Raw genomic sequence first — 72,089 nt, 5'->3', positions numbered from 1 at the left:
GGGAGAATTCTTCCAGAAGAGTCTCTTAATGCAGCAGAGTCGCCAATTGCAAATATACGGGGATGACCTTTCACACGAAGAGTTTCATCTGTTTCTGCTGACCCCTTCCATTAAGAGGAAAATTGCGGGGCTCATTACCTGGTTCTAGTGCAGGAACTAGAGGTTTAGACCCTACTGTCCACAGTACTAAATCTGCCTCAAGAATTTGACTTTGTAGGCCCCTTTCAGCTGGTTGAAGTTCCAGAACAAGTTCTTCATGATCTTGTTTGGTTTCACTATCCTTGTCTGTTCCTGATACCTCATCCGAACCCCCACACTTTTTTCTAATGCAGCTGACGAAATATCCCAAGAAAAGTTGAACTTTTCGAGATGAGAGAACCTGATGAAACCCAAGATTTTGAAATAAGATAAGTGTAGTTCAAGTGTAAGTTTGAGATACTAAATAGTGTCTAACTGTCCATGTAGATAAGATTTTTTGTTTGCTTGAAGTATACATAAATCAGAAAATCTTCGATTCTAACTTTTAGCGCAGCTTCCCTATTTCCTGGTGGAGCTGTTGGGCATATTGTTGTTTCAACGTTAATTGCTTGTACTATTCCTTTATCTTGCAACCTTTCAGCAACTGTTGCTGCCAAGTTCAACTCCAGCATAACCACACCCAACAATGGCTACACGTATTGGAGATGAATCTTTACCAAACTTCTCCCATTCCAATGTCTTTAATTTATTATCAACTTTCTGCATAACAAGCAAATTCAACCTTTTAAGATAATTGCCGAACAAATTCAACACAATATAAGCAGAGCATATTTCTTTAACAACAAACGAATCAAACAGTGTGGATATTTTACATATAGTCATCGACCCGTAAAATCTCAAACTATATCCTGTATTACACTATCAACCAGTGCGGGAAACAAGAGAACATACACCATGGGGCTCATTCGGGGTTGTTTTCCTTCATTCCATATCAGGAGTTTGCATTTCCATAACTAGAAACAAATAATAATTTTACAGTACCACATCATAACGCCAGTTTTAGTTCATACTCCATACTTACCTTCAAAGCATCATCTAGCCAATGAGTGAAAGAACTACACTGGTTTTCAACTGTAAGTCTGTAACTGGAGAGGAATCTTCCCTACTCAAAATTCCATCTGAACCTAACAAGTAACAATTACTTGTTTCCACGCAAGACCTGTGTTCCAATCAACAGCAAAGCAAGCTTCTTTACTGATAATTAATAACAATAACTATCTGATCACATTTTGAATGATGTGGGACATATGTTTAAACATTCACTAAGGTTGGATTGAATCAGAAGGGGATGGTTGTCCAGCTCACATCCAGTTTGTGTTCCCACACCAACTGAATCACTGCTTCCTGATACTTTGGATATTTTTCTTTTGATACTTCGGATATTTATCCAACAACATCAGGAACTAACCAAAAGAAAAGTTGTGTTTTCCCTAATCTTCCAATATCTTAATTCTTACATCCCTTCCTTGGATATAGAAAACCTCTACGAGCTCCCGAGATATTCGTCAAATCATCATCTTCGAACAAAAGAAAATCAGAGTCAAACATGCACAAGTTTGTCACAACCCTACCAACCATCTTGATCAACTCAAATCAGCGTCTCCCAGTAATATTTTTTTGAACGAGGCGTCTTCCAACTAGATGAAAGCATAAAATTGAACTCACAAAGAGGTGGGGTAGGGATTGATGCTAAATATAAGTTTAGGGGAAGCTGAGTGGTGAAAATGTATATACAGATATAAACTATAATTATATATATATATATATATATGGAAAATGTCAGAACTACAAACTTGCAGAGGGTAACCAAGCCCAAGGACAGTCAAAACTCATGTCATGAAGGAACGAACTTGTGGCAGAAAAAGTGTTTACAGAATAAAGAAATATAGTTCTGTAGTATCCTTACAATAGCATCGTCCAGCGTGGAGAAAGGCAAAGCCAAATCCACAGCACCAGGTACAACATCAAGTTTGGCTTCAGCTCCCATTGCAAGAACCAACCTGGCTGCCCAAGTGGAAGATTTTATTAGCCAGAGCAACAAACCAATAACAAATTCCAGGTTATGCTTGAAAAGTCGGAAATCGGGACTAGTCGGTTGACCCGGGCCTAGCTACCAGGCGGGATGACAACGGGACCAGTCGGATTTCATCGGTTAAACTTAAAATATAAACACATATATATGTATATATATAATTACATTGATAATTATATTATATATAAATTGTTACAATTATAAACATGCTTTATACATTAGAAATACAAAATTATAAATAAAATCAACTAATTGTAGAAGTTAGAGAGCAAAATCAGTCCATAAACTTATTTAATATCAATTATAAACATGTTTTATACATTAGAATTACAAAACTATAAAGAAAGTCAACTAATTATAGAAGTTAGAGAGCAAAATCAGTCCATAAACTCAAATTATATCAATTATAAACATGTTTTGTACATTAGAAATCCAAAACTATAAAATAAATCAACTAATGTTATCTAGTAGAAGTTAAAACTTACTTAGAGAAAGAAATAAGAACAAGATGTAGAAACAATTACAGTATAGAGACTAGAGAGAGAGATAAAAAACAAGGTTGAACTTACTTACAGAGTTAGAGAGAGAAAGAGAAGAAAAAATAATAATAGAGAGAAAAACTTTACTTGCAATGAAGGATTGGAGCTAGTTTTTATTGAAGGAGTGAAGGGAAAACCCTTAAAACCTAGATCTAGGAAAATCTCGTTTCTCAAAAAAAAAATCTACCTGGCCCATGAACGAGTAACTCGGGGCCTAGCCGAGTCGGCTAGTGATGAGACATGAAAATGTCCCATCTGAGTCTCTTAATTTAGACGAGTTAGTCTCTCTAGAGCAGTTACTCTCACAAATTACTCTCTTTTATGTGCAGATACCCTTTTACAGAGTTACGCGTGCAAAACGGATAAAGTTGGAAAGAATGCAGATTAGGGGTATTTTGGTCATTTGCTGATTCTGATTTCATGGTCAAGGTTAGTGCTCGGATGGAAAGTAGAGTCGAAGACGAACCCGTAGGCGAAAACGGAAGTCAAATCGGAGTTCGAATGAGTAAAATAGAGCGAGTCAAAGTTCGGGTCAAATTCAGTTGACCAAAGGTCAAGAGGGACACGTGGCTCGCATCCAGGAAGTCATCGGAGGGACCAGAGAAGTCGCGGGACACCTTCTGTCACGGTCAGGAGTACACCAAGCTATTATCAAAACACGGGATTATTTAACGGTCCCGATTTAGCCGAGACACGTGGCGACATCCAAGAGCAGGAGCCGTACCATTTTTCGTTCGGCCGCGATGCACGGGATCAAACTCACCTAACAACCAGCCATATTTGAATTCGTCTCTATCCCGATTTCTTGAAGAACTGAGATTGAAGAGAGAGAGAAGACCGAGAGATGGAGGAACATATTTTTTGAGAATCAAAACAGAGATAGACCCGGAAGAGGAGGAGATATATCAAAACCGTATTGGAGATAAAGACCCGAGAGAGAATCGGATCGAGAGAAAAACAGAGAGAGAGATATGATCGGGTTTATAGAACAAAAACAGGGAGAATGATCATCACGGTTTAGAGAAGAAAAACAGAGAAGGAGGAGTAGAGAGAGAAACTAAACCGAGAGCTTTGATTCAATTTGTTTTTAATTTTTTTTTTTTTGTTTCTTTGATTTGTAATCTTGATTTCTTAGTGAGAGAGAGAGAGTGATTACAGAGGAAGAGAGAAAGTTAGAGAGAGAGACAAAGAGATTTTGTAGAGAGAGAGAGAGAACCGAGAGGTTAATCAACTTAGTTTTTCTTGTTTATTTTTTATTTCTCTTTGTTATTTTCTGCTTCTTAGTGAGAGAGAGGGAGATTAAAGAGAGAGAGAGAGAGAGATTACAGAAAGAGTGAGAAAGAAACAGAAAGTTTAGAGAGAGAAAGAAGGTTGAAGAAGGTGAGAAAATTATTTTCCCAGAAGGAATCCATTTCCGGGAAGACGAGAAAATCGTTTTCCTAGAGGGTGCGTTTGGCAGATTTCCGGGAAAAACAGAAGGAAATCAATTCCTTAAGGGTCTGTTTGGTGGGAGAAGCGCAGAAAAGTAAGTTTCTTTCTTCTTTTTCTTCTATTACTTCAAATATTTATCGTTTCTAGCATGAGTAGCTAAGTCCGTTATATCTAGGGTTTTAGATAAAGTTTAAATAATTATTCTAATGATAAATTTATTACAGTTTTTATTATTTTAACGATAATATCTTCCGGGTTTTTTTAGACCGTTCATGGACTGAAAACCTGAGTTATACAAAGAACTATCGAATTAGACCAAAACTAATTTGTCCTTAGAATTGTTAGGAAAACGGATTCGAAAACCCTAGGTTCCCTTTTTCTGAATATCGAAATATTTATTTATTTATTTATTTTTCTTGAATTTTATATTTTAATTCTATTTTATCACCATCAAAACCAATTTTAAATCTCAATAGTTTTAAGGTTAGAATTAATTTAACTTAGTCTCTGAGGAACGAACCGGTCTTACCTGAACTATTACTTGACGCCCGTATACTTGCGGGTGGAAACCTATTTAGGTAACTTTTTAGGACCATCAAGTTTTTGGCGCCGCTGCCGGGGACTTAGTTTAAATTTAATCTAATTTTATTTCTATTTTTTTTTTTAGTAAGTTTATATTTTTGGACACTTTTACTTGCTTTTCCGTTTTTGGTGTAGAAAAACACTAAGGAGCAAAGGAGAAGACGCAACAAGGAGAGGAGCTCAAAAAGAAGAATTTACATTTTTTGTTATTTTTATTTTTTATTTTATTTTATTTTGGTGAGAGAGAGACTTTTAGACTTTCTAGTTTTATTTTTTTTTATTTTTAAGTTTTGACCCTAAATTGGAGGGCTTAATTAAATTGTAACCGAAAACCAAAACGAAGCCTCGGGTCGGAACATTCGCGGGTCATCTACAAAGGTCATCGCCCGTCTTGAACGGGAGGTAAATTTCTTGAACACCCACGAATCTCCTGTCAGTGGGTATTGGTGTGAATTTGTGTGCCTAATTGCTTTGATCGAACTGTTAGTGTAATCATTCTAGTAAGGGCACTAACCCAGTTACAAGTTAAGAAACGGATTTCATCACCGTTCTCTTGCCCACATAGGTAACAACATTCACGAACCCAAGCCTCACTTAAAAAGCTAAAATATTATTTAGACATCAGCCCTTAAGGTATCGAGCTCATAAGACCCTTCAAAAACAACTCGGGAAATTGACTCTTATCTAGGCATTCTCAGAGGAAAGTTTGTAAACAATTCTTGTCAAAAAGGCCGCCTCGAGAAGAGGAAACGTTTGCCGGAGGAAGACGGCTGTCACAACGTTCATCGTTGGTTGTCTTCCTGGAGAATTGTTTACCGACTACTCTGATCGAGTAACCTTTATAACAGTCAAAGTGCAAGTGTTGTGGCGAAGTAGGAGTTGTCTAGCTTTTTAGGTGAATCTGACAAACCCACTTATTGCTAGATTTTGTCTAGGTTGCTTGGTGGAGTCAGCCTGATTGTGTTTGCTTTCCTATAAGATCTTCGTAGGGCTTCCTCGGTTTTCGGTCTTCCAAAAAAAAAAAAAAAATTGATGAGAAATGGATAGATCGTGGTCCCAACATAATGGCAGAAGGGACGAGAGTTTTTCAAATCTACCATGGTGGTATTTAGCAAATGGGCAAAATAGTAGTAGTCATCCTAGAGACAATGTGCATAATGATGGTCGTAGGGATTATTACCAACCTCAAGAAGGTTATGAACCATATTATAGATATCCTGACAGATCATCTTACATGCATTATAGTAGAGAGTCTTATGCTCCAAATGTGTCCCAACCTCAATGGGAAAACATTGAAACTAATGACTCTTACATGCATTATAACGAAGAATTTTATGCTTCACACGTATCTCAACCTCAATGGGATAACGGTGAAACCATTGATCCTTCATCTTTAGCATCACCTTCGTTGGCCGAAACTATGAGTATGTTAAAGAAGGTTCATGAAGAGTCTATGAGTGCGCTAAGGAAGATTAATGAAGAGTCTCATGCTTCACACGTGTCTCAACTTCAGTGGGATAACGGTGAAATTATTGACTCTCCATCTTTAGGATCATCTTCATTGACCCAAACTGTTAGTGATCTTCAAAAGAGTACTTTCGAGTTTTGTCAGACTTTAGAAGAAAAGACTGACAATATCTGCAGACCTCTACAAGAAATAACAACCAGTATTATAGAAGAAGATCACCATGAGAATGTAGAGTACGGTCCATAGTGTCCTGTGTACTATGATGACGAGGATACAATTTTAGAGGAGTATAGTTCTCCCGACAACATCGTTATTGAGACTAAAATCTCAAAAACGATGGAGCCCGATATTGAGATATCCTCTCATTGTATCGAACTTGAAATACATTCAGACCATAATGAAGAGTTCACTAGAGTTGAAGATGATTTGAAGTCGTTTGACTCAACTGAGGATGATGAATCATGGTTGACCAATTTGCTAAATGAGAGGATTGACTCGCCTGATTTAGGCGAAGATTTAGAATTCTTTAGGGACACCGATGATAACATGATAAAAGAAATTATAGAAGGACTATCTAACTCGACTTCTAGGGATTGTGAGTCTGATAGTAGGGTTTCTCCATTGAAGGAACCCGAAGTACCTGTTTTAGAGAACCCTAGTTTAAGTCCGGGTGTCATTAATAGTCCTCTAGATTGCTTTGTATTTTGTCCCTCAAAACCATGTGTAGATTTTGAAGCACTCACTCCATCTGTCGATCATCCATATGAAGACCCATTATATCCGGTCTGTACCCTCTCTAGTGCGGTGCCAAACTTAACGACCTTATTGTCGTCTAAGTTTGGGGATTGCCCTTCTTTCTTGATAGTCTCATTTACACTATCACCAAGTTACGAAAATGTGAGACTATCGTTCACTAAAAACTTTGTGTTTTGGGTGGACCCACAGATGTATCGATTATTGGTTTACAGTTAATCACATATTTGTAACCCAGTAGGTATAATTTTTTCTATTTTTCGAACCATCTGTTTCGTCTGGCTGAAGACGTTAAACTTAGCGCTTTCTGGGAGGCAACCCATGCATAGGACTCCTGAATCTGGTAACATCTTTCCCTATTCCTGTTATTTTGCATAGTCTTCAGAACATTGAGGACAATGTTTCGTTTAAGTTTGGGGATGGGGATTGAATTTTTAGTCCTTATTTCAAAAATTCAAAAGGGTTTAAAAAATTTTAAAAAAATTTTCAAAATTTTTTAATTTTTGGATTGGAAACGTGAGTCTAGTTGTTTTTGCTTGTTAATAGTTATAGAGTTTAGTTGGTTGTACTATGCTTTTGCTAAAGGTTTTTCCATGAATTTCGAGTCTTGAAGTTGTCTATGCACTAGCCATGTGAGTGTTAGATAGGTGAAGAGTTGACTTTTCTGAGGGAACTTAATCGATCATTAGTGGAGATTTAACCCATGTGAGATTCTGAGCCTTTCTTTTGCTTTGAATGATCTCTTCTGAGCTAATTCTGAGTAGAATGAAGAGCTACTCAACCTCGCAGTATTCATTAGAACTCAGTTGATCTCTTGAGTTCAAATTTTACAACCACTAGGGATGTCATCAGGAATGCAAACCTTCTCTTGTAGTCTGAGAAACTTGAAAACAGTGTCAACTAGAGGAAGATAGGAACGCCATCATCATTTAGAACCCTGGGAATAAGGCATGAAGCAAAATGAATAAAATTTTATCCAAGGAAAGAATAATGTGAAGAAAGTATGTTATGTATTTTGAGTTTTATTACCGGAGTCAGTAGCAAAAAAAAAAAAAAAAAAAAAGAAAAAAAAAAAAAAAAAGAAAAGAGAAAAAAAAAAAAGGAAAAAAGAAAAATAAATAGAAATAGAAAAGAAGAAGAAAAAAAAAAAGTGTTTGTTTGGTTTAAGTGTTTACCCCTTGGAGTAGTTCTTGAAGATTTGAAGACGTCGAGTTCTCAGGAGTTCTAGTTCATCTTTAGTGTCTATCGACCTCTAGGAAGCATTGTTAGATAGTTGATCAGGTGAGAAGAGTTGGTTAGCTTCCCCATTCCATATTAGTGGTTGTTTCCTTCCGATGAGATCAGTCGTTCACTAAACTTTTAGTCCTTCTTTTTAATGTGTTTAGTTTTCCTTCATATTCATACTAACACATAGAGTGAACCATTCTTGAGTGACTTTGATTTTTGAGTGTATGACCGTGAGGCAGTAGTCGAGGCGAAATGTATCGAGACGGTAATCGAGGTCTTGTCTTTTCAGAACCGAAATGATACTCATATTGGCTGGTCACGTGCACTTCGAGTCTTGATTACTAGTGAAGGGATTTTTAGCATTTGTATGGTTTGGTCGACTTAGATTTCATGTCTATTAACTTTTGAAAATCTACCGGATGAACATTTCTAGTCCACATCATATTTAGACCTTTTTGCATTTTTGATTTTTGAATTTTGTGGGTATATTCACTGCAAACCCTCACGAGACAAAACTCGTCCTCTTGGGTAACCTAGAGGTTTAACGGCTTGTTGCACGGGCTAAGTGCAATCGTGGGTCCCTACGAAAGTGGTGAAATGGGTTTAGTTTTATTTTTCTGTTTTGCTCGAGGACTAGCAAAATCTAAGTTTGGGGATGTTTGATGAGACATGAAAATGTCCCATCTGAGTCTCTTAATTTAGACGAGTTAGTCTCTCTAGAGCAGTTACTCTCACAAATTACTCTCTTTTATGTGCAGATACCCTTTTACAGAGTTACGCGTGCAAAACGGATAAAGTTGGAAAGAATGCAGATTAGGGGTATTTTGGTCATTTGCTGATTCTGATTTCATGGTCAAGGTTAGTGCTCGGATGGAAAGTAGAGTCCAAGACGAACCCGTAGGCGAAAACGGAAGTCAAATCGGAGTTCGAATGAGTAAAATAGAGCGAGTCAAAGTTCGGGTCAAATTCAGTTGACCAAAGGTCAAGAGGGACACGTGGCTCGCATCCAGGAAGTCATCGGAGGGACCAGAGAAGTCGCGGGACACCTTCTGTCACGGTCAGGAGTACACCAAGCTATTATCAAAACACGGGATTATTTAACGGTCCCGATTTAGCCGAGACACGTGGCGACATCCAAGAGCAGGAGCCGTACCATTTTTCGTTCGGCCGCGATGCACGGGATCAAACTCACCTAACAACCAGCCATATTTGAATTCGTCTCTATCCCGATTTCTTGAAGAACTGAGATTGAAGAGAGAGAGAAGACCGAGAGATGGAGGAACATATTTTTTGAGAATCAAAACAGAGATAGACCCGGAAGAGGAGGAGATATATCAAAACCGTATTGGAGATAAAGACCCGAGAGAGAATCGGATCGAGAGAAAAACAGAGAGAGAGATATGATCGGGTTTATAGAACAAAAACAGGGAGAATGATCATCACGGTTTAGAGAAGAAAAACAGAGAAGGAGGAGTAGAGAGAGAAACTAAACCGAGAGCTTTGATTCAATTTGTTTTTAATTTTTTTTTTTTTTTTTGTTTCTTTGATTTGTAATCTTGATTTCTTAGTGAGAGAGAGAGAGTGATTACAGAGGAAGAGAGAAAGTTAGAGAGAGAGACAAAGAGATTTTGTAGAGAGAGAGAGAGAACCGAGAGGTTAATCAACTTAGTTTTTCTTGTTTATTTTTTATTTCTCTTTGTTATTTTCTGCTTCTTAGTGAGAGAGAGGGAGATTAAAGAGAGAGAGAGAGAGATTACAGAAAGAGTGAGAAAGAAACAGAAAGTTTAGAGAGAGAAAGAAGGTTGAAGAAGGTGAGAAAATTATTTTCCCAGAAGGAATCCATTTCCGGGAAGACGAGAAAATCGTTTTCCTAGAGGGTGCGTTTGGCAGATTTCCGGGAAAAACAGAAGGAAATCAATTCCTTAAGGGTCTGTTTGGTGGGAGAAGCGCAGAAAAGTAAGTTTCTTTCTTCTTTTTCTTCTATTACTTCAAATATTTATCGTTTCTAGCATGAGTAGCTAAGTCCGTTATATCTAGGGTTTTAGATAAAGTTTAAATAATTATTCTAATGATAAATTTATTACAGTTTTTATTATTTTAACGATAATATCTTCCGGGTTTTTTTAGACCGTTCATGGACTGAAAACCTGAGTTATACAAAGAACTATCGAATTAGACCAAAACTAATTTGTCCTTAGAATTGTTAGGAAAACGGATTCGAAAACCCTAGGTTCCCTTTTTCTGAATATCGAAATATTTATTTATTTATTTATTTTTCTTGAATTTTATATTTTAATTCTATTTTATCACCATCAAAACCAATTTTAAATCTCAATAGTTTTAAGGTTAGAATTAATTTAACTTAGTCTCTGAGGAACGAACCGGTCTTACCGGAACTATTACTTGACGCCCGTATACTTGCGGGTGGAAACCTATTTAGGTAACTTTTTAGGACCATCAAGTTTTTGGCGCCGCTGCCGGGGACTTAGTTTAAATTTAATCTAATTTTATTTCTATTTTTTTTTTAGTAAGTTTATATTTTTGGACACTTTTACTTGCTTTTCCGTTTTTGGTGTAGAAAAACACTAAGGAGCAAAGGAGAAGACGCAACAAGGAGAGGAGCTCAAAAAGAAGAATTTACATTTTTTGTTATTTTTATTTTTTATTTTATTTTATTTTGGTGAGAGAGAGACTTTTAGACTTTCTAGTTTTATTTTTTTTTATTTTTAAGTTTTGACCCTAAATTGGAGGGCTTAATTAAATTGTAACCGAAAACCAAAACGAAGCCTCGGGTCGGAACATTCGCGGGTCATCTACAAAGGTCATCGCCCGTCTTGAACGGGAGGTAAATTTCTTGAACACCCACGAATCTCCTGTCAGTGGGTATTGGTGTCAATTTGTGTGCCTAATTGCTTTGATCGAACTGTTAGTGTAATCATTCTAGTAAGGGCACTAACCCAGTTACAAGTTAAGAAACGGATTTCATCACCGTTCTCTTGCCCACATAGGTAACAACATTCACGAACCCAAGCCTCACTTAAAAAGCTAAAATATTATTTAGACATCAGCCCCTAAGGTATCGAGCTCATAAGACCCTTCAAAAACAACTCGGGAAATTGACTCTTATCTAGGCATTCTCAGAGGAAAGTTTGTAAACAATTCTTGTCAAAAAGGCCGCCTCGAGAAGAGGAAACGTTTGCCGAAGGAAGACGGCTGTCACGACGTTCATCGTTGGTTGTCTTCCTGGAGAATTGTTTACCGACTACTCTGATCGAGTAACCTTTATAACAGTCAAAGTGCAAGTGTTGTGGCGAAGTAGGAGTTGTCTAGCTTTTTAGGTGAATCTGACAAACCCACTTATTGCTAGATTTTGTCTAGGTTGCTTGGTGGAGTCAGCCTGTTTGTGTTTGTTTTCCTATAGGTTCCTCGTAGTGATTCTTTGGTTCGAATATCATTGGTCATTGGGCTCTAGTGTATGCCCAATAGATATCGTGATAAGAGAGGTCGTTTCATCAGTAGAGAAGCACATTTAAATAATCTTTTAGCAGATCTCTCTTTGAGTGACACTATGGGTGAGAATCTAAACCAAGCCAGGGATGGAATTCAGCCTATGACACTCAGGGATTACATGAATCCTACTAGAACGTGTCAACCGTCATGCATACAGTTACCCCAATGCACGACTCAATTCGAGTTGAAACCGAGCACTATTCAAATGCTCCCTGTTTTCCGTGGGGTTGAGAACGAGAATCCCTACTACCATGTTAGGGATTTTGAAGAAATCTGTGGGACTATGAATTTCCCCAATATGCCTGACGAAATATTGAGACTTAGGTTGTTCCCTTTCTCACTGAAGGAGAAAGCAAAATCTTGGTTGTATGCCTTACAACCCCATTCCATTACTACATGGGAAGAATTGAGCAGTGCATTCCTTCTGAAATTCTTCCCGAAACACAAAACTACCTCTTTAAGGCAAAGTCTTAACAGTTTTGTGCAGCAAGAAGACGAATCTCTCTATAAATATCTTGAGAGATTTAAAGAAATCTTACTACAGTGTCCACACCATGGTTTTGAAAAAATCAGATTAGTCCAGATTCTCTATGACGGACTAAATTACCCAACTACATCCATGGTAGAATCATTCTGTGGTGGCGGTTTTACTCATAAATCCGCCGATGATTGCATGGCTTTTCTAGAAGATCTAGCTGAGAAATCCCAGCAATGGGAAACTTCTAGAGGACCTCCTACTAGGGCTAATCCTACTCCGAATAAAGCTGGCATCTATAGAGTTGATGAGTCAGATCTTAAACTCGCCGCCATGACGAGAAGGATAGAAGCCCTAGAACTTGGTCAGCCTAAAGCATTCAGGGAGGATCCCACTCAAGTCATGAGTGTTGGAAATGAATCCATCTCTTATCCGTGCTCGGTCTGTGGAGACCCATCTCATACTGGAAATAAGTGTACCTTATTTTTTGTTCCTGACGAAAAAGAGCATGCTAATGCTCTTTATCTAAACTCTAGGCAAGATAACCGTCAGAAATATGATCCTTATTCGAACACTTATAATCCGGGTTGGAGAAATCACCCCAATCTTTCTTGGTCAAAGGGTCAGGGTCAGGGCCAGATTAGTAGTTCAATGAACCCTCCTGGGTTTAATGCTCCTAGGAATCCTTATGCTCAAAACCAGGGTCAATCTAGTACCCAATATCCTTCTCAAAACAGTGAGTCTTTAGAGAAAACCGAGAGAGAGATGGAGGAGATTTTGGAGATGAGTTCGAATCAAAGAGAGGTTGGCTGGGCTATAAAAGAGAAGGGAAGCAGAGGGTATCAGTATCACGATATATAGAACAGAAAAGAAGAAGAACAGGGGAGAGAGAGAGAGATAGAACCGAAGCTTGAAGTGTTGATTTTCTTTTTCTATTTTTGACTTTGCTTTGTTAATCTTCTCTTCTTAGTGAGAAAGAGAGAGAGATTACAGAGAAAGAGAGATAGAGAGAGACAGAGAGATTAATATGAGAATTTTGTAGAGAGAGAGAGAAACCCGAGAGCTTTAATGGAGGTAACTTTTGATTTCAATTTTATATCTCTTTGATTTTAATTACTTTGTCTTTGTGAGAGAGATAGAGAGAGAGAATTAACAGAAAGATTAAGAAAAGAGAAAGAAACTTAAAGATAAAGAGAGAAACAGGAGGTTGAAGAAGGTGAGAAAATTATTTTCCAGAGAGGAAAATATTTCCGGGAAGACGAGAAAATCGTTTTCCCAGAGGGTGCGTTTGGCAGATTCTCGGGAAAAACAGAAGGAAATCAACTCCTTAAGGGTCTGTTTGGTGGGAAAATCGCAGAAAAGTAAGTTTCTTTCATCTTTTTCTTCTATTACTTCGAATATTTATCGTTTCTAGCATGAGTAGCTAAGTCTTTTATATCTAGGGTTTAGATGAAGTTTAAATAACTATTCTAATAATAAATTTATTACAGTTTTTATTGTTTTAACGATAATATCTTCCGGGTTTTTAGACCGTTCATGGACTGAAAACCTGAGTTATACAAAGAACTATCAAATTAGACCAAAATTAATTTGTCCTTAGAATTGTTAGGAGAACGGATTCGAAAACCCTAGGTTCCCTTTTTCTGAATATCGAAATATTTATTTATTTATTTATTTTTCTTGAGTTTTATATTTTAATTCTATTTTATCACCATCAAAACCAATTTTAAATCTCAATAGTTTTAAGGTTAGAATTAATTTAACTTAGTCTCTGAGGAACGAACCGGTCTTACCGGAACTATTACTTGACGCCCGTATACTTGCGGGTGGAAACCTATTTAGGTAACTTTTTAGGCCCATCAGCTAGTCGGCTCCAGGCGCTGGGTTACTCGCTTTTCTAAAAGGACTGGAACTTTTGACCCTAGTCGAGCGGTCACATGGGGACTAGCGTGAGATCGGGGCCCAGGCGATGCCTACGCATCAGAAACCTTAGTAATAGATTTTGAATGATGTGGGACATATGTTTAAACATTCACTAAGGTTTCTTTACTGATAATTAATAAGTAACAATAACTATCTGATCACATTCTGAAAATTAATAGATTTTAATGTAATAGATTTTCAGATTAGAAATGTAATAGATTTTAATGTGTAGGCAGTTCTTTTACATTTCTTCTTGTGGCCTCGCGGGTACTTAACAAATTAAGCATGCATTTTACTTGTTTTCTAACATATGTAAAGAAACGGTATTCAACATGACCTGGAATTCACAATACTGCAAAAGATGCTCTCGTGTGGGAATAATGCACTAGCTCCAAACAGAAATTTCAAACTTTTGAACTTAGTCATATTTACCTGAGGTTTCTTGTCATCGGGCCACACAAGCGATTCTAGTCTTAAAGCAGCATACAAACCTCCAAAACCACCACCTAATATGCACACTCGAGGCTTCTGTAAACAATATGTCACCATTTTTTAGTCAGAGCACATCACAAAAAACATCCACAAGCCATATCACCAATTGTTACTCAACAACAAATACATGATATCGAAGTAATTTAACTAAATGGTACTTGTACCGCACAAATGCACCACATAGACGTTAACATGATCCACATGATGAGAAGATCATCCACGCAAGAAACGACCCTTCAGCCATCTCAACTTTATGTCATAAGGTGTTTAATCATCTCAACTATTTATTTTCAATCCTTATTTAGTTCTCGAACACAGTAACACAAATGTGTTCTACTCCATTACTTTTCATTATTTTTCGCTCATGTCCTAAGGTGGTGTCTTTTTCTTTATCATTATCTGAATCTGACTCTCCTAACTCATCTGAATCTGACTCATATAACTCATACAAATTTGACTCGTATTAGCGTATAACTCAAATTGATCGAAATAAGACCAATTCGGTCATTCAGACATTACAATTCTAATAAAAAGAAACGATTTGAAATCTGACACAAGTGATTTCAGACCTCTGAGTCAGACTTCAGACTCCGAGGATTCAAGTAAAGAATGGTGGATTATTAGCTTTCAAGGATAAAAAATGGAAGTTCAAAGAAAAGAGAAGACAAATATAAGGACACAAAACCTTATTATCTGGCCATGAATAAGAAGATGGATTACTGGTTTCTCCATCTGATGTTTGAACAAAAACTGGTCGGTTCCTCCTGGATAACGATAAAGAGCAAATGAAATTTCTTTTTGCGAACAAGGATGATAACTTGATCGAATTTCTTCTTGTAGAAATTGGAAATTGTTTGCAGAAATGAGTTGATCCTCCTGAAATTAATAAAAATTGAAGGAAGAAAAGATTAAGAAGAGTAATTAAATCGAAATCGAAATGAAAATGAAGAACAAAAGTTCAGTGAGTTATGGAAGGTGAGAGTGAAAGAAATTACTTTTGAAGAAGGGCGTGAAGGTTGCTGAAGCAGAGAGAGTAATGGCGGCCATTGAAAGGGAGTATGGACGTATGAACAGCTACGCGAACTCGTAAGAGCTGCAATTTCTTCTTCTTTCTGTAAATACTGTTTCAATCTTTCTCTTCTCTTTAGGGCATCCCCAACGGATCAGGAGATCACCAAATTTTGGTGATCTCCTGAAAAATATACACCCAACGGCACAGCAGATTGCCAAAAATCTGCTGTGCCGTGACTGGGCCTCTCACCAAAATGGTGAGAGGTGGGACAGGGGTTTATTTAATAAATGTTTGGTCCCTTTTTTGTTTATTCTTCAATTATTAGTCCCCCTTTTTGATTCTTCTTTAATGTTTGGTCTCTTTTTTGTTTCTTGTTTGATTTTTTGGTCCCTTTTTATGTTTTTTTTTGTATTTGGTCCGATAAAATTTTTAATTACTTAATTAAATTACACTAAAACCAAAAATTAAACATTTAATCTAAATATTTGAAAAAAAAACTATCTTAAATATTTTTATTTATACCCTTAATAACACATAATCGAACTATTATTATTTTCATTTCTACCGTTATCGATTTTGTAGGTTAAGTCTTGTAAACTCAACTAATTAGATTTATTTTATAAAAAATTAGTGTTAAAAATAATATAAATGAAGTTAAGTGTGATGAATAGTGATTTGGTGGGACTTTTAGTGTTTTGTCTTTGGGTTCAACCATTTGAAAACACCAAAAAATTTGGTGAAGATTCCTTTTTAGTGATATTATTGGTGTGAACCATTGGGGATGCTCTTAGGGCTGTGGCCAGTTAGAGCATGTCCAGCCCCAGCCGGCTGAGGCCTCAGCCACCCGCTCCAAGCCCAGCCTCTTGGAGCGGAGGTTGGGGCTCCTCATTCAGTCGCCCCTAACATTAGGGGCGACTGAATGGAGGCCCCAAGTGACCGTTGGGGCCCCAACGGTCACTTGGGGAGCATCCCCTAGCCGTTGGATTTGCTCCAACGGCTAGAAATGGATCCAACCCCTATAAATAGGGGTTGGATCCATTTTCATCTCTCACCCTCTTCTCATCACTTTCTTTCTCTCATTCTTGCAACTTCCTCTCCATTTCTATCTCTCTTTCTTTTAATTTTTTTTTTTTGATCTTTTCATTTGTTCACCCATGGATCCATTAGACATCAATGAATTCGATAACCAATGTTATATGGAAATGTTGTCCCCTAATTCTACTTACCCGTCGGCTCAATTAGGAGTTGATGATTATGAAGTATGTGAGGATTCTTGTGTGCAAGGAGGGACGTCTTCGACAAAGATAACTAAACGGGAACCATATAAGTCGGATGAAGATATTTTACTTACTAATTGTTATTTGAAAATCACATTTGATGCGGTTGTCGGAAATAGCCAAAAATATAAAGTATTTTGGCAAAAAATATCGGATGAATATAATGCGAGTGCAAAGTTTGAACGCACACTTAGAAGTTGTAAATCTCGTTTCAGTGAGATAAGCTCGGAATGTCAAAGTTTTATATCGACTTTGAGGATAATAAATAAAGTTCCAAAAAGCGGAGAAAACGATTATGACCGGGTAATTGTTTCTAACTTTTTAATTTCTTTTTTCTATCTTCACTTCATTCATATAATATACTTATATATATATTTTAGTTACAAAGAGCTATCGAATTGTATATAAAAAAAAATCATCAAGGTAAAGGGTTTAGGTTCCTACATGTTTACAAAATTTTGATGACACACAACAAGTGGATGGCAGACATGCCAGGAGAGTCAACATCCGGTAAAAGAGATTCTAATACCAATCCATCGGAAGAAAGACCAATTGGCCGTAAACAAGCCAAAACAAATGCATGAATTGGCGAACCATCCACACATTCTACCGCTTCAAAAACTCCCAGTGAGGGATATTGGGAAAAAAGAGACGAAGATTCCCAACAAAGATCAGTAACTTTGAGTGAAGCAGTACGGGTTCAACAAGAGACCCTAAAGGTGCAACAAGATTTTCTACGGGTGCAAACGGAGGTGGCGAACCGACAATATGCGATGGACTTAATGAAGATTGATATTAGGTCTCTCGACGAACATGCTCAACAAATGCTTTTAGCGGCGCGAGAGGCTTGGTTCAACGGTGCACCACGAGACCCAAGAAACCCCTTCTAGTTATTTTTAATTAATTTTTCTAGTGTTGTTTAGTCGTATTTAAGTAGTTTTAAATTTTTAATCAATTATTAGTTGTAAGCGATGTTTTTTTAATTGAATTTTATTAGTAAATTGAGAAATTCCAAATTCAAATTTTCGGCCTCAAGAGAGGCTGGGGCTGGAGCTGAATTTTAGAGGCTGAGCTGAGGCCAATAATTTTGGGTGAAAAAGTGTTTTTTTCGGCCTAAGACAGGCTGGGATTGGACTTGCTCTTAGGTTGAAGTTGTGGTGATATTTTGTCCATGAGAAAACACCCCTGCTTACCCACATGGCTTCGAACACAGCCTTTCCAGTCTGGGCCATAGATGCTTGTTCAAGTTTAGTAAGTGAGGTGAACTTTGGATGACCTCAGTTTAACCTTTGCTAAGAATAAAATCCCATATACATAGACTTGAGTTTGAGTAGTAAAAGCGGATGTATAGCTGTTGAAAATAATTGGCATGATGTCAGGCTCGGAGCAGAAGATAGTTCTCTCCCATTGTGGATTTATAATAGTCCACCTCAATTGGTAACATCCAAAATTTGTGTGTGCTTGAGTTTAATAAGTGTTAAGACCCGAATAACCCAAAACTTGACACCATATCGTAGCTAAGTGAAGACAAAATCAATCATGTGTGTACGGGAGGAGGGTACATTTTGTTGCGTGATGTGATAGGTAGGGTTAATCCTATGTCTTAAAAAATGTCGAGTTCTTTTGGGTGGGCTCATGAAGACATCGCCAAGAACATACCTTGACCTTTTAGGCCTGGGTGTCAAAATTGATAGAACATCTATATCTGCCAAGGCTTGAGGCGTTACATATAGTATCAGAACGAGAATGACTCGTCTCAAAGGATGGGTGGATTCTAAATTTCTGATAGTCCCACCTCATTTGGAAAGCCTTCGACGTACAAGTTGTAGGTGCATACTCGAGTGTAATAAGTGTCGAGTTCTTTTTAGGTGGGCCCGTAAAGTTTTCTTGAATAACAAAATCCTTTACTTATAGACTTGAGTTTGATTGTCAAAAACATAAACAACACTAATAATTGCAAAAGTTTGAGGCGTCGCAGAGTGACATTTGGTGAACCACATATTCGAATCATAAAGAGTCAGTATGAAAGTAAATATTGCACGTGAAGTTTACAAGGTTGTCGCCTCTTCATGTGATAGTGAAGGTAAGTGTCACCTTTTTAGACCATTTATGATTGAAGGAAGTAACATCTTAAAATAATAAGTACTTTAATTTTTTTCTTTTAAGTTAGAAATGATGTAAATTTACTTATTAAAAAAGTAGAAATAACATATTTAAATTTTTTTTTAACTTAAAAATCTCTGAATTAGAATGTGAAAGATGTAAACTTTAACTTATTATTAAAAATAAAAAGAATCTATAACCTATCACGTACTATCTATAACATGGACTCAATAGATGAACTATCATCTTCTTTTGATTTCATTAAATATTTTTAATAAACTCTTGAACAATAGAAACATCGGAAAAGGAGAATGATAACTAGATGCCTCATGAACAACCTCCCTATAGTGGATTTGAGCTTTTGCCTATCAACAAAAACACCCGCTCTGACAAAAAGAGGAGAGAGAAAATTTTGATTTGGAGAAGTAGAGAGAAGAGAGGTAGCAGAGGGAGGGTATAGAGAGCGTGAGAGAGAGAGGAAGGTGTGGAAGAAGATGAACAATAGAAACATCGGAAATAACAACAATTGAAATAAACCAGCGTGGTTACAACAATACGATTTGATCGGTAAGATTGGAGAAGGAACATATGGTCTTGTATTTCTTGCTAGAACAAAAAATCAACCAAATAGAGGCAAATGCATCGCTATCAAGAAATTCAAGCAATCTAAAGATGGTGATGGGATTTCCTCAACTGCTATCCGTGAAATTATGGTTTTTTTTTTCTCTCTCTCTCTCTATACTCAATAACCCCTCTTTCAGTTTTTTTGTTTAATTTTCTTGATTTTTTTTCTCTATATTGTGCAGTTGCTTCGAGAGATTAGTCATGAAAATGTGATTAAGCTTGTAAATGTTCACACTAATCCAGCTGATTTGTCACTTTATCTCGCTTTTGATTACGCTGAGCATGATCTTTATGTAAGAATTCTTTGGGGTTTTAATATACTTACTATTAGATTCTAGTTCAGTTAATTCTATTTGCTTTTATTAGTTTGATCTTAAAATTGTGAATTGATTGTTGGAATTTTCAAAATTTAAATGTTGGGAGGAGCCAACAGTACAACCAATAGGTATGATGCCTTTTGTTGTTTTTTTTTTGTTTGGATTAATTCAAACTTCCTGTGGACACATCCCTTGTGAATGGATAACATATCCATTAGATGGTATCTCTTGATGCCATATAAATCAATTGCTCACCATTCCACACATACAAGATAATCCAACGTAATACTTTCTCTCTCTATCTCTCTGCTTTGGTTTTCTCTTAATAAACAAAACAGTAAGGTGTATGTTATTGGGTGTGTTAATTATAAAAAATTCTTTGGTAAACTCGAAGTCGGTCCTTTGGCATTATCAATTATATTTCAGAGTGTTCTCGATTTTGGTCAAGGCGTGCATACTTTGAACCAAGATAGTTGTTAAGACTTCATCGTATCCTGAAGGCAAAATTCCATACCCGTCGTGTACTCGTGATTTTACCAGTAGGGGGCGAATTTCTGTCTAAAAGAATCATATAATCGAGCGTTGAAGTTTAGTGTACAACATCATTTTTCTTTTCTGTTTTCCATTTCAAATTAGTAACAAATTTTACAACATTGATTTGTCAGTTTCTTCCTTTTTTAAAGTAAAGAACTGATTTAGTATTTGATACTTGGCAAAAAGCAATTAACAAGTGTATTTGTCAGACAATTTTCAGTATTTCTCTCTTTAATTAGGTCAGATCTTTAGATGGGTATATGTGATTTTGAGCTGTGATAAACATTGTTCTGAGTAAGTAGCTAGATGGTATTCAAAATGTCTATATGGCAGTCTCTTATTTTTTCTGTCCAATGGCTGAGATTTATGCGAAATTCGATTCGACTATTATATGATACGAAAGAGAAAACCTAAAATCTGTTTTAAACCTTCCTTTTACCATTTACCTTTACTTTTGTCTATAATATGCACAGATGTCGTTTTACTTGACGTTTCAGACTTATGTGATGAATTGTTCCAATGGGCATTTATAGTGACATAACAAGTACAAGGAACTAGAACATTAAAGTTCCACTAAGACTCCAAATGTTTTTACTACCAGCTCCTTGTAGAGATTCCTCTCGGTAGTGTTTAAGTTACCTACCTAAAAGAGCTTAAAACTCTCAAAATTGTTCACGTCTTGAGGATCAAATATAAATGTATGTCCCAACACAAAATCTTAGTTTACCCGTACATACTATATTTGCTTTTGCATTCTCTATATATTTAAGTTTTACGTGTCCCTATTTCATTCCATGGTGTACATAAGATGCACATAATGATGTATCTCAAGGACTCAATGTTTTGTAGTAACCATATTAGTTATGTTAAAACAAAGGGTTGGTTGGGTTCATTCAGCTTGCAACTAGTTATTCTTGTTTAACATTGATAAGTGATTCATTTATCTTGTCAATACTAATATTATTTTCCATGCTAGGCGATCCATATGATAGAACTGTATTATAATGTTAACTTACCTCTCTTGTGACAGGAAATTATAAGACATCACAGAGAAAAAGTTAACCATTCTATAAATCCGTACACAGTTAAGTCGTTACTCTGGCAGCTTCTGGATGGGCTGAACTATCTTCACAGGTAAAATTTCATATAAGAATTCAATTCGGTAGGCACTACAATAGTAGCATGTAAGCTGAACGATCGGGACTCTACCAATGTTATAAAACGGCACCCTCAATTTCACATTTGCTTTTTGCAGACGATCTTTTTATTTTTGGAAGTTGTCATCCAGGTAATATCACTAGTCTCCAGCAATTACTTGCTCTTTATTCAAGTTTTTCTAACCAATTGATCAACTTCGATAAATCAGCAATATACTTTAGTAAGGGGGTGACAGAAGAAGTGGCTGTAGCAATTGCACAAATGTTAGGTGTTCGCCAAATGGAAATGGAAAAATATTTGGGCTCTAAACTTTTAAAATTGGATACCCGTCTTAAGTCATTTGACTTCCTAATTGATAAATTCGGGTCGAAGATGTCGGGTTGGAAACAGAAAATGACCTCACAAGAAGGAAGAAAGGTTATTATTAAGTCAGTCCTCTCCTCACTTTCGGTGTTTTACATGAGTACCACGGATATCCCACTCGGAATCATTAAGCAAATGGAAAAAATTGAAAGGTCATTCTACTGGGGACATGATGAAAATACAAAGAAACTCCATTTTGTTAATTGGACCACAATTTGTCTTCCTCAAAGCGTTGGTGGCTTGGGTTTTCGTCAACTCGGGTTGGTAAACAAGTCAATGATAGCCAAAATTGTTTGGCGCTATCTTAAGACTCCAACGGCTACTTGGGCTAAACTTGTAAGGGCTAAATATTTTCAGCGAGGGGATTTTTGGAGGGCAACATCTACTCAAACTTCATCATCATTGTGGAAAGCTATTCTAAAATCAAGAAATATTTTTGATAAAACCTTAATCTGGCAGATTGGAGATGGATATGGAGTTAACCTATTTCATGATCGGTGGATCCAGAGTAGAGTGGAAGGCTTGCTGCCAAAACCCCCACATTGGCCGGAGAATCTAAATACGGTTGGTGATATAATAGATCCTATAACTAGAAGTTGGAATGAAATGTTAATTCGTCAATTCTTTGATAATGATACAGCAGAAAAAATTCTACAGATCAGACTACCAATGCTGGAAACTGAAGATAAATTAATTTGGACGCCTAACAAAAGTGGGATATTTTCGACAATTGATCAAGAACCAGAAACAATTGATCGCCCGATCCTTAGTTGTTGGACTCCGAAGTTAACTGTCCTTGTTGTAATCAAGAACCAGAAACAATTGATCACTTATTTGGTGATTGCTACATATTCCAACAACTAAGGACGGGATTTCATTTTTTGTCGGGTCAAAACTTTAATGGGACTACGGGAATTTCTTTATTACATGAGTGCTTACAGGTTGAAGATAGTTTTAAGACGTTTAATATGGTTTGTGTGGTCTTCTGGAATCATTGGAAAGAAGGTAACCGAGTTGTGTTTGATTCTACTCCATATAATTTCAATCGAGTTCGGAATTCCATCACTAAAGAGATGATACTTATGGAAGGTGAGACTCTTACATCATTTATATCCTCAAATCAAATTCATACTCAGATCTATCCGAAGTGGACTCCTCCACCGGAATCATTTATCAAAATTAATGTTGATGGGGCGTGTTCAAACTCCGGATCCAGTTGTTCGGCAGTGGCAAGAAACAATCAAGGGGAGTTTCTAGCGGGTGTTTCAAAATTACTTTCACCCGTTTCATCAGATTTGGCGGAGGCTAATTATTGGAAAAGAATAGACATGGCAGGGTCAGGGACGAGCCAAGGGTATAGCTTAGAACTGTATGATGCTTGCAGGATGTTAGGCAACCTGAACTTAATAAAGGACCTAAGAATGTAGAGTTGGAATTCTGCTTAGTTTGAGATTAGTATAAGTAGTTCCCCAGAATGGAAAAGATGGGTTATATTTCACCTCTTACCTAGTTCTATGATTGCACCAAATTTCCATTGTGTCAACATTTATTGTCTGCAGTGTTTCGCTGCATCTTGCTTATGTGTTATGAACGTTAATTTTTTTTTACATCCCTCACTTTCAACTCCTGTCTTAGCTGTTTCTTTGTCACATGTGAACAACAACAGGTTGTTGTAACAATTTGGTATCGTGCACCTGAGTTGCTTTTGGGAGCCAAGCATTACACGAGTGCTGTTAGTATGCTCCCTTCAATATTACACTCTTTAATTCCAGATAAATCATTTTCCTAAGTTTTCTTTCCTGACTTAAATACACTTTCTTTAAAATTGAAATAAGATATGTGGGTTGTTGGATGCATTTGCGGAGCTACTGACTTTAAAGCCTCTTTTCCAAGGAGTGGAAGTCAAGGCTACACCAAACCCTTTTCAGGTTCTACATATTATTCTGATTTAGTTTCCATTACATAAATCTGCCTCTTTCTTATTTCCATCTTACCTCCATTATTAAGCTTTTAGGGGGTTTTCAATATCTTCTTTGTTATGTTGCTAATATTGGTTATTCATTGATGCAGTTTGATCAGCTTAACAAGATATTTAAAGTCCTAGGTATTCAACCATTGCTTCTCTATTTCTATTTCTTTTATCCGTTGCTGACTTCTATCATTTATGTATAACTTAGGTCATCCAACACAAAAGAAGTGGCCAGATCTTGTGCATCTTCCTCACTGGCAATCTGACCAACAACATATCCAGGGGCGTAAATAGTAAGTTTGTTATTCCTATTCCAAACTATTATTCTGATCTTATTCTGATCAGAATAATAGTTTCTTATGAGTAATATGTTTTCGATCTTGTTTGGATCCGTTCTATACAATCTCCTCTAGGCCCAATTTTTTCTCTTCGCATTTGGTGATGTGTCTTGCAACATACTGGAAGCTTCAATGTGATATATCAGTCAGATAGGAAGGCGATTGGTAAATCATATTAGCTGTTCAATGTTCTCAGTAGTTTTGGCTCTTGAGTCTTGACATAACGTTCGAAGAAGTAATCTAGTTATTAGGCTCTTGTCCATAACTTTATCTAATATGTAAATGTAAATAAATCCTTTATAATAATTGCTCCCTGTCTCGGTACAATTTCTTCCATGCCTATTATGAACAAGGAAGCACCAATGCGCTCTATGAAGCAGCCCCTAGCGTCGTATTAGTTATATTTATATTACTCCACACCATTATTACGTACATATAGAGAACTGTCTGTCATTTATTCGATAAATCATTAATCATCCTTACATGAAGAGACATTTAATATTTATGCTTATGAAAAGGTTACTCATGAAAATGATTTAGTGAACTCTACTAAGTTAGTAGCAGCATAAAGGGTGCTAAACCTGTAGCTTGGCTGATCACTACATAAAGGGGTCTTATGTTATCTTTTAATCATCATGTGATACGTAAAGGTTCTATTGGTTGCAATTTATTTTTTATGCTTTGTCTCATTGTTCTTGTGTTTACTTTTTTTTTTTTTTATTGTTCTACGTTGATTATAATTCTTAGTTGTACAAAAAGCTTCTGCAACATCTCCTGATCTCCATCACTTTCATGTATGGCTTGCCAAAGCGAGCACTAATGATCCTGCATTGTCCTTGACTCCTTGGTTGTTAATCTTAAAGGTTCTGCACTGTAATGGAAATTGGAAATAATGGCTGCACAACTTTATTGATGGAATCCCCATCATGTTTTTCCAAAAATGTTGGGACATCATCAAATCAGATCTAATGGACCTGATCCTGGATTTCTCTCATACGGCTACTTTTGATTGGAGATTAAATCAAACCTTTATTGTGTTGATCCCGAAAAAGGCGAACAGCTCTTCTTTCGCGGACTTTCGCCCTATTAGCCTGGTCGGAGGGGTATGTAAGATTATTACGAAGATGTTGGCTTCGAGGCTCTCCACAGTGATGGACAGTTTGATTTCTCCTTTCCAAGGCGCTTTCATTGGTGGTAGGCAAATATTGGATGGTGTCCTAATAGCGAATGAGCTTATTGACACAAGAAGAAAGGAGGCTCGCAGGGGCCTGATAGTGAAGTCAGATTTAGAGAAGGCTTATGACCGCATTAGTTGGGATTTTCTTTATCAAGTAATGGAGCGGATGGGTTTTGGTTACAAATGGAGGTCCTGGATCTATGCTTGCATCTCGACGGCTACTTTTTCGGTTTTAGTCAATGGTAAACCTTCCAAGGTTTTTCAGTGTTCAAGAGGGATCAGACAAGGGGACCCTATATCCCCATTCTTATTCTTGTTGGTTGGGGAAGTCCTTAAGGCAGCAAGCAATAGCCGAAGCATTAACCACCTGCAGTTCGCAGATGACACCCTATTCTTCCTCGACGAAAGCGCGGATCAGTTATCTAAGCTCAGAGACATCCTAGTCTGGTACGAACTCTCTTCAGGTCTGAAGGTAAATCTCAATAAATCCTATATTTATGAGGCCACTAAAGTAGGGGAGGGGAATAGCAATCATGAACTGCTTAAAGGTTTTGGGTGCCCGGTAGGCGTGCTTCCGACGACGTATTTGGGATTGCCTTTAGGCCAGAGATATAAATCTAAGGCTCTTTGGGATCCGGTTATAGAAAGAGTTAACAGGAAGCTAGCGTCGTGGAAGAGTCATGTTCTCTCTCGAGGGGGGAAGACCACCCTCATCAAGTCAGTACTTCAAGCACTACCTACCTATTACCTGTCCCTTTTCTCTATTCCAGTAGGTGTGTTGAAGGAGATTGAAGCTAAAATGGGAAACTTCCTTTGGAATGGTAAGTCAGATAAAAAGAGGCTGCACTGGGCAGCATGGAAACTTATCTGTACTGATAAGCGGAAAGGAGGGCTTGGTATAAAAAAGCTCAGAGTTATGAACCAAGCATTACTTCTTAAGTGGATATGGAGGTTTGACCACGAAACTAGCAGGTTATGGAGAGAAATTGTGGGGGATAAGTATGGGTCGAACCCAGATATCTGGGTGGATAAGCTTAAACACTCATCTTATGGCTGTGGGGTTTGGAAAGGCCTTCACGGCCTCTTATGCAAATTTCGCAATTTGACTAAGTGGGATGTGAGAAATGGTAATGCGATTAGTTTCTGGTCAGACGTGTGGGTGGGTTCTCGAACTTTAAAGGAGCGCTTCCCCATGATTTTTCAGGTGTCAACCGATAAAAAGGCCAAGGTCAGTAAGATGTTCAACAAGGAGCTCCAGGTGTGGGAGATTAATGTCAGAAGACCACTTAATGATTGGGAAGTGTTGTCATATGTGGAGCTATTGGACATGCTCCAAGCGGTGAAGTTGAACCAGGATCCAGATCCAGAGGGTCTGGATTTCCGATCAAAATGATGAATTGTCGGTCAAGCAGTGCTATGCTCGTTTAGACTCGGATACTCAAATCATGACTCCAACCTTAGCTAAAGTGCTGAGGAGAAGACTAATCCCTCCACGGGTTGGATTTATGCTTTGGGCAATTATAATCGGCAAAATTCCGACGACAGAGTCTCTTCACAGGAGGGGCTTCCAGTCGATGCATTATGTGCAGGGAACAGGAGGAATCAAGTGCGCATCTCTTCTTACATTGCAAAGTTGCTCAGGAGTTATGGTCTTATTTTTTGGGCTCTTTGAAGATCAGTGGTGCATGCCTAGCTCTCCGGGTTTGTGCTTAGAACAGTGGGAAGAGGTACCGAAACCCAAGTCTAAGAGGGAGATCTGGAATCTCGTCCCAGTAGCGATCTTTTGGTGCATATGGAAGGACCGTAATAATAAGATTTTTAAGGATGCCAATATCAACTCTAGCCTAGACGTGGAGGATGTTAAAGCATGTATTCTAGTTTGGGCTAAGTGTTTACCGAAGTTTTGTCATGTTTCTTTTCATGATGTAGTTCGGAATTGGGAGGCATGGATCTCGTGAGAGATCCATTTCCTATCCCCTTTGTATAGCTTTCTCGTTTTTTTAATATTAATTCAAATTTTCAAAAAAAAAAAACTTACTACTCTCTCTAAGCATAGTTTATCCACTTTCTTGTTTTCAGGTATTTCAGGATTGATCCTTTACCCGGGCGCAAGTACGTCTCTATTTGCTGTATTTGTTATGGATCATTCTTTCAATGTAGAATCACTTTTTAATTATCGTAATTGTGTATAATGAAGCATATAGTGCCCATATTTTTTCACATTGACGAGGTAAATGTGGTAAATTATCCTGCTCGCCCTGTGGATACTACTACTGATTTTGAGGGATCAACTGGTGTCCAAGGTTCCCAGTCGGTAAGAAACGAAGCTAATATTTCTGTTTTTGTCCTTATTCTTGTTTTTTTCCTTCCATTTAAATGCTCTATTTGATTGAAGCTCAGGCGAGAGTCTGTCTGATAGCAGCATGGATTTGCATAGAGCATGTGGAGGTTTACTCTTACTGAGCCAGGGACAGTGACTGTCCTGTGGATTAATGCACATATGATATGCAACACAATGAAATAAATTTTAGTATAACAAACATAATAAAACGAGAAAACACGAGTTTCTTCGGGGTACCTATGGGTTAAACTGGAGCTTAAGGGCATGTCAAATGATTTTTTTTTTTTTGAAAATTCATGTTAAATGATTCACCTTTCAAGAACCATTGTGTGCATTAAGAAACTGGATATGCTTGCGACTTCTTTAGCAAATGTATTTTATTTGGTTTGTGGTGAAAAAAAAAACTCTTTCCTTCTTCTTTGAATAGATCTGAAAAGGAAGAAGAAACAGAGATTGCGTGTTGAAGTGTACTTCTCATTTTCCTTATCATTTTTTTTCCAATGCTCTAGCTAGGGAGGCATTGGTTCGTGCTTGACTTCCGAATCATTTACATTGCATATATCTAATGGAAAAGAAATTTTGAATAGGGATCACATAGTTCCATGAGCTTTTTGCGCATTCATCTGCGCATTCAATTTCTGCATTTTCTGATAGAGTCCATATCATTTCAAACTTGATTGCTTCATCCTGGCTTTTATTTGCACAATTTTTTTTTTCCCTTCACCGTAGTACTACCGCGCTAACTAACTCTGCTAATCTTTTGCATTTATCCTACATGATATACAGTGCACATCAGTAGCTATTATTGTGAATATAGACATTGTAAAGCTATCTGATATCTTGCTATAGTCTCAAGCTGTTTAAATTTGCAAGTGCTTTTCTGGGCTCTTGAATTGCATTCCTACTCATGATCAGTGTGATAGTTACTCAAGTTTACTTTTCCTCTTAATGAAATTAAGTCTTGACGTATGCAACATAGACAACAACACAAGTATGGGACCAACCATTACTGCACCACAAAATCGTTAACCTGGAGATGTATTGAATGGTCCTAACAGGAGAACACGCCTAGGTGCAGATTTGTACAAGACGTACATATAGAAACTCACATATTCAAGTCACTGGCTCTCTTAGGAGTATTGACTTCCTATGTGAGCCGCTCGTATCCAACATACACAAAGAACAATAGAGTGTCCATGTTACATAGGTTTTACTTTAGAAAGCAATAAGTTTTTGCTGTATAGAGGTCAGGTCATCTCCCAATATGTATATCATATCAAGCAAACACTTATAAGTATGAAACCTGAACAGTTGAACCTAACAAAAATAGGTTCCTTCCGAAAAGAATTATTTGAAGTTTGAACTTAGTATTCTTAATTTTCCGCCTTATCCAAAGCGAGTATAGAGATCAAACATTCTCAACTTGCCATAAATGAGAAGAAAATGTCTAGAGTCGGATGTAGAGTACAATAGAGACCAACATATTATAATAACTCCAGCAAGAACAATGATCTAGTACCAACAGCTATTTGCATACTTAGGGCACTACGAACTTGAGTCAAACTTTACCTTGGACGTCTCACCACACCTCCGGCTCCCTGAATACCAAACCACTATCCTTGATGGCACTCCTTGATAAGCTTCGGTTCCTCACTATGATGTTCCATCCTGCAAAGAAGTAGCTCTCTTGAGCTCCTTATACCATGGATTCTCAATTCACGAGGCATAATGCCCAAGCCACATCATACAATACGAAGGACTTGCATACTATCTGTACAATATATTAACATATTAAATAATGCAATCAACTTCATAATGCAAATACAGTCATGAAAAACATTTAAGATATGAAAACCATAAGTTTCACTTCTTCAAGAACGAATGCATAGCCTTAATAAGCTTCTATGATTAAGAATACCAAATCTAGGAAGTTATCTAAGATAAAATGATAAAATCGAGTCCAAATTTCATCAGTAAGCAAATTAGTTGTTAATAATTACTTATGACGGAGATCACGGTTAATCCTGAAAGGGAAGGGATGGAAGATGGAAAAACTCTGGGAGTATCATACTTTCCTAATATACTAAATTGAACTACTAATTTAACTTGCTTGTGGACAATTGGTGAGCCACGCGTAACTAATGTAGTGAGAATTTAATTGTGTATTATGATATAACTTACTATGATTGGATATTTTGTCATCTATTTGTTTGTGGTGGATCCGAGATCATTATATAGGTCTTAGGTAATGCTATTATCCTTGCTCTATTATTACATTTGCTTATATTGTTCAACGAAGTAACTATCGAAAATTTTATCGTTGTGTCGTGATCTTAGTCATTAGAAATTTCCTTGTTGAAATCACCATTAATTCTCTAAGAAGGATCCTGAGTTTATATGCAATTCTGCTATCCCGTACCAACTGATGTAGATTGTTGCGGAAGCGTAAAAGTAATGGAATCCACCATTATAACAATGATAAAATACGTAAATAAACTGATAAAATACGTAAATAAACTGATAAAGTAAATAACAAAACGATAAACCTGATTAATAATAAACTCGATTGATAATATTCTCTGATCTCAATGACCAACACAAACTGGACTTCCTTTTATAGGAACTAAGACACTTCTAGATAGACTCAAATTAGGATTCCTAAATATCAAACATACTCAAACATAGAAACTTCTAAACCTGAAACTCTCAAATCTAACCCTAATAGACTCGGCCGTGAGGCCCAATGACTTGAACGTGAGGCCCATGATGATGGCCTCCATCATACTCCCCGTCCGAGAACGAACTTTCCCTCAAGTGAGACTTAACAATGCGATCCTTAATACCCACTTTGACATAAATCTCATATTGCAAAGAATCTCGCAAAAACAACTGTAGGAAAGAAACTTCTAACAAATTGCGACATCTCCCGTCGTCTTTTAGTTTGATGAAGAAGACCACAAACACCACATAATTCACTATGGAAAAATTAACTATGAATTTCATCATCCACTTCATCACTTTCTCTGTTTCGTCCTTCTCAATAATAACTTGAATTATCTTCCCTCGTTCATCTTCGTGAAGTTTATAAACTCTAAGAAACCTAATATCGAACATGTGAGGGGAATCAACTTCTACACCTATGTTCATTGTTTCTTTGAGAAAAGAGACTCCTACAAGAGGGAGCATGAACTTCTTGGTACTAATGTCTCGTGAAGGAAAATCACTTCCGTCTTCTTCCTCGGTCATTGATAGAATTTTGTTCCGTTTGTCAAGAACTTCTTCGATATCATCGATCCCGGTGACCAAAGTAACGTTGGAGAACTGTCTACTTGATTCAATCATTGTTTCAGCATAAGACAAATATTCATCCAAGGGTAGAAAAACATACCTGAAGATACTTTTCAATGTCGTTCAATCGTCTATGAATTTTTTTCCTTCGTCAATGAGTCTCCATTGCATTGCATTGAATTGTTCATAGATTCTTTCGGACATATGTTGTTCCACGACAAATATGCATTGAATTTTTTTCCTTCGTCCAATCAACGTTATTAATTTTTTCTTGATCTTTTCGATCAACGTAGAATTGTTTAGAATCTCGAAAGGGATCCCAACCTAAACGTGGAGAAAATTTCCAGCATTCAAGGAGAGATGTATCCATGAAAAAAAATTCATCTGTTCCCAGATTCTTCAAGCTCTGAATACCAGCTGATGTAGATTGTTGCGGAAGCGTAAAAGTAATGGAATCCACAACTATAACAATGATAAAATACGTAAATAAATTTATAAAATACGTAAATAAACTGATAAAGTAAATAACAAACGATAAACCTGATTAATAATAAACTCGATTGATAATATTCTCTGATCTCAATGACCAACACAAACTGGACTTCCTTTTATAGGAACTAAGACACTTCTAGATAGACTCAAATTAGGATTCCTAAATATCAAAGATACTCAAACATAGAAACTTCTAAACCTGAAACTCTCAAATCTAACCCTAATAGACTCGGCCGTGAGGCCCATTGACTTGAACGTGAGGCCCATGATGATGGCCTCCATCACCAACTTTACCAAATACTCTACTCCACCCCCTTGTGTACCGGATTCTCGTACCACTTTTGGTTGTGTTCGAGATTCCACACTTCAAATTTGGCATACCGAGATCTTTCGCCTTAACTAACCCTATTTATTCGTGACTATGTATACCCTCAACTAGTTGAGTTGTTAACTACAACTTTTTAAGTTAACTAGTTAATATTTTAAGTTTTACGGATATCGGATTCTTAGAGTAGGTGTATCTATTCTATAAGCATCATAGTGAGTATATGATCTCTAGGGAAATAGTCCAAAACGTACCGCAACCGAAAATGGCGTACTGAAGAGGTATATCCCAAGTGTACCTGATACTGACATGGTAGTGTATCTTGCATTGGTACTCGCACCTCGTACATGAGCAATTTGTGTTCCAGTTGCATTGGTACTCGCACCTCGTACATGAGCAATTTGTGTTCCAGTTAAAATTGTTACATACTCCGATATCTTCTTCGGAAGTCACGTCTTGTAAAAACCCTACATTTGCACCCTTGAAAAAGATTAACCCCTTTAGGTCGATGAGAAGCCTAGTCTAGTATTGGCTTTGAGTCTCTAACTATCTGTTTCCATTTTAGCTTAACTTAGCTCTATTTAGTAACATCTGGAAACCCACTTATGACAAGTGAAGAATAGAGAGGGCTCCACACCCATAGTCGATTGATGTAAAGGTTAAGAAACGAGGCCTTAAGTATGATTTCTTGTCTGTTTCCAAGCACGTTCTTCCATGTTAATAGTTTTCCTGATCATGCCACCAAATTCGTTACTTCATGTTCTTTTATTACCTTTCGTTCACTCATTCTAACTCCTTGTAAGCAGAAATCTTGTTCTCCCTCTATGCATTATAATTTGACAATAGATACATGGTCTTAGTATAGCTTTTCTTGAACGATATAGATTATATATATTATTGTATATACATCATATCTTGAACATATACCTTCACAATTTTTATAGCCCGTTTGTGAAAATAGTGTGGCGTTTATGTTTCTCCTGTCTTGTAGGTACCATCTGGAAATGCAATGTCCGGGAGTGGAGTAGCTCCTTCTGCAGTTGCTCCTAGACCAGTTCTGCGGCCAATGCCTCCCACGGTTGGGGTGCAGCGGATGCCTGGTCAAGGCATGACGGCTTTCAATCTTGCTTCTCAGGGTGGCATGCCCACAGGAATGAATCCAGGGGGGATCCCCATGCAACGTGGTACTTCCCAGGCTCATCAGCAGCAACAGGTCCATATGATTTTGAAACTTTTTGCTGAGTTTCTAATATCTATTATATTTGTGAAAATATTGGATCCCTTTTTAATTCATATGTCACCCATATTGTGTAATAGTTGAGAAGAAGAGATCAGGGGATGGGGCTCCCCGGATATCCGCCACAACAGAAATCTAGACGTTTCTGAGGTAATTTTGTTGATTGTTTTTCAACTTAAAGTGGGTGAATAGACCACTAGGAATACTATTTCCGTCCACTGATTCCCCTATCAAACCAAGTTAGTCATCTCTGCGTTATTTATCTGTATGTTCTAAATGTTCTTTGATTGTCAAATTCTGTCTGGTAGATACTGTCACTTCATTAAACCAAAAAAAAATTGTTTCACATAAGAAAGTGTAAAAAAATTCTGTCTGGTAGATACTGTCAGTCTGTCACTTCATATCTGTCTGCTGTGGTATGATATGCTAAAAATAATGTTGTTGCTTGTTAAGCCCGTAGTATAAAGACCATACTGGAGCAACCAGATGGACTGGTGAGAAATTTTTTTTTATTTGGCTCAACACTGAACTGGTTTAAAAATGTCAAATAAACAACCAATGTGGGTGGACCAGCCGGCTAACCAGTAAAACGTCATTATTCTATATTTCTCTCTCATTGGGTGTTAGACGTTTAAATACACTAGAGTATGCATACTCTAGTTTATGTATGTCTCAGGATGAACCATTTGTCAATACTCAATCCCTAAGAATAGACAACTTGGCTTTTTAATAGACGCTTTAACCATCGTCCTTGGTTACTAATTAAGAAGAATTTGCAAAATAAAAAATCTAGCCTTCTTTACACAAATTTAGAAGGGAATTTCTGTTATTTGTTTCTACAATTATTTTAGTTGATAATTTAAGCTATAGGAAGCAAAATTTACTGTAAGAACTTTCTCTATACTTTTCTCTTTCCTTCTTATTCATGTCTTTGGAAGTGTTTGATTCCAATTTTTCGTCCATTGCAATATCCTTTCTGCCCATGTTGCCTTATGTGTAGTTGTCAGTAATGCAAGGAAGATGTGGAGATTCTTCTGTTAGGACGAACAAGCATAGGGGGATCGATGCGATCCATTAACCAAGAACCTGCCAGTTGAAGTTAGACCTCCCAACGCTTCTGAGTTGCAGGTTTTCATTTTTCCTTGTAGAATAGCTTCTATAGTTGCTTCCCTCTTATATATCTCTCAGTTTCCTCCATGTTTCTATTTAAACTTCTATGTTCAAAACCCTTACTGAGATATGGTAGAATTGAACAGTAAACAATTTCTTATGTTCTTCAAAGCAAATCATTTTCTTACTCCATTTGTCACACAATGAGGTAGAAAGTCAGCTTTCTTATGAAGTTCAGAGACTTGTTACAGTAAATTTTCTTCCTGCTACCAATTTGATAGATCATTCAGCATGAGTATTTATGTGCTTTCATGCACATACTTCTTGACATCTATATCTACATAATAAGGGACATGGGTTGATGGGAGGTTTGTCTCTGTGAGGTTTGTCATACTCTAAAGGGAGATCCAATTCTAGCTAAAGAGAAATCAGTTTAATTTTGATAACGGTACGTCTATTTTGATAAGTTGGTGCGTTTTGATAGATTCATGTATATTTTGGTTACAACAAATCCTAGGACATGTATAAGACACTCATGCGCCCGTAGAGTGCAGTTTATGCAGTCTGGCGGCATTGACTCCGTCCGTAGTTATACCTAGTGTACTATTATTTTTGAAATGGTAAGATTCGAACCTGTTCTCTACAATGCAGAGATATATAGGTGACTGTTGATGGTGTCTAAAAGTATTTACTCTTACAGAATATATCATATATGTACTCAGTTTTGGGGCCAATAGCTCATAGACATTCCAATTGAATAAAAAGGTCAAAACGCGTGTGCTCTCTTGTACCTAACTCCTTTCTTCTTTTTTCTTAATTTTGAACACATTCTTATCTCTTTGAAAACTCTTTTTTCTTAATTTTTTTTTTTTCTAAGTTCACAAAATGGTTGTTTCTTGCAAATGTAATCATTTTACTATCAATTTGATAACATCTCTAAAATAAAATAAAAGGTCGGATTATTTATTTTTGCAAATATTTGTTTGCAAAAAGTTGAAGTAAGAACTACTTCACACAAAACAATATTTTATTACTCTATAAGCTCCAAAATGTGAAAGACTAGGATTTGTTACTACAAACAAAACAAAGAAAAAGCCGGTGAAACCAAAGTCCAACTAGTAACAAGAATAAGATAGAGTAGTTGTTCCGACGAGTTTGCTCTAATCCCCTCGGCTGAATTCTGTTACCCAAGCACTTCTTCTCAGTCATCACACAACAAGCTTATTTGAGTCTTCCTGCAAATTTGTAGTAAAGAGATATATGCCACACATAAGGAAAGCACAAAGCAGTAGCGAAGGCACAAAAAGAAAACACAAACAAGTGCCTTGCCATAACGTCATATCTTGATAACGTATTGTGGCCAGAGCTCGAAGGATCAGGTGAGGTCGTATCTTAACATCACTGTGACGAAACAAATCTGCCCTTCCTACGTTTTGGCTACTAAGGAATGGTGTTTGGCGCTTTTACGTAGCGCAACCCACACCACACTTGAGAGAGGTGGTGCGGGATTGTTTATAGCCTCGTGCCACACCATGGTCTGGGACATAACTGGATGGGGTGCTATTGTTCTAACCCGTTAGTACCAAACATTAGCCCATTACGATGTGCTCCATTTTGCCACGGCAGATCGGCGCTACCTGTTTATAAACGTGTCGGGCCAAAAGGGGCTATGCCAGTCTGTTTCTAGGTCGAGAAGAGTTGGGGAAAATTCTAACACTCACCTTAAATTATAGCTCATCTTTTACTGATTCCTCCTGCTTCACAGTTGTATCCTTGTTCTTGTTGATAAAATTGATGATATCTTCCTTCGTCCTACCACCATCATACTTGACTAGATCCCCGGTTGATGATTTGAAGTACATTGTTGGAAAACCTTCAACATCGAAAGTTTTGGTTGGGAAATCATTTGCAGTCGCATCCTACAACAAGTCAGAACACAATTCTTAATTGAACCAAATTTACGGAAGCAATCCTCCAAACAGAACAAGAAAACAAATAATCTTTTATGGTAAATTTAGGGCAAAAAATGCGACTTACTATCTTTGCAATGACAACATCGGTGTCGGTTTGGAATGAGACAGCAACTTCATCTAGTATTGGAGCCAATTCCTTGCAATGTCCACACCAAGGTGCATAAAACTCGAGCAAAACTGCATTAAACACATCACACATAAAGAAATCAGCCAAGAGAAACTCTCAAATGTCTTTGGAATTAAATCGACAGAAGAGTGTACAACATTGATGAGACATTTTAAAGTACTCACCATTTTTGGCAGAGTTGAAGACAAAGTCATGGATATTATCACCAACAACAACCTTGACAGGTTCATCGTTAACCTCGGGGATAGGTTCCGACTTTTTGAAAGGTTTGGCTTTGCCATCCTACAAAGTAACAGTTTAGTCAGGAAAATTACAGTGAATATATGCCAAGATATCAGAAATGAAAGAACAAGAAAAGAAGAAACATCACCATGTATTCTTTAAACCAAGGAGCAATATGATCTGCCTCCAATTTTGATTTGAAATATTTCTCTCCATCCGCAGCTTGAAAGAAGACGAGAGGTGCTTGATCTTGTTTAAGTCCAAAATACTGTCCAATTCAAACGTTGAAAAAAACAACGTACTCTGGTTAAGAAACCGTTACAAAGAATGTGAGAATAGTCCCACATTGACACACATAAGTTTGTAACTAAGATTTCAGCTTACCTCCAAGGCATCCTTGCTAGCCTCAAGGTCTCCAACCAAAAAGTTTAAACCCTTTCCTTTGTTATTTTCTGCAGCGTCACGGAATTTGGATTTCAAACCATCAGCATGTTCGTCACTGAACTTGACGAACAACATTGCCTGTCCCTTTCCACAACAATGAATCATTTTATAAGCATTTCGACAGAGCTAGAGTAATTGTTAATATAATTTCAATCTCTGAGTTATCGATCCAAAAGAGGCTTTTACCTTGGAATTGGGGCAGTTAAAGTATTTTTCAAGATAGGGGAAGTTACTTTCGTCCTCGTCATAAACAGTAACAAGTGGAACGGTAGCTTGTTCAACGAACTTCTCCAACGTCTCAACATGGAAATCCTACAATATCAAAATACCCATAGAACTTGAATTCAATATGAAAGGAAATGGGAGGTTAAGAAAGAACTTCAAACCAAAGAGAAGTCTGAATTGAAACCTGTGAAGATACTAAAAAATACCTGAAAATCGACAAAGGGTTCATCGAAAGGCTTCAACAACCTAATTGTTGGTCCACTCACAGCATCACCTCTTGGTTCTAGTTTAGCATCCAAAGTATGGCCAAAGTCGTAGTCGGATCGAAGTTTCTTGGCTAAGATGGTAAAGTTCTCAAATTCCTCCCCTGAAAATTTTGGAAATATGCCAACCTTCAAAGAATAGATTAGTACGCAGTTAGCAAACGGACAACCATCAAGAGCCCAACCTAATGAGTTCGGGTTTAAACATCAAATTTTGGACAAAGCCCAAGTTCGTGACCACTCCAACCAAGGGTTGTTCGTTATATACAAATATTAGCTCAGCTCAAGCATGACTTTGAGATTCAGCTTATAAAATCGTCTTTCAATGTATTAATGGAAAACGAAAAAAATAATCTTACCAAAAATATATTCTTGTCATTGATGAGAGTGGAAGCATCTTGAGCAGATTTAATTTCAGTTGATGGAGGACCAACTTGTTTCTTCAAATACTCAACAATACCATCAGCTTCCCTAGGACCCTTGTATTCTTGGCTATCTTTACCTCCATCTCTTAAAATCTTGATCGTGGGAAAACCCTCAATTTTAAATTCATCTGCTATTCCTTTGTTTGATTCATCACTTGCATCAACTTTTGCTAGAATAATTGGAGGATCTTGGCTACTCAAAATAGATGCAGCTTTCTCATACTACAAAAATAAAAAATCAACCCAAATCAGTCTTTTAAATCGAGTCATGCATCTGTGGGTGGATAGTAACAAATATTAATCTAAAATCTGACTCAAGTCAATTTAAATCAGAGTGAAATTTCATATCCAATTTAGATAATAAAAAAACACGGAAAATATTAGTTACCTTAGGAGCTATATCCTTACAATGCCCACACCTATCAAGGGGTGCAAAGGAACACGTCAAATCACAAGAAATTATGTAATTATATGATTTCTTAAACGAATTTAGTAAAGAATTCGTCAAACTATAAATAGATGTATTAACTTGAAAATGACTCGAACACGACCCTCGTTATGAAATCTACTAATATATTTAAAGTTGAAGAAGTCTTTACAAGAAGGAAACTGTGAAAATATAAATACCTTGATGATTGTCACTCTCGGATGAAGCCGAGAGGGAGACTTGATTGATGTCTCGGTTATAACCGAGTAGGCACTCGAAGGTGACGAGTGGAAGAAGATGAAGATGATCACACTCGGTGAAGCCGAGTGGGAGAAGAAGAAGATGAAGACTCGGTTTGATCCGAGAGAGAGACAAGTTATTAGTGGTAGGGATGAATACTTTGGTAAAATACCTTTTATTATACACAATAACTTGATTGTACAATTATGTATGGTTATGTATATATAGGATACAAAAGAGGAAATTGAAAACAACTAAACTCTATAATAGTTATCTAAATATAATCCTAACTACTAAGGAATCCTAGTTGTAATAGGATTCCTATGGGACCAAGTCCACTCGGTTTGGCCGAGTGGAGTGGACCTTCCAACACTCCCCCTCAAGTTAGAGCGGGAATGGAAGTAACGCCTAACTTGCCAATTATGTTCTTGAGCGGTTCTGCACCAAGTGGTTTTGTGAAGATGTCCGCTAACTGATTTTCTGTACTGGTGAAGCGTGTGGCAATGACGTTGTCTTTGATCTTTTCACGAACGATGTGGCAATCTATCTTAATGTGTTTTGTTCGTTCGTGGAAGACGGGATTATCGGCAATGTGGAGAGCGGCCCGATTGTCACAGTAAACTGTCATCGGTCGGAGTGGCCGATTCCAAAATCAAGTAGTAAATACTTGAGCCATTGTAGTTCGCATGTAAGAATGGCTAAAGCTCGATATTCTGCTTCAGCTGAAGATTTGGCAACTGTGGGTTGCTTCTTTGATTTCCAAGAGAGAGGGCTGGACCCTAACATTGTGAAGTATCCAGTAGTTGATCTACGGGTTGAAGGGCAGCCTGCCCAATCCGAATCACAGTATCCTGTAATATGGAGTGAGCTGTCTGCGGATAAGAAAACTCCTTTATCAAGGGTACCTTTCAAGTATCGTAGTACGCGGTGAGCGGCGTCTAAGTGTACTTGGCTAGGTGTTTGCATGAATTGACTAAGGTTATTTACGGCATAGGTGATATCTGGCCGTGTAACCGTTAGGTAAAGTAATCGGCCGATTAGGCGGCGGTAAACCGACGGGTCTGGCAAAGGTGTGTCGTCGGTAGGACTGAGACGAAGTTTCTGTTCCATGGGAAACTCAGAAGGACGTGCAGCGGTGAGTCCAGAATCTTTTAAAATATCAAGGGCATATTTCCGTTGACATAGGAAGTATTGTAAACGGCTCAGAAGGACGTGCAGCGGTGAGTCCAGAATCTTTTAAACTCAGATGCCTTGTGATGAGCGAGATACTTCGATACCAAGAAAGTATTGTAAACGGCCCAGATCTTTCAATGAGAAAGCAGTATTTAAGAATAATTTTAACTGGGAAATAGCTTTATTATTATTTCCTGTAATAATTATGTCGTCTACATAGACGAGAATGTAAATTTGAGTGGAGTGAGAACGAAAAGTAAAGAGAGAGTAGTCGCTTTTAGATTGCGAAAAACCTCGTTTGATGAGAACGGAGGAAAATTTGGAGAACCATTGACGGGAGGCTTGCTTAAGGCCGTACAGAGATTTATGAAGCCGACAGACTTTAGACTCCCCCTGAGATGAGAAACCGGGGGGAAGTTTCATGTAAACTTCTTCATTCAGATCACCTTGAAGGAATGCGTTGTTAACGTCCAATTGGTGGAGTGACCAGCCTTTAATGGCGGCAAGAGAGAGGAGAACACGAACAGTTACCAGTTTTGCCACTGGGGCAAAAGTGTCACTGTAATCTATTCCCTCAATTTGTGTGTAGCCCTTGGCTACTAAACGGGCCTTGTAACGTTCGATTGAACCGTCAGATTTGAATTTGATTTTGTACACCCATTTGCAACCAATAGGTCTTTTGTCAGGTGGTAGACTGGTGATAGTCCAGGTTTGATTTTCTTCCAAGGCGGAGATTTCTTTGGCCATACCGTCTCTCCAATGTGAAGATTTCATTGCTTGAGTGAAAGAGCTAGGTTCGGTAGTAGATAGTACCGATGATAAAAATTGTTGATGAGATGTAGAAAACGAATTTATGGAAAAGTAGTTTTCAAGTGGATACTTGTCTGTATTCGTGTTGGAACACACGTAATCGTTAAGATAGGATGGTGGGCGTCGTGACCGGGAAGGCCGGCCGGAATCCGAAGCCCCATCGTCCGAAGATGGAACGGTAGGAGAAGAACCGTCATGGACGGTGGTGTCGGCAACAGCCGAAGAGGCCCCGGAATTGGGGTTGACAGGAGTGTCAATGGGGGTGTCTGAAGGCACCCCTGTATCGTTTAGTGGATCAGGGACTGATCCATCAGAGGTGTCTGAAGGCACCTCTGCATTGTCATATCGGACAGGAACCGATTCAGGGTGTCTGAAGGCACCTCTGTATCGGCATCACTGGCCGGGATGGCAGGAACAGTAGGCACTTCGGTGCTACTGTTAGACGGTGAATTAATTGTTGTCGGAAAGGCAATGTCGTCGTCGTCGTCGATTGATAAGAATGGTGTCGGACGAGGAGAATAGTTTGTCGCCGAAGGTGAGGAATCGGACATAGGAAATTGATTTTCAAAGAATGTGACGTCTCTAGAGACGAAAATCCGTTTTGTGGAGATATCGTAAATACGATATCCTTTTTGTCCACTTGGATAGCCAAGGAAGATGTCGGCGGAAGAGCGAGCATCCATCTTTGTTTTGACCAAAGGAATACGAGCAAAACAAAGGCATCCGAACACACGTAAGTGGGAAAGATTCGGAGGAGTACCCATGAGGACTTCATGTGGTGATTTTCCAAAAAGGATGGGTGTTGGTAATTTGTTAATGAGATAGACGGCGGTTAGAACGCATTCACTCCAAAAGGATAGAGGGAGGTGAGCTTGAAGGCGTAAAGAACGAGCTACCTCAAGAATGTGGCGATGTTTTCGTTCGACAACCCCGTTTTGTTGGGGTGTGTGAGTACAACTACGTTGGTGGGTAATCCCTTTATCAAGAAACCAACTTTGTAGTGAATTATTCATGAATTCGGATCCATTGTCGGATCGAATTGTTTTAATTTTGCAATCGAATTGCGTATGAACGTAATTAAAAAAGATTTTAATTATCGTATTTGAGTCCGATTTTGAACTAATGAGAAATATCCAAGTACAACGAGAAAAATCGTCGACAAGGATTAAGAAATAACGACACCCGGAGGTGGAAGGAACCGGAAAGGTACCCCATAAATCTACATGTACTAACTCAAATATATGAGAGGAGGAAGTAGTACTAGTAGGAAAAGGTAATCGACATTGTTTTGAAAGTGGACATACTTCGCATGATACTTTATTTGATAAAAAACCAAAATTCATACATGGAAGCTTAGAATTAAAATATTGAAAACGGGAAAAAGAAGGATGGCCTAAACGTTTATGCCATAAAACAAAAGACTCATGACTAGAACTATCTCGAACTAAACTTGAAACCGAAAGGTTGGGATGCTCCGTGCGAAGGAAGTAAAGGTCGTCATGAAGACTACCATGCCCAATCTTTGTCCTCGTTGTTCGGTCCTGAAAAAGACATAAGTCATTATCAAACAAGACGGTACAACCAAGGGATTTAGAAACTTGAGATATAGATATGAGATTAAATTGAAAAGATGGAATATGAAGCCTATCTTGTAAATAAAATCTATTGGAAAAATAGACAGAACCAATATGGTGCACCTTAACCCGTGAACCGTCGGGTAATCGAACGTATAGGTCGGGAGGTGCAAGAGAATATGAAGAAAAACGAGAGAGAGCCGAACATATATGTTTAGCGGCTCAGGAATCAATAACCCAAGGGGGATGAAAAGAAGAAGTATACTTACCGGTGAGATTAACGAGTGGATCTTTGTTGAGACGGAGAGAGGTTGTGGGCAGTTTGTGTTGATCTAATAATGCCAAAACCGATTGATATTGTTCCGGGGTGAGAGATGTTTGTAGGCACCCCCGGTCCAACTTGGTCCGTGACCGAAGCAGCCACCGGCTCTTGTCGAGCTCGGGTCCGGTTCCTTTGACCGTAATTAGGCGGGTATCCATGGATTTTGAAGCACGTGGAAACGTCATGTCCATGGATCCTGCAATTGTCACAATATGGTCGTGGTCGCTTGGTTCTTTGTTTATCCGATCCATCAACACGATTGTGATTATATGAGTTTGAACCAACGGCAAGGGCAGCAGTATTTGAGTCAATATTCATGGGAGTAACAAGGTTTTGTTGAACTTCTTCCTGTTTGATAAGTGAGTGGATACGAAGAATAGACGGGAAGGGTTCGATCAACAAAATTTGACTCCGAATAGAGGAGAATCTATCGTTGAGACCTTGAAGAAATTCCATAGCTCTATCTTGGTTGGTTCTTTCAATCAAGGAACGAGCATGGCCACATATACAAGGTTCAGTTATTAACAAGGAATTGAGTTCATCTTGAAGAGCCTTGAGATTTGTGAAATATGTAGAAACATCCGAATTCTCTTGTTTGAGACAAGAAATAGCTCTCTTTAATTGAAAGATTTTAGGAGCATTGGTTTGATGGAATCGATCAAAAAGATTTTTCCAAATATCGGAGGCGGTTTCATCATATAAGATGGATGATCGAAGAGGTGAATCAACTGAATTGATTAGCCAACTAGAAACGAGATCGTTACATCGTCCCCATTGAACTAGTTCATTAGGATCGGTGGGTGGTTCGATACTTCCATCAACGAATCCTAATTTGCCTTTAGCTCGTAAGGCTTTTGTCATTCCTCGTGACCATGAGGAGTAGTTATCACCGGTTAGAAGTGGTGTGATGACAATGGTGGTTGGAGAATCCGAATGATGAACATCAAACGGGCCACCATTAGAAGTATAATGAACTTGAGTAGTTTCCGAAGTTGTTTCGGGAGTAGTCATGGTTTAAAAAAAATTGGCTCTTATACCATGTGAAAATATAAATACCTTGATGATTGTCACTCTCGGATGAAGCCGAGAGGGAGACTTGATTGATGTCTCGGTTATAACCGAGTAGGCACTCGAAGGTGACGAGTGGAAGAAGATGAAGATGATCACACTCGGTGAAGCCGAGTGGGAGAAGAAGAAGATGAAGACTCGGTTTGATCCGAGAGAGAGAGACAAGTTATTAGTGGTAGGGATGAATACTTTGGTAAAATACCTTTTATTATACACAATAACTTGATTGTACAATTATGTATGGTTATGTATATATAGGATACAAAAGAGGAAATTGAAAACAACTAAACTCTATAATAGTTATCTAAATATAATCCTAACTACTAAGGAATCCTAGTTGTAATAGGATTCCAATGGGACCAAGTCCACTCGGTTTCGCCGAGTGGAGTGGACCTTCCAACAGAAACATGTGAAGTCATTGATACAAAATGTAAGAGATAATGAGTAATTAAACCGAAAAATAATAAAACTAAGTTAAAATGTTTGTAATATGAAAGGTAGCGTGGACAAATATATTTCTTATGTGGACAACAAAGCATGGGGTGGAAAAATAATTAATCACTTTTCACGGGAACAAACAAAAACTTCTCCAACTCTCTCTCTCTTCCAGTCCCGATGAGCATCCGTCCACATTTCTTCCTCTCTTTTATTTGTTCATCTCTCTAACTTAATCAACCCCTCTTTTCTAAACTTGAAGTCAACGTAATCTTTCATTTTCTCTTTCTCTCTCTGTACCCATCTCTAGTGGCAAGAAGAAGTTCGTTTGTAGTTCATCTCTTTTCTCTCTCTAAAATAAGAAAGAAGGAGATCGTGATGGTAGCCTGAATTAGGAGATGGTGGTCTGATTTAGGAGATGTTGAAGTTGTTAAGTAATGGTGATATCCAAATGAAATTTCAGGGGTTTTCTCACTATGATCTGCATTACATAGAGCTAAAAATGACACCAATGATTGATTACTTATTTATATATATATATTTTTTTTGAAACAATTACTTAATTATATTGAGCCTGAAGAGAAATCAGAAAAATGAAAACCTAAAATTAAGTCTGAGATCGTGAATCTGTTCACCATAAATCAGGAAACCCTAACGCATAAACTAAAATTGGGATACGATTCTGCACCTAAAACTGCAAAACCAATACTTGCCCCCCCTTTAAAAGTTGGGTTATTTCCCTAATGGCCCCCTACTTTGTGACCAGCTTCCCGCCTGGCCCCCTACTTTACGAGAAATACCCATATGGCCCCCTATTAACTTTAACTTTCCGTCACTCCCTCTCCTCCATCTCTTTTTCTCTCTCTGCCATGTCACGCCACCTCATCTGTTAGGCCACCTCATCACCATCTCCGGCAGAGGTCGCCGGCCGGCCAAATTTCCGGCCGGCGACCTTCAAACTAGAAATTTTTTTATTTCTTTTTCTCTCTTCCTCTCTCTCTCTCTAAAATTATCTGTTCGTGAAGAACAGACCACTCCGGCGAAGGTCTCTCTTCGCCGGAGTAATTTTAGAGAGAGAGAGAGGAAGAGAGAAATTTTTTTATTTTTTTTTAGTTTGAAGGTTGCCGGCCGGAAATTTGGCCGGCCGGCGACCTCTGCCGGAGATGGTGATGAGGTGGCGTAACAGATGATGTGGCGTGAGTTGGCAGAGAGAGAAAACGTGATGGAGGAGAGAGAGTGACGGTGTTATAACGGAAGGGGGCCATATGGGTATTTCTCGTAAAGTAGGGGGCCAGGCGGGAAGCTGGTCACAAAGTAGGGGGCCATTAGGGAAATAACCCTTAAAAGTTCTTAGTAATTTTACACCCAATAGTTTTGTCCATTTAAGAAATTGGTTTGTCCATATATCGGCAACCATATCAAATGGTAGCTACCATCACAACAATTTGTAAATTTGTGAACAAATTCGTTTTTGCTTGAACATTGTTTTGCCAAAATATTTCGCATTTTTTTCTTTTGCATTTTTTTCTTTTGCATTTCACATAGACAAACTGATACAAACATTTTTCGATTTGTCTTGTGAAAAAATATATGGTCGAGACATTAAAATGTTATGCATATTATCATTTGTATTTAACAAATCCGCTAACGAACAAATAATATTTTAACTAATACATTATATATGTTGTTAAGAACATAATTATATATGACGCCAACATTTTATAATAAGTCGAGACATTATTATAGATATTGTCAACATTTTATAACAACACAGTGATATATGTTGTCAACATATAAGGGTAAACATGGAATTACGAAAAAAATATGTTGTCTTGTTAACAACATAATTACATATGTTGTCAACATTTTGAAAAATGTTCAAAAAATGGGTTTTTTTACATTATTATTTTTGAGTGGGTTTTTTTCCTATTAGGGTCTAGATTTTTAGGTTTTTCACTCATTTTTTCACCACATAAAGGAAAATCATTTTTGTTTGTATTTGAAATTTTTCGCTTAAATTAATATTAACCCGATCATTTCGATATTCTAAAATTACAAAAAATAATTGCCGTTTTCTTTTATGTTGGCACCCTTTTTGGGGTTTCTATATCATTTCTTAATTACGAAAGTCAAATGAAAAAAGAATCTATATCATTTTTTATCAAACGTTCCAATTGTATCCTTGTGGTGTTTCTGTAAATATTTTTTCTTCTATACTTGCAATGCCACAAGGGCACAATTGGAATGCTTGACAAAAATGGGGGGTCAAGACGAATTGTTAGGCACAATTGGGGGTCAAAATAAACTGCTAGACACAATTGGAGGCCAAACGACCAGTTGGTCACAAATTAGGAGCCAAAACGGAATTAACCCATTTTTCAATTAAATGAAACTTTGATTCAAAAATTAAGTATTGATGTAAATCACTCAGAAATACAGGAAAAAATTGATGGTGTTAAGTAAAACGGCAAATGACTGAAACTTCATTGAGAACTACAAATATCTTAACTTGACGAAACTTGGAAAGTTAAGATGAAATGACGTTCCACATAATTGTTGTGGTTCAATCATAGTAGCCCTACTTTGAGAGTTTACTCAATCGCTTAATTCCTCAAAATGGACTTTCATTGAATTTTTATTGTATCACAATTTTCGGTTGCTATGATATCTTTTACCATACTTTAAAAAGACTTTTAAAGTAAGAAAAATGACACAATGCGGCCCCATACTCCGGCCGGGATTGGACCAGGATAGTGGTCAGGCATTGCATCACGGTTGTTAAAGTAAATGGGCTTCTCAAAAAAAATAAAAATAAATGGGCTTCCAGAGGTAGTATTTCAGAGATTATCTTTTCCGAGATCTCAATTAACTTGTGTGATCAAGGAATTGAAGAAAATTCTTAAAGAATCTTATATTTTACCCATCATGCTTTAAGGAAGAAGCGAAACATATGATTCAATCAACCAAAGAACTCTTCTAAGACGTAATATAGTTTTGGTTGAAAAATGGCCTCAGTTTATTTTTTATTTTTTATGAATTTTAATCTCCTCTTCACCTTTTCTTAACTTAACCACTTGACAAGTTGGGGGCAATGAAAAAAAAGGTCTTGTCATCACTTTGACATGTATATAGAAAATATTGTGAAATTGTCAAGAACAACATTTTTAAATACAAGACTTTGTTAGTGCAATTTAGATTAGGGGCCATAGATTGAAAGTCCAGAAGTTACGCAAAATTCGGTCCAAGATCCACCCTTAAAGATCTATAGATTTTTAGTCCTTTGTCTAAAACGTCCTAAATATCCTCAGTCAACAGTATCAACAATTTATTCAACAGTATCAACAAATTATTCAACAGTATCAAAAACTTATTCAGCAGTATCAACAACTTCAGAACCACTCTCATTCATCTAGAAGGCTAATTTATCGTTATTCTTATAGTATATCTTGTCACGGTTCTTTTTGAAAGAAAGTCATTATCTTTTTCAATTTGATGTATATTTCATCTTCTAACTTCAAGTTTTGATTATAATGATGTTAAGCATTTATCAAATATGCCTTTAAGAACAAACATAAATGTGATGGTGGTGGTGAATTTGACATACAAGATCATGATTTGGGTCAACCACTGAAGAAGAGTAAAGGGGGTTGTGGTGCTCAACAACCGAAGTTTACTATTGAAGGTACGAAGATGGTAGCATAATACAAAGCTCAAAGGAAAAGAAATGATGACCCGGAACAGCTCCACAACTTATTTAACTATATCAACAACTTATTCAACAGTATCGGCAAGTTCAGAACCACTCCCATTGATCAGGAAGGCCAATTTATCGTTATTCTTATAGCATATTTTGTGTTCATTTCGAAACAAAAGTCATTATCGTTTTTAATTTGATATATATTTCACCTTCTAACTTCAAGGTTTGATTATAATGATGTTAAGCATTTAGGGAATCATATAAAATCGTGTTACACACATCGAGTTTATAAATAACTAATTGATACTCTTGTATTTGAGAGGACATTCAATTTAAAGTAAAGAATTTGTAGTTAGATTAAAATTATAAGTCTTTGTGTTTGATTATTTTATTTCCTTTAACCCTATCAAAAGAGAAGAAGATTTTGACCTTCCCGGAGCAGTTGATTTTATCGTTCAACAAAAAAAAAAGGTAGTTGATTATAAAATGATTAAATATTTAAAATATACGAGTACATGTTTTTAAAGATGTATTTGATTGTACTAAATCTCTCATCGTAATATTTAAAAGAAAGAACGAGTTTTGCATTTGGGCTATTTCTTTACATTTTTTTGTTGAAAAGATATTTCTTTACTTGAGCATTTAAACTTGTGCAAATGTATGATATAAACTTTTTTCATGGGATATTTCCCAAATAATCCCCAATTTTGTGACCGATTTCCTGTCTAGCCACCTACTTAATCAAAACTACCCAGATGACCCCCTTTTTAAGATCCTGTTATAACATCGTTAACTAGTCATCACCTTCTCTCCTCCATCTCATCATCTCTCTCTGCCACCTCACCTTCTATGTTTAAGACTATTTTTACGTTGTAAGTGCTTCATATAAGAATGTGTTGTTGAAGAAAGTAAACAACTACAAACATGACGAATAATTACTAAGTGCGTCACTCAGTTGTAATTTATGCTCATTCACATAGTGTATAATATAGATATACATACATCTATTGTTGTCCAAGTGCGGAATGTCCTTGACACAACATTGTTAAGAGAAACTTAATTATATTTTAGTTTTGATAGAAATTTCGGTACTATCGAAATATAAATATTTTGGTCATTTCAACCGAGATATTTTGAAACTTTGGTGAAAACCCGATACTCGAACGCCCGATACCCGAGAAACCCGAAAGTTTGACGGACTTGGACGAGTTTTGGACACTAGAATTTTTTAAATTAGCTGCCGATTAAACCCGAAAGCCCGAATGGACAGAGAGTTCAAAAGCCTGACCGGCCCAACCGGATGAATGGCATGAACCCTATCGGTCCGACCCGGCCCGATTCCCTTCCTTTCTATACAAAAATATACTACATTCAGGTGCTACATTACTTATTGGGCCCCAATTTTTGATTGGGCGCTGCTAAACATCTCTATGCAAAAGGGCTAAGAGCATTGATGAGTCATGAAGATGCCTCATTTGAATCTCTTAATTTGGGCTAATTAGTCTATTTCGAGCAGTTACTCTCATGAATTACTTGTTTCTCTTTTCCAGGTGTCTTTTACGGAGTTCGGTGCGAAAAATTGCTAAAATCGGGAGAAAGACACAATTGAGGGGCATTTTGGTCATTTGTTGGTTATGCTAATCCTGGTCGACTTTAATACTTGGATGAGAAATAGAGTCCGAGACGAACCCAACGCCGAAAGCGGAAGTCAAATCGGAGTCCGGATGGACGAAATAGGAAAGGTCAAAGTTCGAGCCAAAATCCATTGACCAAGGTCAGCATATCTATTAAGCAACACGTGGCGAAAATCTAGTGGATAGAACGGAGCGATCTGGACGTGAGTGGTACACCAGTGGGCATGTGCTGGACGGCAATTAGGGTTTGTTTTGAAATCTCATTCGGTGCAATGCAAGGTAATTTAGTAATCTAAGCTGAGACAATCTGACGGATCCACACAAGCATGCGGAAATTGAACGGACGGATATGGATGGTATATATTCTCGATGGACCTTGATCAACAACAAAATCCCATCACCCTAACGACCAACTACTAGGTCACGGGATTTCTAAGGTCTTTGATTCCGTGTGACCTGACGCAGTATAATGCCGTACACCAACAGGCATCTAACGGTCTCAACTATTCCCGAACACATGGCATGATCTCGAGAGGGGCTTGCATCTTCTTAAGTTACCCCACGAATTGCCTGATCATTCCAAGCCAGCAAACCCGCCACCATTATACGTGCTTTCCCCTTTCTCTCTTATCTCCTATTATTTTGGAAATCTCTTCCTCTTTTAAATGGAAAGAGACAGAGAAATATTGATATTTCTCCTAAACAACAACAGAGAAGGATATATTTTAAGAGAGAAGTGGAGTGAGATAATCAAACCAGGGAAGCAAGAAGGGACAGAATTGGATCTATTACAAGCAGGTTTCTTCTCTTATTACTATTTTCGAAATTTATCTAGAGAAAGAAAGAGACCTAACCAGAGAACAATTCTTAGAGAAAAGAAATCAAAGAAGATTTATACATAGATTGATGGAAGAGATATTGTTGCTATTCTTCTTCTCCTTTTCTGATCGGATTTAGTGAGAGGAATCTCGGCTGATTATATCTTTGAGAGAGAAAGATTACAAAAATATAGAGACGTGAATATAGAAAATAGATGCAGGAAGATTTGTTTTGGACAGGAAAGGAAGAAATCGATTTTAGAGTTGCAAACCGAGAGGATGAAGATTGAAACTGATCTTATTGATTGTGAGAAGAAGGTGCCGAATATATTTTAGAGGGAAGGAAAGATTGAAGAAGACGGAAACGTGAAGATTTTTCTCTCTCTCTTCATTCTCTCTTATCTTCTTAAACTATTTTGGGAATTGTATATTCTTATTTTCTCATCCAATTTAGAGAGAGATAGATCATAGAGAAAGCTTTAATGGAGGAAGATTCCATTAATAGAGAAAAGATAGAGAATCGGAGATGATTATTGAGAGATATCTCTTCGGATTGAAATAGAAAATATATCAGAGAGAGAGGTTGGATCAGATTTTATGAAGATGTTGGACTGGTTTTCTTCCTATATAAACTTAGAGACATTCATCATATAGACATCTCGGTTTTGGGGGTCGTTCTTCTTATTCTCTGGGCATTAATGAAATTATTTTAGAGAGAGAAGGGAAGAACAAGATTTTAACAGTATTGTTTAGAAAACAAAGATCATTTTTGATTTTTATCATCTATTATCATTTTCTCCTGTAATTTCTTTTAGTGAGAGAAAGAAAAGAGAGAGAGAAAGAGAGAGATTAGTAGAGAAACAGAGAATCAATCTTTAATCTTTTGTATCTTTGTGAGAGAGATCATAAGTTGTAAAGAGAGAGAGAGAAAGTCAGAAAGAAAACCAATTGTAAAGTATTTATTTCTTCTTCATTTTTGTGTCTCTGAACTTTTCTTTGTTCATAGTTGTATGGAGAGAGAAGGACTAGGAGAAGTTTAAAACAAAGAAGAGAGAGGAGTGTTGGAGAAGATGAGAAAATTGAATGGAAAATAGTTTTCCCACAGAGAAAATATTTCCGAGAAGATGAGAAAATCGTGTTCCTTTAGGGTCTGTTTGGTTTGTCGATAAAATTATTTTCCCATCTGCTGGAAAATACTTCCCTAAGGCCCTGTTTGGTTGCAAATTAGTAAGAAAGTTAACTCTCTTCCCACTTTACTCTCGTACTTTAAATTGTTTAAATATTTATCCCTCCCACCATGATTAGCTAACTCTCTTTGACTTAGGGTTCTTGATGAAGTCTGAAAATATTTTGATGATAATACTTTTCATGGCTTAATTTCTTAAATGCCTTAATCGTTATAATATTAAATTCTTAGTGTTGACATAGGGAGATTTCTTCATTAACTATGCTTTTCATTTGATGGCTCATGTTTAGGTTAAGTCCTTTAACGAGTCATGCTTATAAATTGATAGTTAATAATTGCGACTTTTTATTTTAAAACTTTGAGTTTAGACTTTAGTGTTATTCGACTTTAACTAGAACATTTTCCGGGGTTTGGTACATTCGGTTACCAAAACTTGAGTGATAAAGAAGATATGCTTGATTAGATCATCATTAATACATGTTAAGATGGATTCCAAAAACCCTAGGTCATCTTCCCCCCATTTGAGTTCATACATTTGTTTTAGCATTTTATTATTTTATACCAAAAACTAAATTTTCAAAAACAAAAACCGTCTTACTTCCTAATTTTAGAATAGGTTTCACTTAGTCTCTGAGGAACGAACCGGTCTTACCGGAATTTATTACAACTTGACACCTGTGCACTTGCGGGTGTAGACCTATTTAGGGTAACCTTTTAGGCCCATCAAGCATATCCAATGTGATAGGACTAGAGCTCTCAAATTCAAATTTAGGAGCCCAATCACTCTAACCCGGGCGCCTTGGAGCTGGGTTCCCAATTGCAAATGTGCCCGGGTTCCCAGTTGCAAATGTGACCGTTGAGAATTTTATAATAATGTGTTAATTTATTTATTTTTTAAAAAGGAAATTTATCTAATTTTATTTTTAAATCTAACTTTATTAAATATTTTTTTTGTCAATTCTTTTTCTATTTTTTTATAAACGATTCTCTACCTCTCTAGAATAATATAAATATAATTTTCATGTCAAACTTTGGGTTCTCTTTCTCATCTGAAAAAAAAAATGATTTTCACATCTAAATGTTTTCTCATGTGTCAAACGGGCCCCAAGAATATGTTTGTTACGTGGGAAAATGGAACGAGAAAATTGATTTTCAGCAGTTTGATTGGACATAAAGAATGTGAAAACTGAATTATCGTGAGAAAAAAATAGAGTAATGGTTTATTTTACCACCAAAAATTTGGTAAAACCCATTTCCCACTATGAGCCCAAGAAAATGATTTATTGTCTCTTTTTGAAAGAAGAACAAAGTCCCCATTGAAATTTTCTCTCGCTCTCCTTTTCTCAATTTGTCAAACTTTCAGGGAAGACCTTCTCAATTATTTCATCTTAATGAAGTGAAATTTCTGGTTCAATATCCAATGTTGAGTTGAAGGTTGCCTTTATATATCTCAAATTTAGATTAGAAAAAACCCTAAAAAATAGAAGGTTGTTGATAATTTTCAAGGATTTGTTATGTTTGGGCGCACCCACGTAAGGGCGTGCGGAGACACGTGCCCCCACGACTCCAAATTAAAATTGTTTATAGGTCCGTCAAATGCGTGTTTACATAAAATAGACGTGATTGCTATAGCTATGTTGCAAACGTGTAGTTGGCTCAGTGCGTAGGGGTGGGAATTGGTCCGGGTCGGGCCGTTCGGATTCATGTTATTCATCGGGCCGGGCTTTTAAACCCTATGTCCATTCGGACTTTCGGGTTTAATCGGACGGATTATTTAAATAATCTTAGTGTCTAAAAACCCGTCCAGGTCCGTCAAACTTTTCGGGTTTTTCGGGTATCGGGCGGTCGAGTATCAGGTTTTCACCAAAGTTTCAAAATATCTCGGTCAAAATGACCAAAATATTTCTATTCCGATGGAACCGAAATTTCGAATGAAAACTAAAATTTAATTAAATTTCTTCTAATAATGTTGTGTCAAGGGCACTCTGCACTTAGACAACAATATATGTATATATATCTATATTATACACTTCAAATACTTTATAAATATATCTATATATATGCTATACTTACATACGTAAATACATACGAGCAAGCATACATATACTGTGCATAGGTATTATCATGCAAATGGATAACATTATTAAGTAGGTGCTTCTTACTGAAGAGAGTGCTTCTAGAAAGTTCCTGATAGGTTTTTTTTTTTTTTTTTTTTTTTTTTAACTTATATCGTATGAATACTAGAAGGATAGATTCACTTTACTTTCTCTCTCATTTTCCTAGGGCGTAAAACTTGAGATCTCAAACAAGGTGGGATAAAAAACTCCATCGATTTGTCTCAAGGAAGTTCCTCCAAGCAATTTGGTCGAGAAAGTAAGCTTCCTCTCTTCTTCTCCTTTAGTTTCATCTTTGATGCCCTAATTTCTTTCTTTTATTGAATAATAAATCCGTGGGTTTCTGTAAAAAAAAAAACTCAATCTAATTTTGTTCCTGTAAACTATTCATATGTAATAATAATTTCACAACCACCAAGCGCAGAGGTGTTAAAATGGCATCATCGTCTGGGAAGAAGATTAACGAAGAGGTAACCAATCTAGATGATGCCTTTCAAGACAACTTCAGTTTCAGGGGAAAATTTCAAACTGGACTAGATGATGCCATTGAAGAACTTTCCGTTGGAGAATTTCAAACTGAACGATTGTATCATCGGCCGCGGCGTAAGGTGTACATCCTCGGAAAAGGATTTGATGGGCCAGAGAATACCGTCCGTAAGGTAAACTACCTAACTTTTATTTTCCTGGTCTTCAGCTCTCTAGGTTGGGTAACTTTCTAATTGCAAAAAAAAAGAAAAATTGGAAACTTTCTTAATTGTTTTTAATTTCCCACTTTTTTTGGAAACACAAATCCTACTTAAACTCTGTTTCTCTATTTCACTAGGCCAAACATCTCGATATCCATAAAACGATCTTTCAGAAAACCAACCAGGGAGTTGCAATGGGGCCATGGAAAATTAACAAAGAGGAGTTAAATGTCTTTGAAGATTTCTTGAAGCTAGCTTTTCAAACTAGCGACGATGGTTTCATCAATTATAAGGACTACTGTCTGTTCTTCCAAGCTTCTAATTTGCCAAAGCACACTGTCGATCAGGTAGTTGTCTTTATTTTTTAGGGTTTGCTATCTGACTAGGAGTTTTTTTATCTCTAATTTTTATTCTTCATGTATATAAATACTTTGTCAGTCTAATCAACTACTTAAGAATAAGTATTTATATATTTATATACTACTTGAAGAAGAAAAAAACTCAAATAGAAGTCAGATTCAGACATTAAAAAAGATCATCAACATTTTATACTTCAATCCTGTTTTATCTAGATTCAATTAGACACAGAGTAATATATATAATCAAAGTTTTATTTTATTAGTTTGGTTGGTACTTGGAGCAGTTTCTAACCCTAGTTTGAACATATGTGTAGATATGGTTGGTGGTTAATCGAAAGAAGCCAGAGGAAGAGGGAGTTGTCATTGGACGAGAAGAATTTCTCGAGGCTCTTCAACTTGCAAGTGTGGCACAACGATATCAAAAAGAATATAGACTTTATATGTTTGGCATCAAAGTAGGTTACCTTGACGTTTATGACGAGGAAGTATTACCCAAGTTTGATTTACCTAATGTCCCACCACCTAATATTGATTTTTTTTCTGATCACACGACATGGGAAATAACATGTACTCCAAAACGTCCTAAGATATTGCGTCCACCAGAGTATGTACCACAGACTGATGGTCAGAGGCTTGCTCAAAAGGCTTTTGATCTTTATATACGCATAGGCGGTGATCCTATTAAATCGTTCCCTGGGTTTGGCTGCAAAGGTACTTTAAGTCGTTGTACGATACATATACCTGCAGAATGTGAGCCAGTTCAGAATGTGGTATATATACCTCCACTCGGAGATGACATCAATCATGGTGATTGGAAATGCTGGGAGGATGTGCATGAAAACGTAAAAGCAATAGTGCTGAAAGAGATACCTTCACTACCAATACCACCACCAAAACCAAAACTATCACCGATGGAAGAAGAGCAGTTGAGGGAAGAAAAGCGTCTGAGGGAAGAAGAGATGTTGAAGGAAGATCAGATTATTCAAGAGCTGATCAGGGAAGAGTGGTTGAGGACCGAACAAAGAAGACTAGGATTCTTTTAGTAGCAGCTCAAGTATGTCTTAATATTTACTAGGTTTGTACTTCTGGTACTATATATATGTGAAGGTATCTAAGGATTCCAAGCAGACTAAGTTTGCTATGAGTTTTAAGAAAACCTATGAGGGTGAGGGTTGTTCACCTTTAAAAACACTTTCTGATCTCGTCTGTTGCTTTTCTCTCTAACAATGCTCTCTTGTTTTATTAAATTTTGTGTCTTGTTATGTTTTTGTGAGAGTAAGGGTTCCCTAACTTCGTTATGAAACATCTCATAAAAAAAAAAAAAAAAACTTCGCAATGAAAGATACTACATATTAGTTATTTTGGAACATAAGATGTACATAATGATGTATCTCAAAGATCAATGTTTTGTAGTAACCATATTAGTTATGTTGGAACAAAAGGTTGGTTGGGTTTCATTCAGCTTGCAACTAGTTATTCTTGTTTAACATTGATAAGTGATTCATTTATCTTGTCAATACTAATATTAATTTTCCATGTTAGGCGATCCATATGATAGAACTGTATAATTAGTGTCAACTTACCTCTCTTTTGACAGGAAATTATAAGACATCACAGGGAAAAAGTTAACCATTCTATAAATCCGTACACAGTTAAGTCGTTACTCTGGCAGCTTCTGGATGGGCTAAACTATCTTCACAGGTAAAATTTCATATAAGAATTCAATTCGGTAGGCACTAGATTAGTAGCATTTAACTTGAAGTTATGTTATAATTATTATTGTTATTAAATTTTTTTTTTTTTCTGTAGTAACTGGATTATACACCGAGATCTAAAGCCATCCAACATTCTGGTAGGCCTTCAATATATTTGTATGTTGTTCCTATTATACGTTAATTTGTGATTATTGCTGATTAATGAAATAACGTATTTCGAGCAGGTCATGGGTGATGTGGAGGAACAAGGAGTTGTAAAAATTGCTGATTTTGGACTTGCTAGAATATACCAAGCCCCCTTGAAGCATTTATCAGAAAATGGGGTAGGAATCACTATCTTTCTTCTGGTCAACGTTAGTCTTTGTCAGTTTCGTGCTATGTTTGCTTGTATGATTTTTCCCTTTTTTCCTTGGTCCCTTGTTTCCTTTTGTTGTGTATGTGCATTGCCTCTTCTCGTTGGCTTCAAACTGCATCTCGTTTCTGGAGTGCATTGCGTGCATGATTTGCAATTCTGTATACAAGATGTCTGAGAGAAGAGAGTGGGCAAGTCGAATAAGTTTTCCAGCAATGAAAAGTTCGAAGTATTATCGCTTCAAAGAGATCGTGCTAAGGAAGTTCAAACCTTTTTTCTCACATTAGGTTACATGCTCCATCTCTAAAGAGCTCTTATTTCGTTGGAAAGATCTGTAACTGGTTTACGGTTCTCATCCTAATGTCTTCCAGGGTAGTATCATAGTATCACTTTTGGTAGTATCATAGTATTCTCTCTCATTCTTAACCAATATGACATCTTCACTGAAGTATTATCTTTGCCATCGCACACTGGTCAAAATTCTTTATTTTTTAAAAATTTGGCTTTGTTTTGCGTCTGATTGCTAAAAATAATGATTATAGAGAAGATTTTGAAACACTTCATACTAAGGCTGGTGTCAGTCATGCTTCTTGCTGAATTCATGAACTTGACGTGGCTGATTATTGGAAAAGAATAGACATGGCGGGGTCAGGGACCAGCCAAAGGTATAGCTTAGAACTGTATGATGCTTGCAGGATGTTAGGCAACCTGAACTTAATGAAGGACCTAAGAATGTACAGTCGCAATTCTGCTTAGTTTTAGATTAGTATAATTAGTTCCCCAGAATGGAAATGATGGGTTATATCTCACCTGTTACCTAGTTCTATGATTGCACCAAATTTCCATTGCGTCAACATTTATTGTCTGCAGTGTTTCGCTGAATCTTCCTGTGTTATGACCGTTAATTTTTATTTACATCCCTCACTTTCAACTCCTGTCTTAGCTGTTTCTTTGTCACATGTCAACAACAACAGGTTGTTGTAACAATTTGGTATCGTGCACCTGAGTTGCTTTTGGGAGCCAAGCACTACACGAGTGCTGTTGGTATGCTCCCTTCAATATTACACTCTTTAATTCCAGATAAATCATTTTTGTAAGTTTTCTTTCTTGACTTAAATACACTTTCTTTAAAATTGAAATAAGATATGTGGGCTGTTGTATGCATTTTTACGGAGTTACCGACTTTAAAGCCTCTTTTTCAAGGAGTGGAAGTCAATGCTACACCAAACCCTTTTCAGGTTCTACATATTATACTGATTTAGTTTCCATTATTAAGCTTTTAGGGGGTTTTCAAAATCTTCTTTGTTATGTTGCTAATATTGGTTATTTATTGATGCAGTTTGATCAGCTTGACAAGATATTTAAAGTCCTAGGTCTATTTCTATTTCTTTTATCCGTTGCTGACTTCTATCATTTATGTATAATTTAGGTCATCCAACACAAGAGAAGTGGCCAGATCTTGTGCATCTTCCTCACTGGCAATCTGACCAACAACATATCCAGGGGCGTAAATTTCTAATATCAAACTTGTCCTGTGTCTCTTCTGTGAACTGAAGAGTACACCATCTAAATTCTTGAATGGTTTTATAATATTGATTCTTTTCTTTGCAGGTATGATCCTTGTAAGCGTATTTCACCAGCACAAGCCCTGGAACATGAGTAATACATTTAATTTCATAACTCTTGGTTACGTTTTATTATTTGTTTTATCAAAAATGTGTACCCTGTCTTAGTTTTTTACGAGTAATATGTTTTCGATCTTGTCTGCATCCGTTCTATACAATCTCCTCTAGGCCCAATGTTTTCTCTTCGCATTTGTGATCTGTCTTGCAACATACTGGAAGATTCAATGTGATATATTAGTCAGATAGGAATGTGATTGGTAAATCATATTAGCTGCTCTTGAGTCTTGACATTACGTTTGAAGAAGTTATCTAGTTATTAGGCTCTTGTCCATACCTTTATCTAATATGTAAATAAAACCTTTATAATAATTGCTCCCTGTCTCGGTTCAATTTCTTCCATGCCTATTATGGACAAGGAAGCACCAATGCACTCTAAGAAGCAGCCCCTAGCGTCTTATTAGTTGTATTTATATTGCTCCACACCATTATTACGTACACATAGAGAATTGTCTGTCATTTATTCGATAAGTCATTAATCATCCTTGCATGAAGAGACATTTAATATTTATGCTTATGAAAAGGTTACTCATGAAAATGATTTAGTGAACTCTACTAAGTTAGTAGCAGCAAAAATATTAAGTTTCTTAGTCAATTTAGGGAAGAGGAGATTTAGCAACACAAAGGTGCTAAACCTGTCACTTGGCTGACACTATATAAAGGGTCTTATGTTATCTTTTAATCATCATGTGATACATGAAGGTTCTACTGGTTGCAATTTATTTTTTATGCTTTGTATTTCTCATTTTTCTTGTGTTTACTTTTTTTTCATTGATTATAATTCTTAGTTACAGAAAGCTTCTGTCACATCTCCTGATCTCCATCACTTTCATGTATGTCTTGCCAAAGCGAGCACTAATGATTCTGTATTGTCCTTGACTCCTTGGTTGTTAATCTTAAAGGCTCTGCACTGTAATGGAAATTGGAAATCATGGCTGAACAACTTTATACACTTCAATTTATTGATGTACTTTGACTTGAAATATTTTGTATTATTGCAAAACCTCCTAACTACTCTCTCTCTAAGCATAGTTTATCCACTTTCTTGTTTTCAGGTATTTCAGGATTGATCCTTTACCCGGGCGCAAGTACGTCTCTATTTGCTGTATTTGTTGTAGATCATTCTTTTAACGTAGAATCACTTTTTAGTTATCGTAATTGTGTACAATGAAGCATATAGTGCCCATATTTCTTCACATTGACGAGGTAAATGTGGTATCTGTGTTCAGTTCATTGGTGCCTAGCCAACTGGGGGAGAAGGTTGTAAATTATCCTGCTCGCCCTGTGGATACTACTACAGATTTCGAGGGATCAATTGCTGTCCAAGGTTCCCAATCGGTAAGAAACGAAACTAGCATTTCTGTTTTTGTTCTTATTCTTGTTTTCTCCTTCCATTTGAATGCTCTATTTGATTGAAGCCGTCACCCGAGAGTGTGTCTGTTAGCAGCATGGATTTGCATAGAGCAGGTGGAGGTTTACTCCCACTGAACCAGGGACAGTGACTGTCCTGTGGATTAATTCACATATGATATGCAACACAATGAAATAAATTTTAGTATAACAATCATAATAAAACAAGTAGATTGTTAACTTGTTTATTTACTCTTAACTAATTTTACTTACTATTAACTTGAGAAAATAAAATTTAGTTGTTTACTTACTTGTTTACAACAATTTTCAGCAACTCTTTCATACTTTTTTTTGTTACTTCTTTGTATATTGTGATGGGATTATGTGAATTATATGGTTTGTGTGCTTGTCAATCTCATAATCTCATAAGATATGTTATCTTATCAATGTTTTTGAATGCTTGGATGTTAAGTTTTATACCTTTAATTTTGGTATTTGAGTGTTTATTTAGTTATTTTTATGTTAGGTACTTAGGTATGTATGTATTACTAAAAATATATACTATTTGTTTGAGGCGGTCGCCTCAGCTCGCCTAAGCGAGGCGATGGGTCTGTCGCCTCGCCTCACGCCCAAAACAACATAGCATGTGACAATGATAAGCGTATTTAAGTGATATTGGTAATGATAGTTTATAATTGAGTTTTGTTGTTTGATGAGATGAGGTGTCCATGTCGTATTTATATATCCTGTTTCCATATTAGTATTTTTGTCATATATTAAAACATTGGTACCATATAACGAGAACGAGTTTCTTCGGGTACCTATGGGTTAAACTGGAGCTGAAGGGCATGTTAAATGATCAGCCTTTCAAGAACCATTGTGTGCATTAAGAAACTGGATATGCTTACGACTTCTTCAGCAAATGTATTTTATTTGGTTTGTGGTGAAAAAAAAACTCGTTCCTTTCTTCTTGTTTGAATACATCTGAAAAGGAAAACGAAACAGAGATTGCGTGTTCAAGTGTACTTCTCATTTTCCTTATCATTTATTTTCCAGTGCTCTACCTAGGGAGGCATTGGTTCGTGCTGGACCTACTGATAATGTGGAGAAAGAATACCTAGCAAGGTAAAAAAGAAAAACCAAACCGAATCATTTACATTTGTAATGGAAAAGAAATTTTGACTAGGGATGACAAACTTCCATGAGCTTTCTACGCATTCAATTTCTGCAATTTCTTATAATGTCCATATCATTTCTAACTCGATTGCTTCACATCCTGGCTTTTATTTGCACATAATTTTTTTTCCTTCGCCATAGTATTACTGCGCGAACTAACTCTGCTAATCTTTTGCATTTATCCTACATGATATACAGTGCACATCAGTAGCTACTTATTGTGAATATAGACATTGTAAAGCTATCTGATATCTTGTTATAGTCTCAATCTGCTCAGATTTGTATGTGCTTTTCTGGCCTCTTAAATTGCATTCATACTCATGATCAGTGCGTTAGTTACTCAATTTTACTTTTCCTCCTAATGAAATTAAGTCTTGACGTATGCAACATGGACAACACAAGTATGGGACCAACCATTACAGCACCACAAAATCATTAACTGTATTGAATGGTCCTAACACGAGAACACGCCTAGGTGCAGATTTGTACAAGACGTACATATAGAAACCCACATACTCAGCTGACTGGCTCCCTTAGGAGTATCGACTTTCCTATGGGAGCCGCTCGTATCCAACATACACAAAGAACAATAGAGTGACCATGTTACATAGGTTTTACTTTGGAAAGCAATTAGGCGTTTTTGCTGTATAGAGGTCAGTCGGGTCATCTCCAAATTTGTATATCATATCAATCGAACACTTATACATGCAGTAGGATACTATAACTAGAGAGTTACCAACATAAGAATTATAATATATAAAGTACCTAAATAACTACAATAGAAGCAAGTATGAAACCTGAACAGTTGAACCTAACAAAAATAGGTTACTTCCAAAAAGATTTATTTGAAGTTTGAACTTAGTATTCTTAATTTTCCGCCTTCTCCAAAGCGAGTATAGAGATCAAACATTCTCAACTTGCCATAAATGAGAAGAAAATGTCTAGAGTCGGATGTAGAGTACAACAGTGACCAACATATTATAATAAGTCAAACCTCATTACCTCAGGTAGCAGTACCACATGACACATTATACATGCTTAGTTAAGTTCCCTTAGATTCCTAACCTTCATGCTTTAGCAAGAACAATGATCTAGTACCAACAGCTATTTGCATACTTAGGGCACTACGAACTTGTGTCAAACTTTACCTTCGACGTCTCACCACACCTCCGGCTCCCTGGATACCAAACCATTATCCTTGATGGCACTCGTTGATAACTTCAGCTCCTCGCTATGATGTTCCATCCTGCAAAGAAGTAGCTTTTGTGAGCTCCTTATACCATGGATTCTCAATTCACAAGTCATAATGCCCAAGCCAGATCATACAATATGAAGGACTTGCATACTATCTATACAATATATTAACAAATTAAATAAAGCAATCAACTTCCTAATGCAAATACGGTCATGAAAAACATTAAGATATGAAAACCATAAGTTTCACTTCTTCAAGAACGAATGCATAATATAAGCTTCTACGATTGAGAATACCAATTCTAGGAAGTTATCTAAGATAAATATGATAAAATCTAGTCCAAACTTAATTAGTAAGCAAATTAGTTGTTAATAATTACTTATGAAGGAGATCACGGTTAATCCTTGAAGGGAAGGAATGGAAGACGAAAAAAGCTTGTAGTATTAATGGAAAAACTCTGGAAGTATCATACTTCCTAATATACTAAATTGAACTACGAATGCCACTTACTCGTGGACAATTGGTGAGCCACACATAACTAATGTAGTGAGGATTTACTTCTGTATTCTAATAAACTTACTATGATTGGATATTTTGTCATCTATTTGTTTGTGGTGGATCCGAGATCATTATATAGGTCTTAGGTAATGCTATTATTCTTGCTCTATTATTACATTTGCTTATATTGTTCAACGAAGTAACTATCGAGAATTTTATGTAGTGTCGTGATCTTAGTCATTAGAAATTTCCTTGTTGAAATGACCATTAATTTTCTAAGAAGGATCCTGAGTTTATATGCAATTCTGCTCATCCCATACCAATGTTACCAAATACTCTACCTCCCACCCCCTTGTGTACTGGATTCTCGTACCACTTTTGGGTGTGTTCGAGATTCTATACTCCAAATTTGGCATACCGAGATCTTTCGCCTTAACTAACCCTATTTCTTCATGAAAATGTATGTACTCAACTAGTTGAGTTGTTAACCAAAACTTTTTAAGTTAACTAGTTAACATTTTAAGTTTTACGGATATAGGATTCTCAGAGTAGGTGTATCTATTCTATATGCATCATAGTGAGTATATGATCTCTAGGGAAATAGTCCAAAACGTACCGCAACCGAAGATAGCGTACTGAATAGGTATATCCTAGGTGTACCTGATACTAACATGGTAGTGTATCTCGCATTGGTACGCGGACTCGTACATGAGCAATTTGTGTTCTAGTTAATATTGTTCCATACTCCGATTTCTTCCTTCGAAAGTCACACAGTCTTATAAAAACCGTACATTTGCACCCCTAGAAAAAGATTAACCCCTTTAGGTCGATGATAAGCCTAACCTAGTATCGGCTTTGAGTCTCTTGTTAGTTATTTCTATATAAACTATACCGATATTCGTTGTTTTGTTTCTTGGCTATCTGTTTCCATTTTAGCTTAATTTAGCTCTATTTAGTAACATTTGGGAAACCACTTATGACAAGTGAAGAATAGAGAGGGCTCCACACCCATAGCCGATTAATGTAAAGGTTAAGAATCGAGGCCTTCATGTATGATTTCTTGTATGTTTCCAAGCATGTTTCTCCATGTTAATAGTTTTCCTGATCATGCCACCAAATTCGTTACTTCATGTTCTTTTATTATTTTTCATTCACTCATATAGCTCGTTTGAAAATCGTGTGGCATTTATGTTTCTCCTGTCTTGTAGGTACCATCTGGAAATGCAATTTCCGGGAGTGGAGTTGAAGAAGTCTACTAATATATTTAAAGTTGAAGAAGTCTTTACAAGAAGGAAACATGTGAAGTCATTGATACAAAATGTAAGAGATAATGAGTAATTAAACCGAAAAATAATAAAACTAAGTTAAAATGTTTGTAATATCAAAGGTAGCGTGGACAAATATATTTCTTATGTGGATAACAAAGCATGGGGTGGAAAAATAATTAATCACTTTTCACGGGGACAAACAAAAACATCTCCAACTCTCTCTCTCTCTCTCTCTTCCAGTCCCGATGAGCATCCGTCCACATTTCTTCCTCTCTTTTATTTGTTCATCTCTCTAACTTAATCAACCCCTCTTTTCTAAACTTGAAATCAACGTAATCTTTCATTTTCTCTTTCTCTCTCTGTACCCATCTCTAGTGGCAAGAAGAAGTTCGTTTGTAGTTCATCTCTTTTCTCTCTCTAAAATAAGAAAGAAGGAGATCGTGATGGTAGCCTGAATTAGGAGATGGTGGTCTGATTTAGGAGATGTTGAAGTTGTTAAGTAATGGTGATATCCAAATGAAATTACGAAAAAAATATGTTGTCTTGTTAACAACATAATTACATATGTTGTCAACATTTTGAAAAATGTTCAAAAAATGGGTTTTTTTTACATTATTATTTTTGAGTTGGTTTTTTTCCTATTAGGGTCTAGATTTTTAGGTTTTTCACTCATTTTTTCACCACATAAAGGAAAATCATTTTTGTTTGTATTTGAAATTTTTCGCCTAAATTAATATTAACCCGATCATTTCGATATTCTAAAATTACAAAAAATAATTGCCGTTTTCTTTTATTTTGGCACCCTTTTTGGGGTTTCTATATCATTTCCTAATTACGAAAGTCAAATGAAAAAAGAATCTATATCATTTTTTATCAAACGTTCCAATTGTATCCTCGTGGTGTTTCTGTAAATATTTTTTCTTCTATATTTGCAGAAATGCCACAAGGGCACAATTAGAATGGTTGACAAAAATGGGGGTCAAGACGAATTGTCGGGCACAATTGGGAGTCAAAATAAACTGCCAGACACAATTGGAGGCCAAACCACCAGTTGGTCACAAATTAGGAGCCAAAACGGAATTAACCCATTTTTCAATTAAATAAAATTTTGATTCTAAAATTAAGTATTGATGTAAATTACTCAGAAATACGGGAAAAAATTGGTGGTGTTGAGAAAAACGGCAAATGACTGAAACTTCATTGAGAACTACAAATATCTTAACTTGACGAAACTTGGAAAGTTAAGATGAAATGACGTTCCACATAATCGTTGTGGTTCAATCATAGTAGCCCTACTTTGAGAGTTTACTCAATCACTTAATTCCTCAAAATGGACTTTCATTGAATTTTTTTGTTAACATTTTTATTGTATCACAATTTTCGGTTGCTATGATATCTTTTACCATACTTTAAAAAGACTTTTAAAGTAAGAAAAATGACACAATGCGGCCCCATACTCCGGTCGGGATTGGACCGGGATAGTGGTCAGGCATTGCATCACGGTTGTTAAAGTAAATGGGCTTCTCAAAAAAAAAGTAAATGGGCTTCCAGAGCCAGAGATAGTATTTCAGAGATTATCTTTTCCGAGATCTCAATTAACTTGTGTGATCAAGGAATTGAAGAAAATTCTAAAAGAATCTTATATTTTACCCATCATATGCTTTAAGGAAGAAGCGAAACATATGATTCAACCAACCAAAGAACTCTTCTAAGACGTAATATAGTTTTGGTTGAAAAATGGCCTCAGTTTATTTTTTATTTTTTATTTTTTATTTTTTATTTTTTATTTTTTATGAACTTTAATCTCCTCTTCACCTTTTCTTAACTTAACCACTTGACAAGTTGGGGGCAATGAAAAAAAGGTCTTGTCATCACTTTGACATGTATATAGAAAATATTGTGAAATTGTCAAGAACAACATTTTTAAATACAAGACTTTGTTAGTGCAATTTAGATTAGGGGCCATAGATTGAAAGTCCAGAAGTTACGAAAAATTCGGTCCAAGATCCACCCTTAAAGATCTATAGATTTTTAGTCCTTTGTCTAAAACGTCCTAAATATCCTCAGTCAACAGTATCAACAATTTATTCAATAGTATCAACAAATTATTCAACAGTATCAAAAACTTATTCAGCAGTATCAACAACTTCAGAACCACTCTCATTCATCTAGAAGGTTAATTTATCGTTATTCTTATAGTATATCTTGTCACGGTTCTTTTTGAAAGAAAGTCATTATATTTTTCAATTTGATGTATATTTCATCTTCTAACTTCAAGTTTTGATTATAATGATGTTAAGCATTTATCAAATATGCCTTCAAGAACAAACATAAATGTGATTGTGGTGGTGAATTTGACATAGAAGATCATGATTTGGGTCAACCACTGAAGAAGAGTAAAGGGGGTTGTGGTGCTCAACAACCGAAGTTTACTATTGAAGGTACGAAGATGGTAGCATAATACAAAGCTCAAAGGAAAAGAAATGATGACCCGGAACAGCTCCACAACTTATTTAACTATATCAACAACTTATTCAACAGTATCGGCAACTTCAGAACCACTCCCATTGATCTGGAAGGCCAATTTATCGTTATTCTTATAGCATATTTTGTGTTCATTTCGAAACAAAAGTCATTATCGTTTTTAATCTGATATATATTTCACCTTCTAACTTCAAGGTTTGATTATAATGATGTTAAGCATTTAGGGAATCATATAAAATCGTGTTACACACATCGAGTTTATAAATAACTAATTGATACTCTCTTCAACAAAAAAAAAAATAACTAATTGATACTCTTGTAAAGAATTTGTAGTTAGATTAAAATTATAAGTCTTTGTGTTTGATTATTCTATTTCCTTTAACCCTATCAAAAGAGAAGAAGATTTTGACCTTCCCGGACCAGTTGATGTTATCGTTCAACAAAAAAAAAAGGTAGTTGATTATAAAATGATTAAATATTTAAAATATACGAGTACATGTTTTTAAAGATGTATTTGATTGTACTAAATCTCTCATCGTAATATTTAAAAGAAAGAATGAGTTTTGCATTTGGGCTATTTCTTTACTTTTTTTTGTTGAAAAGATATTTCTTTACTTGACCATTTAAACCTGTGCAAATGTATGATATAAACTTTTTTCATGGGATATTTCCCAAATAATCCCCAATTTTGTGACCGATTTCCTGTCTAGCCCCCTACTTAATCAAAACTACCCAGATGACCCCCTTTTTAAGATCCTGTTATAACATCGTTAACTAGTCATCACCTTCTCTCCTCCATCTCATCATCTCTCTCTGCCACCTCACCTTCTATGTTTAAGACTATTTTTACGTTGTAAGTGCTTCATATAAGAATGTGTTGTTGAAGAAAGTAAACAACTACAAACATGACGAATAATTACTAAGTGCGTCACTCAGTTGTAATTTATGCTCATTCACATAGTTTGCTCGATCTGTTAAGCAATCGGAAGAACTGTCTGTTCCCCACGGGCACGGGTTACACTCTTGTATAAATATATTTTTGAGTATTTAAAGTGTATAATATAGAAATACATACATCTATTGTTGTCCAAGTGCGGAATGTCCTTGACACAACATTGTTAAGAGAAACTTAATTATATTTTAGTTTTGATAGAAATTTCGGTACTATCGAAATAGAAATATTTTGGTCATTTCAACCGAGATATTTTGAAACTTTGGTGAAAACCCGATACTCGAACGCCCGATACCCGAGAAACCCGAAAAGTTTGACGGACTTGGACGAGTTTTGGACACTAGGATTTTTTAAATTACCTGCCGATTAAACCCGAAAGCCCGAATGGACAGAGAGTTTAAAAGCCCGACCGGCCCAACCGGATGAATGGCATGAACCCGGTCGGTCCGACCCGGCCCGATTCCCTTCCTTTCTATAAAAAAATATACTACATTCAGGTGCTACATTACTTATTGGGCCCCAATTTGTGATTGGGCGCTGCTAAACATCTCTATGCAAAAGGGCTAAGAGCATTGATGAGTCATGAAGATGCCTCATTTGAATCTCTTAATTTGGGCTAATTAGTCTATTTCGAGCAGTTACTCTCATGAATTACTTGTTTCTCTTTTCCAGGTGTCTTTTACGGAGTTCGGTGCGAAAAATTGCTAAAATCGGGAGAAAGACACAATTGAGGGGCATTTTGGTCATTTGTTGGTTATGTTAATCCTGGTCGACTTTAATACTTGGATGATAAATAGAGTCCGAGACGAACCCAACGCCGAAAGCGGAAGTCAAATCGAAGTCCGGATGGACGAAATAGGAAAGGTCAAAGTTCGAGCCAAAATCCATTGACCAAGGTCAGCATATCTGTTAAGCAACACGTGGCGAAAATCTAGTGGATAGTAGGGAGCGATCTGGACGTGAGTTGTACACCGGTGGGCATGTGCTGGACGGCAATTAGGGTTTGTTTTGAAATCTCATTCGGTGCAATGCAAGGTAATTTAGTAATGTAAGCTGAGACAATCTGACGGATCCACACAAGCATGCGGAAATTGAACGGACGGATATGGATGGTATATATTCTCGATGGACCTTGATCAACAACAAAATCCCATCACCCTAACGGCCAGCTACTAGGTTACGGGATTTCTAAGGTCTTTGATTCCGTGTGACCTGACGCAGTATAATGCCGTACACCAACAGGCATCCAACGGTCTCAACTATTCCCGAACACATGGCATGATCTCTAGAGTGGCTTGCATCTTCTTAAGTTACCCCACGAATTGCCTGATCATTCCAAGCCAGCAAACCCACCACCATTATACGTGCTTTCTCCTTTCTCTCTTATCTCCTATTATTTTGGAAATCTCTTCCTCTTTTAAATGGAAAGAGAGAGAAATATTGATATTTCTCCTAAACAACAACAGAGAAGGATATATTTTAAGAGAGAAGTGGAGCTATTACAAGCAGGTTTCTTCTCTTATTACTATTTTCGAAATTTATCTAGAGAAAGAAAGAGACCTAACCAGAGAATAATTCTTAGAGAAAAGAAATCAAAAAAGATTTATACATAGATTGATGGAAGAGATATTGTTGCTATTCTTCTTCTCCTTTTCTGATCGGATTTAGTGAGAGGAATCTCGGCTGATTATATCTTTGAGAGAGAAAGATTACAAAAATATAGAGACGTGAATATAGAAAATAGATGCAGGAAGATTTGTTTTGGACAGGAAAGGAAGAAATCGATTTTAGAGTTGCAAACCGAGAGGATGAAGATTGAAACTGATCTTATTGATTGTGAGAAGAAGGAGCCGAATATATTTTAGAGGGAAGGAAAGATTGAAGAAGACGGAAACGTGAAGATTTTTCTCTCTCTCTCTTCATTCTCTCTTATCTTCTTAAACTATTTTGGGAATTGTATATTCTTATTCTCTCATCCAATTTAGAGAGAGAGAGATCATAGAGAAAGCTTTAATGGAGGAAGATTCCATTAATAGAGAAAAGATAGAGAATCAGAGATGATTATTGAGAGATATCTCTTCGGATTGAAATAGAAAATATATCAGAGAGAGAGGTTGGATCAGATTTTATGAAGATGTTGGACTGGTTTTCTTCCTATATAAACTTAGAGACATTCATCATATAGACATCTCGGTTTTGGGGGTCGTTCTTCTTATTCTCTGGGCATTAATGAAATTATTTTAGAGAGAGAAGGGAAGAACAAGATTTTAACAGTATTGTTTAGAGAACAGAGATCATTTTTGATTTTTATCATCTATTATCATTTTCTCCTGTAATTTCTTTTAGTGAGAGAAAGAAAAGAGAGAGAGAAAGAGAGAGATTAGTAGAGAAACAGAGAATCAATCTTTAATGTTTTGTATCTTTGTGAGAGAGATCAGAAGTTGTAAAGAGAGAGAGAGAGAAAGTCAGAAAGAAAACCAATTGTAAAGTATTTATTTCTTCTTCATTTTTGTGTCTCTGAACTTTTCTTTGTTCATAGTTGTATGGAGAGAGAAGGACTAGGAGAAGTTTAAAACAGAGAAGAGAGAGGAGTGTTGGAGAAGATGAGAAAATTGAATGGAAAATAGTTTTCCCACAGAGAAAATATTTTCGAGAAGATGAGAAAATCGTGTTCCTTTAGGGTCTGTTTGGTTTGTCGATAAAATTATTTACCCATCTGCTGGAAAATACTTCCCTAAGGCCCTGTTTGGTTGCAAATTAGTAAGAAAGTTAATTCTCTTCCCACTTTACTCTCGTACTTTAAATTGTTTAAATATTTATCCCTCCCACCATGATTAGCTAACTCTCTTTGACTTAGGGTTCTTGATGAAGTCTGAAAATATTTTGATGATAATCCTTTTCATGGCTTAATATCTTAAATGCCTTAATCGTTATAATATTAAATTCTTAGTGTTGACATAGGGAGATTTCTTCATTAGCTATGCTTTTCATTTGATGGCTCATGTTTAGGTTAAGTCCTTTAATGAGTCATGCTTATAAATTGATAGTTAATAGTTGCGACTTTTTATTTTAAAACTTCGAGTTTAGACTTTAGTGTTATTCGACTTTAACTAGAACATTTTCTGGGGTTTGGTACATTCGGTTACCAAAACTTGAGTGATAAAGAAGATATGCTTGATTAGATCATCATTAATACATGTTAAGATGGATTCCAAAAACCCTAGGTCATCTTCCCCCCCATTTGAGTTCATACATTTGTTTTAGCATTTTATTATTTTATACCAAAAACTAAATTTTCAAAAACAAAAACCGTCTTACTTCCTAATTTTAGAATAGGTTTCACTTAGTCTCTGAGGAACGAACCGGTCTTACCGGAATTTATTACAACTTGACACCTGTGCACTTGCGGGTGTAGACCTATTTAGGGTAACCTTTTAGGCCCATCAAGCATATCCAATGTGATAGGACTAGAGCTCTCAAATTCAAATTTGGGAGCCCAATCACTCTAACCCGGGCGCCTTGGAACTGGGTTCCCAATTGCAAATGTGCCCGGGTTCCCAGTTGCAAATGTGACCGTTGAGAATTTTATAATATTGTGTTAATTTATTTATTTTTTAAAAAGGAAATTTATCTAATTTCATTTTTAAATCTAACTTTATTAAATATTTTTTTTGTCAATTCTTTTTCTATTTTTTTATTAAAAGATTCTCTACCTCTCTAGAATAATATAAATATAATTTTCATGTCAAACTTTGGGTTCTCTTTCTCATCTGAAAAAAAAATGATTTTCACATCCAAATGTTTTCTCATGTGTCAAACGGGCCCCAAGAATATGTTTGTTACGTGGGAAAATGGAACGAGAAAATTGATTTTCAACAGTTTGATTGGACATAAAGAATGTGAAAACTGAATTATTGTGAGAAAAAAATAGAGTAATGGTTTATTTTACCACCAAAAATTTGGTAAAACCCATTTCCCACTATGAGCCCAAGAAAATGATTTATCGTCTCTTTTTGAAAGAAGAACAAAGTCCCCATTGAAATTTCTCTCTCGCTCTCCTTTTCTCAATTTGTCAAACTTTCAGGGAAGACCTTCTCAATTATTTCATCTTAATGAAGTGAAATTTCTGGTTCAATATCCAATGTTGAGTTAAAGGTTGCCTTTATATATCTCAAATTTAGATTAGAAAAAACCCTAAAAAATAGAAGGTTGTTGATAATTTTTAAGGATTTGTTATGTTTGGGCGCACCCACGTAAGGGCGTGCGGAGACACGTGCCCCCACGACTCCAAATTAAAATTGTTTATTGGTCCGTCAAATGCGTGTTTACATAAAATAGACGTGATTGCTATAGCTATGTTGCAAACGTGTAGTTGGCTCAGTGGGTAGGGGTGGGAATTGGTCCGGGTCGGGCCGTTCGGATTCATGTTATTCATCGGGTCGGGCTTTTAAACCCTATGTCCATTCGGACTTTCGGGTTTAATCGGACGGATTATTTAAAAAATCTTAGTGTCTAAAAACCCGTCCAGGTCCGTCAAACTTTTCGGGTTTTTCGGGTATCGGGCGGTCGAGTATCAGGTTTTCACCAAAGTTTCAAAATATCTCGGTCAAAATGACCAAAATATTTCTATTCCGATGGAACCGAAATTTCGAATGAAAACTAAAATTTAATTAAATTTCTTTTAATAATGTTGTGTCAAGGGCACTCTGCACTTAGACAACAATATATGTATATATATCTATATTATACACTTCAAATACTTTATAAATATATCTATATATATGCTATACTTACATACGTAAATACATACGAGCAAGCATACATATACTGTGCATAGGTATTATCATGCAAATGGATAACATTATTAAGCGGGTTATGTCGGGTAAAGATTATCGGGAAGGCTCATGCGGGATGTCGGGATAGTACTTCAAAACCTGTACCTTGATTTCATCGGGTCGGTCGGACTAAACCCGTCTCCGGGTTCTGGGTACCCACGGGTTCTAACGGACACAGGTACCGAGACGGGTTTCGGGTTTGGGGACTTTTTTCCCAGCCCTAT

General features: G+C 36.7%; 3 protein-coding genes, 1 long non-coding RNA gene and 1 pseudogene across 6 annotated transcripts; 2 read left to right on the top strand and 3 right to left on the bottom strand.

The window, feature by feature from the left end:
* Nucleotides 1-55: 55 nt before the first annotated feature.
* Nucleotides 56-2,806, bottom strand: LOC147530753 (alternative NAD(P)H-ubiquinone oxidoreductase C1, chloroplastic/mitochondrial-like; annotated as a pseudogene). Its single transcript, XR_015227466.1, has 4 exons — nt 2,798-2,806; nt 1,946-2,149; nt 522-738; nt 56-379 (listed from the first exon to the last, which is right to left on the bottom strand). The product of XR_015227466.1 is annotated as an alternative NAD(P)H-ubiquinone oxidoreductase C1, chloroplastic/mitochondrial-like (transcript).
* An 11,431-nt stretch (nt 2,807-14,237) lies between these two features.
* LOC147530752 (uncharacterized) lies at nt 14,238-15,521 on the bottom strand. Its single transcript, XR_015227375.1, has 3 exons — nt 15,467-15,521; nt 15,157-15,347; nt 14,238-14,507 (listed from the first exon to the last, which is right to left on the bottom strand). It is a non-coding gene; the product is annotated as an uncharacterized LOC147530752 (long non-coding RNA).
* A 19,729-nt stretch (nt 15,522-35,250) lies between these two features.
* On the bottom strand, nt 35,251-41,148 carry LOC147530751 (protein disulfide-isomerase-like). Its single transcript, XM_086647019.1, has 11 exons — nt 40,902-41,148; nt 40,187-40,797; nt 37,750-38,037; nt 37,334-37,519; nt 37,089-37,214; nt 36,843-36,980; nt 36,607-36,726; nt 36,401-36,518; nt 36,174-36,286; nt 35,858-36,055; nt 35,251-35,371 (listed from the first exon to the last, which is right to left on the bottom strand). The coding sequence occupies exons 1-10, from the start codon at nt 41,146-41,148 to the stop codon at nt 35,864-35,866; spliced, it is 2,139 nt and encodes a 712-aa protein (XP_086503145.1). The 3' UTR covers nt 35,251-35,371; nt 35,858-35,863.
* Nucleotides 41,149-53,399: 12,251 nt separating this feature from the next.
* Nucleotides 53,400-56,035, top strand: LOC147530750 (uncharacterized). 2 transcript variants are annotated; one of them, XM_086646594.1, is made up of 5 exons: nt 53,445-53,572; nt 53,738-53,972; nt 54,137-54,346; nt 54,673-55,433; nt 55,956-56,035. In XM_086646594.1, the coding sequence occupies exons 2-4, from the start codon at nt 53,748-53,750 to the stop codon at nt 55,399-55,401; spliced, it is 1,164 nt and encodes a 387-aa protein (XP_086502720.1). In that variant the 5' UTR covers nt 53,445-53,572; nt 53,738-53,747; the 3' UTR covers nt 55,402-55,433; nt 55,956-56,035. The 2 variants fall into 2 exon arrangements, with proteins under 2 accessions (XP_086502719.1, XP_086502720.1); XM_086646593.1 differs by lacking the exon at nt 55,956-56,035 and having other exon boundaries at nt 53,400-53,572; nt 54,673-55,605.
* LOC147530749 (cyclin-dependent kinase E-1-like) lies at nt 55,744-63,729 on the top strand. Its single transcript, XM_086647017.1, has 11 exons — nt 55,744-55,800; nt 55,956-56,059; nt 56,168-56,210; nt 56,298-56,396; nt 57,400-57,469; nt 57,569-57,663; nt 57,855-58,084; nt 59,163-59,195; nt 59,337-59,445; nt 60,514-60,582; nt 63,535-63,729. The coding sequence occupies exons 1-7, from the start codon at nt 55,744-55,746 to the stop codon at nt 57,942-57,944; spliced, it is 558 nt and encodes a 185-aa protein (XP_086503143.1). The 3' UTR covers nt 57,945-58,084; nt 59,163-59,195; nt 59,337-59,445; nt 60,514-60,582; nt 63,535-63,729.
* The last annotated feature ends 8,360 nt before the right edge of the window (nt 63,730-72,089 follow it).

This window comes from Eschscholzia californica, unplaced genomic scaffold (genome assembly GCF_041429995.1).
Source record: "Eschscholzia californica isolate CP2 unplaced genomic scaffold, dmEscCali1.0.p SCAF_6, whole genome shotgun sequence".
Taxonomy (NCBI): Eukaryota; Viridiplantae; Streptophyta; class Magnoliopsida; order Ranunculales; family Papaveraceae; genus Eschscholzia; species Eschscholzia californica.
Note: the sequence above shows the minus strand (reverse complement) of the source record. Positions and strands in the feature narration are given on the sequence as shown.

Excerpts from the sequence above, each read along its gene's own strand:
- LOC147530749 (XM_086647017.1), top strand. The coding sequence starts at position 55,744 with ATGTATCTCAAAGATCAATGTTTTGTAGTAACCATATTAGTTATGTTG. Across the intron at positions 55,801-55,955 it reads TAGTTATGTTGGAACAAAAG|GAAATTATAAGACATCACAG; the intron begins GTTGGTTGGGTT and ends CTCTTTTGACAG. Across the intron at positions 57,664-57,854 it reads CTACACCAAACCCTTTTCAG|GTCATCCAACACAAGAGAAG; the intron begins GTTCTACATATT and ends TGTATAATTTAG.
- LOC147530750 (XM_086646594.1), top strand. The coding sequence starts at position 53,748 with ATGGCATCATCGTCTGGGAAGAAGATTAACGAAGAGGTAACCAATCTA. Across the intron at positions 53,973-54,136 it reads CAGAGAATACCGTCCGTAAG|GCCAAACATCTCGATATCCA; the intron begins GTAAACTACCTA and ends CTATTTCACTAG. Across the intron at positions 54,347-54,672 it reads CAAAGCACACTGTCGATCAG|ATATGGTTGGTGGTTAATCG; the intron begins GTAGTTGTCTTT and ends ACATATGTGTAG.
- LOC147530751 (XM_086647019.1), bottom strand. The coding sequence starts at position 41,148 with ATGGATGCTCGCTCTTCCGCCGACATCTTCCTTGGCTATCCAAGTGGA. Across the intron at positions 36,727-36,842 it reads CTAGCAAGGATGCCTTGGAG|TATTTTGGACTTAAACAAGA; the intron begins GTAAGCTGAAAT and ends TGAATTGGACAG. Across the intron at positions 36,519-36,606 it reads CTTGGTTTAAAGAATACATG|GATGGCAAAGCCAAACCTTT; the intron begins GTGATGTTTCTT and ends GTTACTTTGTAG.